The sequence below is a fragment of the Ixodes scapularis genome, unplaced genomic scaffold (genome assembly GCF_016920785.2).
Source record: "Ixodes scapularis isolate PalLabHiFi unplaced genomic scaffold, ASM1692078v2 PGA_scaffold11__112_contigs__length_91849675, whole genome shotgun sequence".
NCBI classification, from domain to species: domain Eukaryota; kingdom Metazoa; phylum Arthropoda; class Arachnida; order Ixodida; family Ixodidae; genus Ixodes; species Ixodes scapularis.
The window spans coordinates 85,881,238-85,953,326 of record NW_024609837.1 but is presented as its reverse complement, the minus strand read 5'-3'; the positions used below and the strand labels follow the sequence as shown (position 1 = coordinate 85,953,326).

At 48.3% G+C, this 72,089-nt stretch overlaps 1 protein-coding gene across 1 annotated transcript; it reads right to left on the bottom strand.

Moving 5' to 3' along the window:
* Positions 1 to 16,346: 16,346 nt before the first annotated feature.
* Positions 16,347 to 71,221, bottom strand: LOC8035741 (mucin-5AC-like). Its single transcript, XM_002400233.5, has 6 exons — positions 71,198 to 71,221; positions 68,101 to 68,340; positions 57,383 to 58,061; positions 44,038 to 44,248; positions 23,219 to 23,395; positions 16,347 to 17,067 (listed from the first exon to the last, which is right to left on the bottom strand). Exons 1-6 carry the CDS (start codon positions 71,219 to 71,221, stop codon positions 16,920 to 16,922), a joined length of 1,479 nt encoding a protein of 492 aa, XP_002400277.2. The 3' UTR covers positions 16,347 to 16,919.
* Between the last annotated feature and the right edge of the window lie 868 nt (positions 71,222 to 72,089).

Genomic DNA, 72,089 nt, shown 5'->3' with positions numbered 1-72,089 from the left:
CGAAAATAAGATTGTTATAATAATAATAATAATAATAATAGGAAGCGAGCAAGCCGGCCGTGTCGCGGCGGTCGCCTATTGTTCGCCGCGACCTGGCGGTAGCCACCGCAGGAGCATCGGGCAGCAACGGCGACGAACAGCACGGCGGACCGTGTTGACCGTGTCCCCGTCGTGATTACGACGGAGTTTAAGGCAGTTACGAGTTCGGAAAGTTCCTTCGGAAGCCGGTGCCGCCGGCTCAGAATCATCGCGAAGTAATAGCAACGGACAGCACAGAGGACAGTGGGCGACTAAGAATCCGGAAGGCTTCTTCGGTAGCCGGTGCAGAATCATCGGGGGGAAGCAGTGGCGATTAGCAGCACAGCGGACAGTGTTCCCGGGGTGATTACGACGGGGCTTAAGGCGGTTACGAATCCAGAAAGCTTTTTCCGTGGTGCCAATATGACGAAGAGAAAACTGTTTCATGAATCTGACCGCGTGTGCGACGGGAAGGAGGTCCGTTTCGACGGACAAGTGGATGTCACGGAGCGCCGTACTCTGCAAACAAAATTAAGCGCGCCCGCAAAAAAATTTTGTTGGCGTTGAGTCGACTGCGGTAATTATGTACGTTTATTTCTGAATCAGCTTGACAATAACTGGGCGACATTTTTTCGCGCCGTTCCGCGATCCTCTTTACTATCTTCCTGTACGCTGATGGAAACATCCAACGGTAGGCTTAGGAGGGCGACCGCATTCCGCTTCTCGATTCCGGTGAAGTATTTGCTGCATACTTTAGAGTTTGCCGTCGGTGTCGATGCTGTTCCATCGTCGCTAGAAGAGAAAAAAAGTTAATTGTATTATTCGTCAGCAGCTTAAACAAAGCGCGAACTGGAAGGTCAGAAACACCACTAACCTGTATGGACGCACAAGTCGTACCCAGGTCGCGCAGTACTCCGCCTCGTACGGCTTCGAAGGGACGATGTAGTACTTCGTGCCGTGCGCGATCTTGCCGACCACGCAGCAATTGTTGCGGCTTTCTTGGTGTGGAATAGCCATGTCAGAAATTACAGCGCTAACCCACTACAACCCACAACCAACGCAGCGACTGGCAGAAGATGCCCGATGCAACGGACCCGTTTGCCGCTAGGGGCGCCCTGGTCGGGGCTTGAATTAGGTCCGCACGGTTCCTATAATAATAATAATAATAATAATAATAATAATAATAATAATAATAATAATAATAATAATAATAATTGCACAAACTGGAAGGGGCCCATGTAGTGGTGTGCGGCCCGGGCTAGGCAGATAGGTGCAAACCCTTACGCAGAGCGCCTGCCAGCCCGCCTCCACGTGTGAAAAAACAAAACCGATATATAAAAGTGCGTAAAAAGGAAAGAAAAGAAGGGCGAAAATATATATCACATTATGACGAGGATGCCAGATGCATCCCATACATTCTGGCAAGCTCTCGTGACTCTGCCCCGTTTGACAGCAGTGGGCTGCGCACACTGAGCGTAATTATCAGTTGTCAGTCAATGTTTCAACTATCTCGTTGCATCAATGGAAAAGTCAAATGAAAATCACACTATCCAGAATGCACCCCATCATTTGTCACTTGCGCAGTGGACTGCGTAAATTACTGGTCGATCTTCTGTTCTTGAGGCAGAAAGTATTGACGAGAACCACACTCGCAAAACCTCACAAACGCAGTTACCGTGTCGCCTACTCCATACCTCGCCGTAATCGCTGGTTGTAACTGTACGATGATAACCGCGCGACTGCGCGGCGTCCATTTGCGATCCATAGCCCCGTCGCGTTCGTGCGCGTGCGCAGGCATTTGCCGAATTTTCGCCTGAAACTTCGTTCTAAGTTTCGGCTCGTGCGGAACTTTGCCGAAACTGAGATTCGGTTCATCACTAACTTCTACGGCGCAGGTGATAGACCCCCTAGCAACGACACTCACACTGGATTGGCTGCTCGGCAACGCGCAAGTACTTAAATTTCGGATTCGGACAGAGCCGTGTATATAACCCCTCCCCATACAAAAATATGTATGGACGTCCTATGTCCATACTGTTGCCGTTCTATTACCTCTTTGTCCATCCTATGGATTCCTGTAGACAGTTCTTAGACCGTCTTTGTACCATTGGTTTGCCACAGAATGGACAGAAAAACGCTATAGAGATCTTCGCGAAAGAAAACGTTTTTCCTTCCTTCCTATTTCCGTTCTATGGTCCCGGTGAGTCTATGGTCATCCTATTGCCTCTCTATGGTGTGAGCTATATATTGGTGCATTAATAAAGTGATGCCGGGCAGACGTTTTCTTTGGGTGTAGTGAGGTGTCCGAGTTAAAGAGTTTTAATTAAGTTCCGGGTATCAATATGTTACATTGATGTCTAGAGGCATATCCAACTTCAGGGTATACTCATTGTGGAGATGGATGTGTTTAGTATGTGCCAGAATAATGTTTATACTTTCTCAGTGGGAGGTAGGTATATGTGGGTCGCTGCGGCCCCCGTAGATATTCGCAACTTTCACAACCCATAGGGGGCGCACTGGTGCCTATCAAAATTGTGGTCATCTGGATGATCGTCGTTAAAAAGCGGTATACTAGGCTGGGTTTGCGCGCGACGCGTAGTAATTGTAGTTTTGCTATATACGCGCAGTATCAGAGACTTACTTTATGTGTTTTTTTTTCACGTCAGGAATGTGTAGGCGAGCCATTTTATTATGAGGCCAATCATTTAGGAGCTAGGGAGTGCGATTCTCACACCGCGGTACCACCATCGCTTAAAGTGGCTTCTCTATGGACCCCGTAGGGACTCCGTGCAGACCCTGTATGGCTTCTCTGCAGACTGCATAAGGAGTCCGTGTAGATCCTGTATGGCTTCCCTGTGGACCCTGTATGGCTTCCCTGTGAACCCCTTACGTACTCCCTATAGACCTTGTATGGCTTCTTTGCAGACCCCTAAGGACCCTACACTCTTTAAAATGACTTTTACAGAGCACGTTTTTGCGTAAAAACAAATGGGGAAAAGCTCTTTTTGTAGAATCCTTTATTGGAGATCAGTACAAAATGACAAGAGCGTGATGTTTGCATACACTTTTAGCTTACAGGGTTTTGCGGCACAATTAATATTTTTTTTTACAGCCATGCCTTACCGGCGACTTCAGGTAGCGCGTCCCGACTTGGGTGCGTCCTAACTTCGGTGGCAATTCACGGCGTGTCCGCCTGGGAGCGAAGGGTTGGCATCCCTTGAAAGCCCTCTTCTACCGTATATGTTTCGGCGCCAAAGTGGCCGATTAAAGCCCAAGCAGAACAGTCACATGCTGTCGAATATCGATAGTCCCAAACCAACACACGCAGTCGTGCAGTTATCCAAGTGGCCGCTGCGGGTGGAATGGTGGCGTTGCGATCGCAATTAGTTTGGTTTTCGAGTACAGATCGGTGCCGCTTTTTCAGAGCAAGATCTTTAGCACTTTCCCAACTGACTTAATCTAGAAACGGTCTGTGCGGACCCCATAGCAGACCCCCTGCACACTGAGTGGCTTCTCTGCGGACCCTGTAGGGACTCCCTGTAGACCTTGTATGGCTTTTTTGCAGACCCCATGAGGACCCTGTGTACCTTGTATGGCTTCCCTGTGGACTTCCTAGGGACTCCTTGTAGACTTCGTATGGGTTTTCTGCAGGCACCCTATAGACACCGTAAAGACCCTGTGTAGACACCCTATAGAGTCCCTATGGACTCTATATGGCGCTTTGCCATAGAGAGGGTATAGGATGACCACACATCATCCATAGAATAGGACGTCCATAGAACGTCCGTTGGCCAATATTCTATAGGGCAGCGATAGGACGACTTCACGGAGGCAACAGAGGTCGTGGCCTGCCTATAGATGCCTTTTGTTCTCCCTATGGACGCTGGTCTATAGAACGTCCTAGAAATGTCCATACATATTTTTGTAAGGGTCCCCCCCTCCCCCCGCCTGCGTTCACGCCGCTTGGTGGCGACACTGTGAGGCTGCTAATTACAAAACTATTAACGCACTTAGCCCCCCCCCCCCCCCCCCCCCCCCTTTCTACCCTGTACACGCCGCTTTGCAGCCGGTAACCCAAGTCCCGCTGTCCCCCATGCACATCCGTAAATAGAGTCCCATACGGTTTGGTTCAGCGATGTTTCGTCGACAACATTTGTTTTTTTCAGTGTTTTTCGTAAAAAAAGAAATGTCGTAAATATCGCCAAATGTCTCGACAAAACAAAATGTTCGAGAAAAAAAAAAAAAGAAGCCCACATCGTGGATAGAACCCGGGTCTGCTACGTATGAGGCAGATATCATACAACTAAGTTGCGCTACCGCTTCGGAAACTCGCATTGTAAGCACTGCCTATGTTGACGGCGGCAGCGCCTATCTCCACGAACCAGTCAATCCGGCGTGAGCACCGTTGCTAGGGTTTGAATCGCCTGCGCCTTAAAAATATGCCCCCGCGTTTCCGGGGGGGGGGGGGGGGGGGGGGAGGTGCACTTGGTATTCCTTGGGTTGCGCCGGCCAGTGTTTGCACTGAGCGGCTGTTTCAGCGCTTATGGCCTGAATGTCCAACGAGACTGAATGTCCAACGAGCCTGAATGTCCAATCGGTCACGTGACAGGCGAGACGGAATGTACAACGATACGAAAGATCCAATCGAGACGGAATGTCCATCGAGTCTGAATGTCCAACGAGACGAAAGATCCAACCGAGACGGAATGTCCAACGTGCCTGAATGTCCAACGAGACGAAAGATCCACCCGAGACTGAATGTCCAACGAGCCTGAATGTCCAACGAGTCTGAATATCCAACGGATATAGAATTAACCTTGCAAAGAATTTAGAAGACATTTCTTTGTTGAATTGTAGGATTACTGATAGTTACGGCGGTGAAAAATGCGTTCGATGAAATGGGGAACCGGAGATTTCGGTGCGGAGATATCGGTACGCGATCATTTCGGTACGTGGTCGCTTCGGCACCGGGGCTTTTCAGTGCCGGGATTTTTGATGAACGGCTCTTTTGGTGTGCCGCTGAGCTTGTCCCACTGAAGTTGCCTCTGTGAAGTCCATAAATGAAATTAAAATTACGCCCGTGTATTTTTTAGACTTCATAAAACCTAAAAAACAATGTATTTATTGTTCGTTTTATATATCTAAATTTAAAGATGATTTCTATAATTCAAAAAATGACATTTAAAAGATCACACATGCTACAAGATAAAAGGCCAAACTCGTTGACCATTGACAATCTGTCACGCGTTTGATTTTAGGAGGGTCGTTCCTCTGGAGCGGAAACAAATGTGGGGTCCTATACTTCGTTTCAGCTTCCGTCCGAGCGCAGCCAAAGCTACGTGTGGCCGGAGCCAATCACACGCCGGCAATCGGTCACGCGATCTTGCCTGCACTTTTGTATCACTCCGCTGCGCCGCTGGTCATCCGCGCCGCCCACGTTCGCCGAGTATTTCGTCTGCTACGGGTGTATCAACGGTATCGTCTGCTGCAGGTTTAAAAGGAGTCCTTTCACGTTCTGAAATTTAATCACACGGAATGTCAGTACGTAGTCTTGCCGCTGCCGTCTGTGTCCGAGCTTTCCACCTATCTGGCATTTCGGTATAGTTTCGAGATGTAAGTACACATTGCCCGGTGCCCGATGACCCGGCCGTTGATGTTTCCTTGTAGTGTCTGGATATACGAGGGCTCGAGGCGTAGTCCTTTTCACCATTTTCTCGGCGTTCAATGTGGTCGGTAGGTAAAGGTATGCCCTGATTTCGCCGCGTATCTGTGAATTGTAGTGGCCCGGATGCTTTTCTTGCTTACAACGCATTCGCGGTACGACGCGGCCGGAGTCTCCTGCCGAATTTGAAAGTAGACATTCATCACGACCGCTCGCGCCTGACGCCCAAACGTGCCTTTTCGAAAGGATGTTCTGGAGCGACTCGGTGAGGAAAGCAGCGAGGCACATGATTCGGCCATTATGGGAACGAAATGACACAGAAGAACCGAGCGCTGCAGCCGTGTTGCCAGCGGATGTACGAGTTTTCACCAAACCACATGCATTTACATATGCCAATAAAAACATAAACTTCAGATATTTAATTCCTTTCGTTGCAAATCATTCTCTGCAGTACAGATCTCGAATGTTGTGCAATATTTACGCACAAAACAGTTATTTAAAAAAAAAGTACTTTTGCGGACTACTTTGTGGTGCGTAGGAATGCTCTTCTCGAAGTTGCGAACCCTCCCTCAGCCTTTGGCTGCGCTCGGACGGAAGCTGAAACGAAGTATAGGGAGAATCGTTAATCATGCTTATCCTCAGCCACATTTATTCCGTATTGTACGAGTTGCTGTATTTTTCTTATTCGTGTGCCTAGTCCCGCAAAGATGATGTCCCTCGCATGGGAGAAAAACGCCCGATTGAATTTTTAGTATTGTCATTATTGTTATGTAAGGTTGGTGTAGTATGTGTAATTACACTAAATTGTAGTTTTTTTTTCTTCTTTTTTACAAAACGAATGTGAAAGTTTTAGACATTTCTGATTGGACTTCTCGGTCCCCAGAAACAAAAATTCGGTCCTCATATCAAAATCAGTAATAGAATGCAACGTTCCTTTCATTAAGCTTTTGTGCAGGTAATGTCCTCAAGTGGTGAGCTTTTGTCCGGTGATTGTCCGGAGGATTCGGCACATTGACGCTAATCGCGACGATTAGTTTCGCATGCTCCGACCACCAAAGTGATTGCTGTCGCAGTAAACCATGTATTAAGCAACAAGTAGGTAAGATTAATAATTAATATAATTCTTTTTAGGATTGGCTTCCGTCGTTTCTGCCTTTTCTGGTCACGTGGCATGCAGCAATCGCACCGATACTCGCCCAGGTAGCATACGAAGGCTGCGATCGGATTTCAACTGATTCTAACTCTGTCACAGAGCCGCTGCGACAGTGCGACCGTGATTTATTCATATGCGCACATTACAAGTGCACATATGACCGCGGTATCAGGAAGTCAGCCCCTTGCTCGGTCTTCCCAAATTCCATAATGCTAGAGTTGCGAGTGAACATATTCGCGAAGAACCCGACTTTTATAATTTTGAATAACCCGGGTGCGATTCACTATCGGACCCTTGCTAATTCTCAAAGCTGCATTTGTCATCCTCTCTTTTTTTTTTTTGGAAAGAAGGTGTCATTGTTGACCCCCACTGACACCGGCAATCTACACACCCAACCCTAATCAACTCTTTTCGACAGTTCGACAAACCAGCACTTTCGCCCCATTTTTCATTCTGCGAATCGGCTAGGGCGAGTTGCCCTATTCGACGAATTTTCCTTCTTCCAATTGTCCGGAGACCAATGGAATTTCGACGAAGTGACCGGATTCGTGGTGCAATACGCTTCTTCTACAAGAATAGAAGCCCACGTGGAACGATCTATTGTTATATTCACACATGATGTAGGCTATTGGTACATCCGGGTGTGAACGTTCTGCTGCACGCCGAGATAGATGCGTTCGCGTCCTTTATCAGCAGTCAAGCTTCCACCTACCAAAACGTCATGAACTACCTCGACAGAATGGCGGGCTTTGGACTGCTTCCAGAAGCCAGTTAAATTACATGGGCTTCTGAAAACCAATATGCATGTCACATGCAAAAAAAAAAAAAGTTGCGTACTGCGTGATACTAGTATTATCGCTCTACTCACTGACATACAAACCTATTGGCAGGGAATGCATGCGTATGTAAACTACTGACGACTGCAGTGTACAGTGAGTAGTTTTCTGTTCCAGAGATAAACGAACAAAAATAAAAATTTGTCAAATTCACACAATTGTTCTGCATTTACTCAGGAATTGTCGGGTCACACCCCCCACCACCCCCATGCATTTACAGACGCGTTAGATGTAGATTTGATATTAAAAAAAGATATCTATATTTTTTTATTAGTGGGAAAATAGGCTTGTGCAAAACTCTTGATGCTTCGCACCCACAGCTCCCAAAGCTCCTTTTAAAAAATAAATATTGACTCTGCACATAGTCAGTGGCGCTGGCGGTCGGTCATGGGTTTTACAATGGGCGGGTCTCCATATGTAGCTCATCTATATAAATCGAAATGGGCAGGGATGAGGGCTGAACTAGAAATTCCTGGGATCTGAAGTGCGGCTTTCATAGACGTCCCCCAATTGCGATGCACTAGAACACCCGGACATTGCATCCCTATTATATATTTCAAATTGGCTGACCTATGTCATCGGAACAATCCAAACATTTGAACTGTTAATATCAAAGGAGCGTTTGGCGTCGTACAATCGACACCTTTAACCGATTGGTACATAGCTGCGCATCGGCACTCAGCTAACTAACCATCATACCTTCCAAGAGATAAAATTATAATATTTGCGCCTGCTCTGTTTCTTTGTCGGTCCGTCAACGTCGGCTTTTGTGGCACGACATTTTAGTATGATGGAACTACAGCAATGCCTGCAGGAACGCGAACTAAATATACACACAAGTTTGTACATTTAAGAAGGAAAATTATTCTAGCACGTGACAGGCGAGACGGAATGTCCAACGTGCCTGAATGCCCAACGAGACGAAAGATCCAACCGAGACGGAATGTCCAACGAGCCTGAATGTCCAACGAGACGAAAGATCCAACCGAGACGGAATATACAACGAGCCTGAATGTCCATCGAGACGAAAGATCCAACCGAGACGGAATGTCCAACGAGCCTGAATGTCCATCGAGACGAAAGATCCAACCGAGACGGAATGTCCAACGAGCCTGAATGTCCAACGAGACGAAACATCCAACCGAGACGGAATATACAACGAGCCTGAATGTCCATCGAGACGAAAGATCCAACCGAGACGGAATGTCTAACGAGCCTGAATGTCCATCGAGACGAAAGATCCAACCGAGACGGAATGTCCAACGTGCCTGAATGTCCAACGAGACGAAAGATCCAACCAAGACGGAATATACAACGAGCCTGAATGTCCATCGAGACGAAAGATCCAACCGAGACGGAATGTCCAACGAGCCTGAATGTCCATCGAGACGAAAGATCCAACCGAGACGGAATGTCCAACGAGCCTGAATGTCCATCGAGACGAAAGATCCAACCGAGACGGAATATACAACGAGCCTGAATGTCCATCGAGACGAAAGATCCAACCGAGACGGAATGTCCAACGAGCCTGAATGTCCATCGAGACGAAAGATCCAACCGAGACGGAATGTCCAACGAGCCTGAATGTCCATCGAGACGAAAGATCCAACCGAGACGGAATGTCCAACGAGCCTGAATGTCCATCGAGACGAAAGATCCAACCGAGACGGAATGTCCAACGAGCCTGATTGTCCATCGAGGCGAAAATCCAACCGAGACGGAATGTACAACGAGCCTGAATGTCCATCGAGACGAAAGATCCAACCGAGACGGAATGTCCAACGAGCCTGAATGTCCAACGAGACGAAAAATCCAACCGAGACGGAATGTACAACGAGCCTGAATGTCCATCGAGGCGAAAAATCCAACCGAGACGGAATGTCCAACGAGCCTGAATGTCCATCGAGACGAAAGATCCAACCGAGACGGAATGTCCAACGAGCCTGAATGTCCATCGAGACGAAAAATCCAACCGAGACGGAATGTACAACGAGCCTGAATGTCCATCGAGGCGAAAAATCCAACCGAGACGGAATGTCCAACGAGCCTGAATGTCCATCGAGACGAAAGATCCAACCGAGACGGAATGTCCAACGAGCCTGAATGTCCAACGAGACGAAAAATCCAACCGAGACGGAATGTACAACGAGCCTGAATGTCCATCGAGGCGAAAAATCCAACCGAGACGGAATGTCCAACGAGCCTGAATGTCCATCGAGACGAAAGATCCAACCGAGACGGAATGTCCAACGAGCCTGAATGTCCATCGAGGCGAAAAATCCAACCGAGACGGAATGTACAACGAGCCTGAATGTCCATCGAGACGAAAGATCCAACCGAGACGGAATGTCCAACGAGCCTGAATGTCCAACGAGACGAAAGATCCAACCGAGACGGAATATACAACGAGCCTGAATGTCCATCGAGACGAAAGATCCAACCGAGACGGAATGTCCAACGAGCCTGAATGTCCAACGAGACGAAAAATCCAACCGAGACGGAATGTCCAACGAGCCTGAATGTCCATCGAGACGAAAGATCCAACCGAGACGGAATGTACAACGAGCCTGAATGTCCATCGAGGCGAAAAATCCAACCGAGACGGAATGTCCAACGAGCCTGAATGTCCAACGAGACGAAAGATCCAACCGAGACGGAATATACAACGAGCCTGAATGTCCATCGAGACGAAAGATCCAACCGAGACGGAATGTCCAACGAGCCTGAATGTCCAACGAGACGAAAAATCCAACCGAGACGGAATGTCCAACGACCCTGAATGTCCATCGAGACGAAAGATCCAACCGAGACGGAATGTACAACGAGCCTGAATGTCCATCGAGACGAAAGATCCAACCGAGACGGAATGTCCAACGAGCCTGAATGTCCAACGAGACGAAAGATCCAACCGAGAAGGAATATACAACGAGCCTGAATGTCCATCGAGACGAAAGATCCAACCGAGACGGAATGTCCAACGAGCCTGAATGTCCAACGAGACGAAAAATCCAACCGAGACGGAATGTCCAACGAGCCTGAATGTCCATCGAGACGAAAGATCCAACCAAGACGGAATGTCCAACGAGCCTGAATGTCCATCGAGGCGAAAAATCCAACCGAGACGGAATGTACAACGAGCCTGAATGTCCATCGAGGCGAAAAATCCAACCGAGACGGAATGTCCAACGAGCCTGAATGTCCAACGAGACGAAAGATCCAACCGAGACGGAATATACAACGAGCCTGAATGTCCATCGAGACGAAAGATCCAACCAAGACGGAATGTCCAACGAGCCTGAATGTCCATCGAGGCGAAAAATCCAACCGAGACGGAATGTCCAACGAGCCTGAATGTCCATCGAGACGAAAGATCCAACCGAGACGGAATGTCCAACGAGCCTGAATGTCCATCGAGGCGAAAAATCCAACCGAGACGGAATGTACAACGAGCCTGAATGTCCATCGAGACGAAAGATCCAACCGAGACGGAATGTCCAACGAGCCTGAATGTCCAACGAGACGAAAGATCCAACCGAGACGGAATATACAACGAGCCTGAATGTCCATCGAGACGAAAGATCCAACCGAGACGGAATGTCCAACGAGCCTGAATGTCCAACGAGACGAAAAAATCCAACCGAGACGGAATGTCCAACGAGCCTGAATGTCCATCGAGACGAAAGATCCAACCGAGACGGAATGTACAACGAGCCTGAATGTCCATCGAGGCGAAAAATCCAACCGAGACGGAATGTCCAACGAGCCTGAATGTCCAACGAGACGAAAGATCCAACCGAGACGGAATATACAACGAGCCTGAATGTCCATCGAGACGAAAGATCCAACCGAGACGGAATGTCCAACGAGCCTGAATGTCCAACGAGACGAAAAATTTAACCGAGACGGAATGTCCAACGAGCCTGAATGTCCATCGAGACGAAAGATCCAACCGAGACGGAATGTACAACGAGCCTGAATGTCCATCGAGACGAAAGATCCAACCGAGACGGAATGTCCAACGAGCCTGAATGTCCAACGAGACGAAAGATCCAACCGAGACGGAATATACAACGAGCCTGAATGTCCATCGAGACGAAAGATCCAACCGAGACGGAATGTCCAACGAGCCTGAATGTCCAACGAGACGAAAAGTTCAACCGAGACGGAATGTCCAACGAGCCTGAATGTCCATCGAGACGAAAGATCCAACCGAGACGGAATGTCCAACGAGCCTGAATGTCCATCGAGACGAAAGATCCAACCGAGACGGAATGTACAACGAGCCTGAATGTCCATCGAGGCGAAAAATCCAACCGAGACGGAATGTCCAACGAGCCTGAATGTCCAACGAGACGAAAGATCCAACCGAGACGGAATATACAACGAGCCTGAATGTCCATCGAGACGAAAGATCCAACCGAGACGGAATGTCCAACGAGCCTGAATGTCCAACGAGACGAAAAATCCAACCGAGACGGAATGTCCAACGAGCCTGAATGTCCATCGAGACGAAAGATCCAACCGAGACGGAATGTACAACGAGCCTGAATGTCCATCGAGACGAAAGATCCAACCGAGACGGAATGTCCAACGAGCCTGAATGTCCAACGAGACGAAAGATCCAACCGAGACGGAATATACAACGAGCCTGAATGTCCATCGAGACGAAAGATCCAACCGAGACGGAATGTCCAACGAGCCTGAATGTCCAACGAGACGAAAAATCCAACCGAGGCGGAATGTCCAACGAGCCTGAATGTCCATCGAGACGAAAGATCCAACCGAGACGGAATGTCCAACGAGCCTGAATGTCCATCGAGGCGAAAAATCCAACCGAGACGGAATGTACAACGAGCCTGAATGTCCATCGAGACGAAAGATCCAACCGAGACGGAATGTCCAACGAGCCTGAATGTCCAACGAGACGAAAGATCCAACCGAGACGGAATATACAACGAGCCTGAATGTCCATCGAGACGAAAGATCCAACCGAGACGGAATGTCCAACGAGCCTGAATGTCCATCGAGACGAAAGATCCAACCGAGACGGAATGTCCAACGAGCCTGAATGTCCATCGAGACGAAAGATCCAACCGAGACGGAATGTACAACGAGCCTGAATGTCCATCGAGACGAAAGATCCAACCGAGACGGAATGTCCAACGAGCCTGAATGTCCAACGAGACGAAAAATCCAACCGAGACGGAATGTACAACGAGCCTGAATGTCCATCGAGGCGAAAAATCCAACCGAGACGGAATGTCCAACGAGCCTGAATGTCCATCGAGACGAAAGATCCAACCGAGACGGAATGTCCAACGAGCCTGAATGTCCATCGAGGCGAAAGATCCAACCGAGACGGAATATACAACGAGCCTGAATGTCCATCGAGACGAAAGATCCAACCGAGACGGAATGTCCAACGAGCCTGAATGTCCAACGAGACGAAAAATCCAACCGAGACGGAATGTCCAACGAGCCTGAATGTCCATCGAGACGAAAGATCCAACCGAGACGGAATGTCCAACGAGCCTGAATGTCCAACGAGACGAAAAATCCAACCGAGACGGAATGTCCAACGAGCCTGAATGTCCATCGAGACGAAAGATCCAACCGAGACGGAATGTACAACAAGCCTGAATGTCCATCGAGGCGAAAAATCCAACCGAGACGGAATGTCCAACGAGCCTGAATGTCCATCGAGACGAAAGATCCAACCGAGACGGAATGTCCAGCGAGCCTGAATGTCCAACGAGACGAAAAATCCAACCGAGACGGAATGTACAACGAGCCTGAATGTCCATCGAGGCGAAAAATCCAACCGAGACGGAATGTCCAACGAGCCTGAATGTCCATCGAGACGAAAGATCCAACCGAGACGGAATGTCCAACGAGCCTGAATGTCCATCGAGGCGAAAAATCCAACCGAGACGGAATGTACAACGAGCCTGAATGTTCATCGAGACGAAAGATCCAACCGAGACGGAATGTCCAACGAGCCTGAATGTCCAACGAGACGAAAGATCCAGCCGAGACGGAATATACAACGAGCCTGAATGTCCATCGAGACGAAAGATCCAACCGAGACGGAATGTCCAACGAGCCTGAATGTCCAACGTGCCTGAATATCCATCATTGGATCTTCCGCCTCGTTGGACATTCAGGCTCGTTGGATATTCCGTCTCGTAATCCTGTTTCAGGGGGGGGGGACAAAACACATGCCTTGCCCCCCCCCCCCCCCCCCCCACTCTGAGAACTGGGGGAGGGGGGCAAGCGCTTGCCCCCCCGGTCGGTACGCCTATGATGTTGTCTCAATCCGGACATAATCAGACTGGCAACAGTACTTAGTAATAGACTTTGTGAACCCCCCCGAAAACGATGTATCACGGCGTATCCAGTCTACGGTATATACCGAGGCCAGCCAGACCGAACGGGTCGGGCTGGCTTGGACACGAGCGCCGCAATGCGGCAGTGAATGACAGCGCGTCACTTTTTTCTCGGAACTTGTCAACTTCTCCGATCCAGTAACGTTGGTCGGGACTTCCCTCCGGCTGTGCCGCGCGAAGAGAACGAAAAGGCAGTCCTGGCGTCTCGCCAAGAATGGCGCGACGAAAATCTTTGTGTCGTCTGCCCGAAGGACTTGTTTTCAAACCTCGCGTTATGCTTAGGGTGTGTATTTTCCGGTTTTAACCGAAAAACACCGATAAACATCCGTCGGTGACGAAAATACAAAATCGGTTAAAACCGAAAAAGACCGGTGGTTGGATATTTTCGTCCTGGTTAAAACCGAAAAACACCGGTCGAAAAACACCGACCTAGCGAAACCCTTTCCCCGTAGAGGTTCGTCAAACGTGTTATCTCGTGGATCCAGTGTCTATACATGGCTTGCACGTGGTGTCAGTCCGCCCTCCTTTCTGTGGGTCAAAAGCGTCTAGTTAACGCAGTGGAAGCTAAGCTTTCACACGCCTTTCCCCCATTGTGTCTCCCATGGCCCCCTTTTGTGGAAAAATTAACGCAGTGGAGGGTACGCTCTCACGTGCCCTTTCCCCATTGTGTTTGGCCAAGTGATGTCGGTGCAAGCCATGTATTTAGAGGTTGCTCTGGTTCCTGGAAGACACTGCCAACATCCGTGTCGTACAGGGCTACTGACTTTTGAGAACTGAGATGCGTTCATTGTTATCCGTTTAGTTTCCATGGGCTTTTGGGGAAACGGAAAAAAGGTTTTGTTGGCGTGGGGGTTTTCATCATTCATCATGGAGGAATCGTCGTTCTGGTTCCACGTGCAAATTGTTAATCCGTGCATAAAAGTGGAGCTGCCAGAGGGATTTGTGCCCTATGAAAGTATCTATCGGCTGGTCCTCCGAGACGAGCGCAAGCTGAGTGACCTAAAATCAGGGTTTCTTTGTTACCGCCAGTAGGCTGTGACTAGCACCGTTGATCCAGTGTTATTTTGGAAACTTTATTTACCTGACTGGCCACTACTGTCCCAAGCCTCGCTAGACATTTTGGGATTTCCTGTGTCCAGCGCAAATGTGGAACGTGCTTTTTCAAAATTGCGGGTTGTGAACCGCAAGGAACGTGCTGCCATGACGGATGCAAGCCTCTCGAAGTATGCTTGCATCTACTATAATAACCAAGCGTGAGAAATAGATGCTTCCTCGACAATAAGTGTATAAAATATGTGAATAAAATTGGAACTCTCTGTCCGTGATCAATCGCATTTTTTTTCCACCGATAATCACAGATTTTAGCCTTGTCGTGAGACGTTCCACCGAAATACACCGGTGTTTCGAAAATAAATAAACACCGAAAAACATCCGCCGATTTTTCCCACAAATAAACACCGGAAAGTACACACCCTAGTTATGCTATATCCCACTTTGGCAGTATCTAGGTGCTACGCGTAATGTTGAGTGGTTTTAGGAGCTTCCACCGCGCTTACCCACTTCGCGGATCACTGACCACTGGTGGCGGTAGTCAGTGTCATCCACGACGCCAACCACGACAACTATCCTCAGGTACGTGACAGCACCATTCCACCCGCATTGCGCGACCGTGCTACACCGATCTCTTTCCTTTCCTCGCACGGTATGGGCGAAAAATACGACTTTCTTTTCATTTTGTTTCTTCTTTTCCTTAAAATCTATTTTTTCCCATAAAAATAGTTTGCACTAAGGATTATGTAGTATATTCATGATTCATATTCATAATTCTATGTTGCGAATGAACTTTAATATAAGAATATAAAAGGTTAAAAGCGCAAACATGAGCCAGCTAGCTTAAACCAGTCTTAATTGAATATAATATTTTCAATGCAATTTTTATTCATAATCGCATAATCGATCCTTTACTTAAAATTTGGAGGATTAAATTTGCCTCCTATTTTACTTAGGCCCTCCTCATAAGGCTGCCTATTGTGCCCACGTTGAGATTTTATTAGCAGAACAAATACGTAGACTGTTTATTTTTTTTCAAGATTGATTTTTCTTGCGACAAAAACAACATTAATTATTGGTAGTTAAAATTTATAGAGAGGTATCGGTGACGCCATGAAATAGTAACGAATAATTATGATTGCACTCTGAACGCTGGGCGTTTATTTGTCCTTTTTTAGACTCGTTAAAACTACGCAGATACGCAACATTCAAAATAACGCAAAAAAAAAAAAAACTTTCACAGACACGAAAGCGTACAATTAAGTGGGCTTGCAGTAAGTGGGGTGTTCTCATGGATGTACGTATGAACATCTATAAACAACATCACGAACGAGAGATTCGCCATACTGAAGCCGTCACTATCCTACCACGCTGTGAAAAGCGCTTCAAAACTAAGACCGCCGAGCAGCACCGCGTGGCCCCAATAAAGACCAGAGGCTGAAAACTGTTCTGCGCCTGAAGTCTTCAGCTGTCGCGTTACCACTGCCCTCCAAGGTCCACCTCAAGTCTCTCCGAACGAGCAATGAAGAATTCCACGAGCAAATTTTGAAGAGGCTTCCGTTAGCCCTCAATGAGCTGATAGTTCGAGCTTGGTTGAAGTTGAGCCGAAGATACTCGGGATTGACTCAGCACATGCCAAACATCGTGCCCATCTTCATTAGCTACGCATCTGCAAGTGACCGGTGCGGATCGGCTCAAACCCCAGACATGACTTTCCCGTAAACAGGAGGTAAGGTTCTCGGTGAGGCGTCCAGAAGAGACATTGTGGTAAAAGGGGAAGAAGGTTTCGGAGGGGGGAACCAGGAGTGCCGTCCTCAAGAGACAGGCTTCCGGGTGCTGTGATGCAGCTGGTTAAGTGCCTGGCGGAGAAGCAGGTTGAAGCGATGCAGATCGCCTTCTTCAGCTTCGTCTTCGTCCAACTCGTCAGCATCGTGACGCCTGGTCGGCTGGAGCCACGAGGGCCTGAAACCGAGGCCGTGACAAAGTTTACTCGTCATTTAGCTAAGCCACGATTAAGCGGTTCGGGGAAAGCCCCCCCTTAGCCGAGCGAAGGCTGGAGAGGAGGTCGTTTCCTCTCCAGCCTTCGCTCGGCTGAAGTGGAAAGGAGTGGGAGGAGCTTCTTCTCTTCTAGGTGGTGTTGCGTCACCCCGCTGAAGAAGCGCGGGAAAGTTTGAATGAATTGGTTTTAGAATCACCTTCATTTGACATTTTCTCAATAGCACGCATGTCGGGAAGGGGTATTCTAAGAATGTGCATAACTTAAATACAAAAAAAAAAAACAAAAAAAAACGCCGGAACATTTTTTTTTCTTTTTTCTCCCCCCCCCCCCCCCCCTTCCTCTTTCCCTTTAAACAAGTAACAAGTAATTGCAATTCTACGATCAGCACTGTCGTTTATTGATACCACAGATCCGAGAAGGTGAAAAGGTCATTTTGTTAAAATATTATTATACATATGTCAAAATACTATTGTACAAATCATTATTTTATTCCCATTTAAATTATTGTTCGCTGCAACCAATCTTGAGAAAGTGCACTTGCTCCAAGAAAGAATGATGCGTGTAATTGCAAACGTACCTTATCTTTCCCACATGAAAACCCTGTTTAAAACTTATAATATACTCAGTTTTCACAATCTTTATCTTTATAACACTTCGTCCCTGGTAGAATGGTCTGGCTTGCAACAACATATCGTACCGCACCATATTCGTAATCCTGATTACTGGCACGTACCAACATGTCGACTAAACACTGGAAAAGAAACGTTGGCATACCGAATGCCAAAACTTCTGAATGTATTGCATTCTGTTATAGACCGACACGCGGGCTTGACGTCACGGAGCTGCGGCGGCGCTGCGATCGCGTCGGAGCCGGAGGGTGTGGGCAAAAGGGCGCAAGTTTCGCATGAACGTCATTGCATTTTAGCACGCCGCGACGCTATGTTGCCGTTAATTGCACCGAAATGTCCAAAAAAAGTAGCAGAGTGAGCTCCACAAGTTCCCGGCAGACTCTGCAAGGCATAGAAGGTGGATAATATCCGTGGATCGAAAAGAATGGTCGCCTCGCGCGAACGACCGTTTTGTGCGGCAAGCACTTTCTTGAAGGCAAGTGCGGCTTCCATTTCAATCTCAGTTCCATGGGCGTACCAACCGGGGGGGCTAGGGCTTTTGCCCCCCCCCCCTTTCCCGTTCTCAGAGTGGGCGGGGGAGGGGGGGGGGCAAGGCATGTGTTTTGACCCCCACCTCCCCCCCCCCCCCCCCCCCCCCTCCCCCGCCCCCGAAGCAGCCGCCACTGGGGAGGGCAAACATTGGCCGGCGGCGCCCAAGGGATAGCAATTGGGCACCGCCCCGGCCCTGGGGGGAGGGGGTCTGGTTTGCCACCCCCCTCAAAAACAAGTTGGTACGCCACTGCTCCGTTCCGAGGCTTGCTTTTGTGCAGGGAAACCGTTGTTTCATCGAGACCACCCGGATTTTGTTCCCACGGTGTTCGCGCACAAAGCACCGGCCAAGCGCACGTCGGCGGCTCGCTACGCCCGTGCTACCCAGCAGAAGGGGATCGGCGACAGAACGGCAATGTTGTAGGCGTTACCGATAAAAAGTAACGAAATACGTTACTTGCAAATAAAAGGTACGCATTACTGAGCTACGTTACCTAAGAATAAAAGGAACGCGTTCCCGCTACCGATAAAAAGTAACGCACGTTACTTCTGCGTTACTTCTTAAATTATGATTTAACACGTTTTACGGTTTTGACGATACAGGTATGCATAAGCTCATATATCAAGAAACATTATGTTCATGTATAAACTGAACATAATTACTTTATTTCTTTTTATGGTTTCACCTAAATACGACAAAAAGCTTGACGCCTAAAAAAACAGAAAAATTTGAAGTGTAATTTGGGAACTAGTAACGAGTAACATAACTACGTTTCTTGAAATAGTAACGCGAGGACATTACCCGTTTTTGTGTCGAAAAAGTAGCGAGTAGGTTAATACGTTACTAAAAAAAGTAACACGTTCCTGATAACGCCGTTACTTGTAACGTGTTACCGCCAAGGCTGCAGAACGGACAAAGCGTTACTGCTTGTCTTGCCTCGTGGTCATGAGGGTAAGAAAAATATCATACCTTGACTTCAAGACGCTCTGTGTATTTATTTAACTAATAAATACACTTCCGCAGACTTACAATCTGCCGATTCCGCCGGGAGTGCGGAAACCGACTCGAAGTAATCGTAGGCCTCGAGAGACGCCTGCACCGTGTCGGCCGTGAACTGGCTTGGCGAAAAACTAAATAAACGACGACGTGAGCCGCCGGCTTCGGTGGCAGCAACGTCACGGCGGAAGTCCAGCAGGCCTTGTTTACGGCGTACGGATCCTCGTAGGCAACGCCGTCCACGCACAGTTTGTTTCGGTACCGCTGCCGTTCAGGCTCGGGTAGCGAGCTCAAATAGTGGGGCCTAGCATACGACATAAGTTATCAGGAAATGCGACTCAAAAATAAAGCCAGAAGCGTCCCTAGAACATCAACAACGAGCGCACGCCACACAACGCAACGGTGAAAACACGGAGAGCCGGGGCCCTTTTGCCCACATAGCTACCGCGCATGCTCGGCGTTCCGGTTGTGTTAGTAAACAGAGCCGCTCCGCGTGTCGGTCTTATAACGAATGTTTTGAGTTGATTTACGAATGTCGACTAATATGGTGCTCAGTGACTTTTTCTTTTTTTTTTTTTTTTTTCATCGGGTATGTGTACGAATCTGTTTCGATATTGAGTTGCCGAAGCTGCTGCAGAATGTACTGGGGCCGAGAACTCGTCAAGCAGCGTAGCCAGTGGCGTCACAAGGGGAGGGGGCGGACCGCCCCGGGTGCAGCGCTCAGGGGGGTGTCGCGGCGGGCCACGAGAGCGGGAGGGGGGGGGGGGGGGGGGGGTCGGGTCGCGGCGGGCTTCCGCGACGGGTGCCGCTGACCCTCGTGACGCTACTGCGCGTGGCTTTCTTTCTTGATGCAGAGGTGCAACAACGGAGGGTGGCTACTTTTAGATCATGATTTGTGCCCGGTGACACGCATGACGCCTCTAAATATGACGTCCGATGAAGGCTGATTCCCGCGAAAAACAAGAAAAGAAAACAGACGGGAGATTTTTCAACGCCAATTTCACGAAGGTGTACGGCACTGGCGTTGCTGCACGATAGCTGGTTTTGTAGAGAAGAGTTTCTTTTTTTAGTAAAACGGGCCCAGGCGCAAAGATGTTTTAAAAGTGGCCTATAATGGCGTCGTTACAGTCAACGATAGGGTAAGCAGGGCTAGGGAGGAGCTTGAATTGTCCCGCCTCCAGCGCGAGCATCCTACCTCCGAGGACGCTTCGACGTCTCGAGAGCCTCGAGCGTGCTTCGGCGCGCAGCCGAAGCACGGCGGAAGGCATCGAGCGCATGCTGGAAGCCGGACAGCCTAAAGAAACACCCACGCGTGCTGTTCTCGTCCTGAGTGTGACTACACGTTGTTTGCACATGACGTCAATCCGCCATTTTGTTGTTTGTGTTTTCAATCAAATTCACTACATTGAAAGATTACATCGTAACCGGTTGAGATGATGTCAGCGTGGTAAGACATAACCTTCTGTGCTCTACGCATTTGAGGGGGCATGCAAATCCTTGGAATGCTCGAGTTTGGCACACACCAGACAGCTCATAGCGACAAAATGGTGGACGAAATTACGTCAGTGAAAACACCCTATATGGTGACACATTGCACGTGGATATAACGGGAAACGTTATTCGTCATGTGAACACGAACGACATCGTAACAGCGCGCAACCACTGACGACTAAAGTGATTTGCATAAGGACTACATGTCAGCGTCATGTTGATGGAAAAGTAATTGACATCGAGGACCTTATGTGTGTAAACTATGATTTAAAAATTCCGAGGACACCTAGGCACTCCTTACGAGTTGTGAATGCGAAAGCATGACTGACGTCTTTCATCTCCCTTAGTTCGTCTGGGATGTACTGGCAGGCACGGCCGCCCCCGCCCCGCCCTGCCCCCCCCCCCCCTCCCCCCCCTAGATTTTACAGGTTGAAATCTACCACGAAAATACACGTTTAGTGAAAATTTGTAGGTAGTAAGAGCAGTCCCCGAGGGTTTCGGGCAATTTTAGATTAATGAGAGTACTTCTTGGCAATTAAAATTTGCGAGCAGGTTAAACAAATAGCTCGCTATTCAAAAAAGCTCGCCTTACCTGTAACTTGGTCGTAAATATTTACTACATGAACTGCCCACACTGCATTCAACTTGAAACTTACTTTAATGTAACACTTTGCACTTTCTCATTGATCGAAGCAATCGTGTCGTCGGCCATGATGTGCGCTACGGCAAAGTCCGTCGTCCGTTCATTCGGCAAAACGGACCAAGTCGTCCCTAGTCCACGGACTCATTGAAAACACATGTAAACTGTACCCGTTTTCGCCTCAAGAAAAAAAAGGAAGTTTTGCCCAATGTTCATACGCCCGGCGAAGTAGTTCTTACAAGATATGGTTGACGGAGGCAGAAGCGATGCATTTGGCGTTTGAAACGTGTACCTCTTGATAAGGTAACATATATCTAATCTAAAATGCACCTACATCTCAATTCTCAGCATAAAGAGGGAAATTACTAACGCTCCACGAGGACCCGTACTTTTTTTTACTACGGTTCTTGAGGTGAAAACGCGTGTAGTGGATCACGTTGGATACAGGAAAACCCAACGCTGACAGCCTTTACCGACCGCGTTCAAACAGTCAACATAGCTGGGAACGGGCAGACACGGAAGCAAGGTAGGCCGCCAAAAACGTTTCTTCTGCTTCCCGATAGATGGCGCCCAACGTTTGCGGGGAAAAAAGTCCCGTTCCACTGAATACAAAGAACAGATTTCAAACATTCTACAGCCCACTGGTTAAAGGCAAATCTCCTTCACCATGCCTTTCCACATCGCAGCAGCTACCGCTGTCAATCGCAGCGCCCTTCTTGTGTTCGTTTGCACTTTTTTGACGGGGGAAATGGAAGATCTCGGAGCAGCCGCAGTGAGTGGCATTGAGCCCGGTGGCGCTGCCATCGACCACAGTTAAAGCCTCGTGGTGTGAATGTGTTCGTCTTGCAAGTTCCGTCAAATGTGCCAAAGCATGAGGCCGGTGCCTCGTGCTTTGGCATGCTGGTGCCTCATGAGCTGCTCAAAATGGCAGATAGAAATTCAAAGGATGATCCAAATGTCCTCCCCCCTCCCCCCCTTCCCCCTGGAATACCGCATGTGTAAAACGTTAGGGCGGGGAAAAGTTTGAGATCAACGAGGAATGATGTAACATGTCTCGGAGTCAATCATGCCCAAATTAGTACTCTTCCTTCCACCGTGGCTACTCCGGCTTCTTAATATTACTGCGTTGCATGTTCAATGCACTCGATTACAGTGTAACTCGGTGGAACTGACCATGTGCCAGTTAGCCATGTTCTCGCGTCATACATCCTCTCTCTGAAAACACGCATGGCTGCTCTTGGAAACAAATTGCGGCGCAGAACTTTCTCGTGACAGGTGTTTCACACGTTACAGAGCAATTATTGTCGGTACTCGTAAAATACTGAAACGCAAATTTTATCAAGGAGCATTATAGCCACGGTAGCTGGCGTTGAAGAAGCGGGTGCGGCTCAAAGCCCGAGCAACGCTAAAGCTGGAGAGGTCCGTGGTTGGTTATCAAGACAAGGCGAATTTTTTCAGGCGCGCTCAGTAACCTAACTGTGTTTGGAGATTTATATCTGTCCTTTGACCCGCTTGTTCTCCTTCTCCAGGGATTGTTAACGTCAGACTTGTCCAGCTCGCTTGTACCTTTGTATTATCAGCAAAAGCATTGCTCGTGTCCGCTGGGCCGCGTGTGACGAACTCAAGAAACTCGGCTGAATCGCTGGGTCACTGTTTCAATGCACCTCCTGGTGAAGCGCCAGGACGTAGCGAGGCGGCAGGGATCAAGCAACTGTGACCAAATATAGGCCAATATAACAGCACGCAAGCCGAGTTCCGGAATGGTATATAGCCGATCATGTCAAACCTGCGCCCCACGCGCTTGATCGAGGTACACAACGTGAACCTACCGTACGTCCTTGGAGCGATCGACGAGCACTCTGTCGATCTCGATGCTGGGCCCAAGCTCCATGGGAGGTGGCGCCCTCTTAGAGCCGTTTGCGAGTCTGTTCAGTTCTCGGATCGTGCGGAGCATGGACAGAAGATTCCCTTCCATCTGGTGCTTCAGGGATTCAGTGTCCGCTTGTCTGCGCCAACATGGCAGACGTGACCAAACGTAACATAAAATTAGTTTTGTACTAATAGGTGCGAACGATGGAAATTGGCTAAGTCTAGCGTTGTTAGGCCTTGACATAGCTCATGAATCATGAGTAGGGTTCCGTGTTTTCGGTATATACCAATAAATACCGATAATTAACCCCCGAGGCGTTTTTTTTCTGAATCGGTAAAGACCGAAAAACACCGAATTCAAGCTTCGGAAAAAATGTCACCTTTTCTAGAAGAATCTTCTAGCCCACTTTCTTTTCTCGTTGACCCGGAACCACCGTGCCCGGAACCACGGTGTAATATACACTCATTAGGTGAGGATACGGCGGGGCTGAACGCGCGGCGCGAGGAATCAGATAGCGTTTGTTCGACGGGCATCCGAAAGGCTGCATCATTCCGCTGCCACCGTGCCCGCGGCTGACAGTGTCGCCGGCGGCCAAACGGCGAAACTGTGTGAGAGCGAAAAACATTATCTCGTTGCCATGACACCCCGGCACACCGTGGTCTTTCTGCACGGTGCGACAACCTCGCTGAAGCTCTGCGCGTGTGGAGCATGAGGCGGCACGAGCCGTTTTGTACGTGCCCACGGGTCGACGAGTCACCTGCCGGCGCCTCTTGGAACCATAGTGAGAGAGAGTGAAGAGCGAACTTTATCGGACACGTCGTTAGTTAATAATGTTAATAATGTATTGGGTTAGTTAATAACGTAAATTGACATTCATTTAAAATTGGCTTTTAGAGAAAGGTTAATATTTGTAACTTACTTCCTCTCCCTTCCTTAATTTAATAATATTACCGCACTTGACACCTTTCTTCTCTTTCACTACCTCTTCATTAAAACCTCAGTTGTGAGTCAGCGCTCTTTCCTTCCTGTTGTTTCTTCCTTGTCTACCTTATTTGAGCTGTTTAAGTCAAGATAGTTACAAAATGCAAAGGGGAAGGAAATCGGCTTAGAAGGGCGAGAGAAAAAATCAAACTTGGTTTGTTGTTTTGGTTTCCAGGCTAGGTGGCGCAAGCAACCGCCCTTTGCAAAGGGTAAACTCGTTACCATCCATCCATCCACACGAAAAAGGTGAGCAAATGAAACTAGGCTTTGGGAAACAGATTCCCGTCTGAACGCAACTGAAAAAGTGGCGCGCCTCCGAAAAAAAGTTGCGCGTGTTCCTCGCTTCTGGAGCAATTTTTTGCTGAAACCTCACTGAGGCCTGTCAATCACCTGAAGGAGAGACGCGGACGCTGCCAATGGCCGCTCGACTTCGCTATGACGTCTGACCTTCGAGGCAGAGCGAGCTTTTGGAGGAGTCTGATTTTTGGCCGATTCCGTATCCGAGCCAAAGCCGAAAAAAGAAAAGCAAACATGGCGAGCGACAAGCGAAGAATCGGGGTGTACGGGTCGATACGGGGCGTACGACAGCGCTTTACCAGTACGGGTTGGTGGCGCGGTGCAGATTCATCAACAGTCGCGACGAGTGCAAGCACGCATATAAACATGATGGCTGGAGATAACTCTTTTAGCGGTGCAAAAATGTCCGAAATGCTTAGAGATAATCCGCTTGTTTTTTTTACTTTCGTGGTCTTTCCCGGGTTTGGCAAGATAAACCGAGTGAACCGAATCTGACGAAGTTTAGTGAGCGATATTAATAAAACAGTATCTTCACCCTGTCTGTACTTCAAATCATTTGGATGTGAAACGCTTGGCATTCCCGGTGCAGATGACAAGGTTTGGCGCAATTCTTGTGAGTCAATACGTCACAAGTTTTGCGCGTCAGACTCCACTTGTGTACAGGCCGATTTCACGAATCTCGGTTTCGCTAAACTGTGGCGCGTTGAAAAGATGCACCGTGTGAATAAGCCTTTACCTTTCACTGAACCCCATTAGTCATCCACAGAAACCTGCGGCCTCTTAGAACTGGGTGCCTTGAAACATCTTACAACGAGAGGACACACTGGCGCCTTCTATTGGGTAGCAGTGTAAACTTGGCGATCCGTCATAATTTCTATATCTCTCGCGCATTACCCTTTCTCTCTTCGCTCTAAAAACTTTTTTCCACGTTATAAACGAGTTTTTCTTATACGTATTACGCACATTTGATCTCGGAAATCCCGCAAAACCTTCGCTCTTGTGAGATGTAGTTCCAGGGTGATCGCATAGATGGCGCCAGAATGCCAGTGTGTTCCTTCGTCCTAAGGTCTCGTCTATCTCGATCGTACTCGGTTGCAAGAGTGTGAACGGGAGAGTCGAGTCTTAGGTCTGAGCACGGTGGAAGAAGAGAGGGGTGTCGGAACAAGTACAGAAAGGGGTTCGAAATTTGACTCGGGCTTCGCGCATGTACCATAGAGGGCGCTGTCGGGTTGGGGTTCGTAGAGTTCGTACATAGGCTCCCTACGGGAGCCAGAGTTGCGCGTTGATCTCCGTAGCGCCGTCTTTCCTGCACGGCATGTTGATCCCGCTCCTCACGTGACTGAATTCGGCGAATAGCGGCGCCGTGCGTTCTAGGCGCCCTGGACGCTCGCTTTGGCGCGCACCTGCCGCGTGCTCGACGAACGCGCCCGGACTCCGGCGCGGATGGACTAGAGTGGGACCTCCCACCACACGACGTGGTCGCCCCGGACGATTGCTTGATCGCCGGACACCGCGCCGTGCCAGCCTCCAGCGCTGGACCCCCAACTCCCCCCGCCCCCCATCCCCGGCCACCCGGTATTCGATGCAACTAAATTAATCCCCCCTCGCGCGTACTCCGACATGCCCGCCCCCCGTCCCCTTCTACAAATCTATTTCTATCTCCCCCCTCCACCCCCAACCTTTCTCCCCACACCCCCCTCCCCCCGAGAGCCAGTGACCAAGCGCCCGGTGCGCAACCACTATTGGCCCTCTCCTCCCCCCCCACCATCTTTCACAACGCTTAGAAGAAGAAGAAAAGCAAGGAAAAATACGCCGGGCGCCTGCAACGTCTGCTTTCCTACACGGCACTCGATCCGGCTCCTCACGTGATCGGATATCGGCGAATAGCGGCGCGGCGGCACGTAGAAAACAGACGCGCAACTTTCCCCCCCAACCTCTATTACAACGCTTCTCCTCGTCCTCGCTCCAGTAGGGTACAGGAACTCTAGGAGTTCCACGCGCAGGCACGGTGGCGCGCCTCGCGGCCTTGAAAACGCGCGTTCAAATAAGGACGGTTCCTCGAGCTCCTGTCATGCTGCGCCATCTCACGGCATTTGCCGAAAATGGAAGCGAACCATCATAACCTCCCAGATCCCGAAGCGCGCGCGGAGGCTTCTTTGGCTGTCCCATTCGAGTCGCTCCCCAGCAGTACCAGTGTAATAGACCGATGTCACCAAGCGAACTGCGCAGGCGCGCGCATTCCGGAAGTGGTGCCGCCGCCGTGCTACTTGTAGTCATCCCTTCCCGGCTTCCCGGCTACATACGGCTGCGCGTACGTACATCACCATAGATTATCATTTGGCACGCCCCGGTATCACCTTGATTCTCTTGCATGTTTTTACTTCATAAGATTGTGTTATTTGTGATGCCTTACTTTCCTCAGCAAGTGCAGAAAAGCAGTTTCAGTCGTCTTATCGCTTTAGAATCGCTTTGTCGTCTGCTTCGTCGTCGTCTGTTTCTTCGTAATCCCACTGCGGCCAAGGTATATGTACATGGGTAGCGAAGCTTCGGCCAAAAAGCGGTTCAAAACAAATCGCCAGCGACATCGACCTGGAGGGTCACGTGAAGGATGCGATTGAAGCGCGACTAGGAGAGGTGGGGACAAACATTATTAAATTAATTAGTTTGTGACTAGAAGTATAATCATTAGTATTTTTAAACAAGCTAAATATTATTATTACATAATATCAATCATATTTAACGCGATACAAAAATCAAAACTGTCTTTGTTTTTGCTAATATTATGCATACTTCTTATTAGCGTCCTCTGTACGCCACTAGCAAAAAGGCCGACTAGCAATAGCGATATTTGCAGTTTTTTGTAGACCTCGTTGCACGCGGAAAGGCAGTCTACTGACGTCCGTCTGCTTGCTTGTGTTTGGGCCTCCACGTGCTCTTCGCTTTTAATTGTTTTAGCGGCAGTTAACACCGTTTCAAGAGTTTTGTTGTTTGCTCGGGCGTGATTAGCTCAGTTACCTGCGCGGGAACTCGGCTGTCGTGCGCTTGGATCTTGGACGCTACTGCACCCAAGGGGCTCAACGTCTTTTGCGACGATGAGCACAGCGCGATACGCAAAGAAACGATGCTCCGTGGAGATGTGTGAAAGCAACACCCGCACGGCTGGCATCTCGCTGCACCGGTTTCCCCTCGACTCTCGAAGGTGAGACTTCGCTACTGTCAGTGACATGCCTGCTGTGTGATGTGTGCCCCCTTGTTCGCTCTTCTCTGAACTCTTGTTAGTTTTACCTAAAACTATTAGGGTTGTCTGGATGTGCACAAGAAACTACACCTGAAGGCGTAATGTTATACTAGGAATGTTTTAACTTCAAAGTCACTCTGACTTCGCAGCCTTGTGTGCCGTCATTATAAACGTGCCCCACGATATTAAAATTTACCTGTACCGGCCTGGCTCTGAGGAGCCTAGTGTTGTGATCATCGGCATGGTTATCAGTGGTACAACACAGATATGTAATAGGGCATCTGTGCGCAAGACTCGTGTTTTTACTCTTTATGATGTACACAGAGCAGTGATGTCATGCATTTGTTAAGGTCCTTGCACTGATTTGCTTTGGTTGGTGGACATTTTGGCTACATTTTCTTTTCGTAAGTATTCATGGCACCCTCATAGCACCATGCGTTATCTGCAGGCGCGAAGCCTGGGTTCGGTTCTGCAAAACGCAAAGTCTACAGGGGAAAGACTCCATCTCAGCTACGAGACAGGGTGGTTTGCTCCTTACATTTGGAGGAGTCAGCTCTCCTGCGCCCTGGACACCTCCGTCACAATGCGTTGCCAAGTGTGCTTCCCACAAAAAGTATGCAGACCAATAAATCTTCCGTGCACTTTGTGACTAAGCATGGTTAACCCGCTCTTTGAAAAATGTTTACCACATGGGGTTGAAATATTACTTTTGTGGGCTCATAACATTTTTATATTATTTGCAGGGACGACACATGGCGACATTTCCAGCAAAAGCTTTCCAGGTTCAGCAGTTTTGCATGGTGAGGTTTTTCACTGAAACTAACATAAAGTGGCACCAACTGCCAGCACCACTGCATTACCTCATGGTCTTCATGACTTGAGCAGTTTGCAAAAGATCTAGGTGAGATTAGCTGGGAAAAGCTGGTTGAACATGGACAGAGGCAATGCTAGAAGTTCATTTCAGGCCCGTTTATAATGACATGTTTTACTTGAGGTGACATAATCAACGTCACAGAGCATCTTTTGCCTTGCCGACACCCAGTCTTCCATAATAAAGCTGCCCATGAAAGAAAGTGATTCACATTTTGTGTTAAAATAGGCGAATTCACCATAAATTTGCAGAGGTGAGTGTGACATCCTCATTGAGCTACACATGCTTCGGCAGTTCAGACTCACGGAGCTTTGTAGTCACCCTGACGACCAGTCTTCCGAAATGAAACTTTCGTGGGAACAAGGTGATTTTCTTTGTCGTGTGTTAGGATAGACACATAGGAAGGAACTCAACTACTATCCCATGGCCAACTTCACGCTAAATTTTCAGAGAGGATTTCGCCAGCCTCATCGAGCTGCACATACTCCGGCCACTCAGACTGGTGGAGTTCCTGTAGTCACCCTCACGACCAGTCTTCTGAATTAAGCCTGTCATAAAAGAAGGTGAATATACTTTTTATGCATTCAAATAGGGGAATAAGGGAGGACTTCCTCTTCTCCTTTGCTAAGTTCACATTAAATTTGCAGAGTGGATTTCTGTGGCTTCATTGGACCACACATACTCGTGCACCTTACTAGAGAACAGTCGACTAGGGGCCAATAATAAGTGGTGGCCGATTATTGCTTGTGCTATCTTTTTTATTCCCTTTTCTCTGTGAGCTTGCTTGGTAGAAGTGGTAGAAACAGCGCAACTTGACGTAAAACAGGAAACAAGGAGTATACAGACAGGCGCAGTAAAAGTACACAGAGAGGCACTGTTTCTGCCAGCTTAAATGAACGACCAACTTGTCCAACTTTCCACTCTCTTGAACTTGCTTTCTTACTTGCAGTTTTTACAAAAGCTTTTCTTTCTTTCTTTCTTTTTTTGCGGTTGATCACAGCTACGCTCTACGTCAAGATGTGTTGTGTTCACATAGTTTCGATTTCAACTTCGTCTTCTTCACAGTGTTGTAAATAGTTCGATGCTATCATCATTCTTCTCTTCTTCATCTTTCTTTGATTCTATTGGCTCAATCTAATAAAAGAACCGTCTATCAGAACGCTCGGACCAGACTGGCTGCTCACTTCACAGTGTCCCCGTAGCCCGGGACACAACATACATTTCTGGCGACGAGGAGTTCCTGGACCCGATTGTCTTCACCGGCAAGACATCGGCTGCGCCCTTGGTTTCGTCGGCTGGTTCTCGGCGAATTATTCTGTTCGTCCAGCCGCGTCCTTCGGTCGTCCCCAGCCACATTCAAGATGGCTGTGCTATAGAACGGCCTCCCTCGCAAGCAGAAGGTCATCATCCCATGATGGCGACGTCCGGCGGCAGACTTCCACCAGAGTTCTTGGCGAAACCGGGTACTCCGCCCATTCCATGGAAACGTTGGATACGCATTTTTGAGCGATATCTTCTGGCCACTGGCGCTCGAGATTACGACGCCGAACGTCGGCAGGCCATGCTGCTCAACTGTCTCGGCGAAGCAGGCCAACAGATATTCGACTCATTACCAACGCCCGAGAGTGCTGTTGCAACGGCGCCAGCAACGTCGGCAGCAGCAAGCGGCGAACAAACTCGTCGTCCACCGGCGAGAGACATCTACAAAGAGACGGTGGAACTCCTGGAAGCAGAGTTCACTCAACCCGTCAACGTGACTCTGCAACAGCTGCAATTTCACCTTCGTAAGCAACAAGAGGGTGAGTCCCTCAAGGGCTTTCTGTCGGCGCTGCGAGCCTTAGCGATTCCGGCAAGTTTTGGAGACCGAACGCAAGCAGAGGTCAGGAAACAGTTCATGATCGGCGTCGCGTCGTCTAAAATGCAAGAGCGAATGGTTCTAGATGCCGCTCTTCCATTCGACGTGGTCCTTCAGACGCTTCTCAACATTGAACGTGCACGACGTGAAGTTCGGGAATGGACAACGGCATCGACGCCTTCACCGAACTCTCTATCGACTTGCAACGTTTCCACCGGAAGTGCAGGCTTCGAAGCAGGATCGTCGACAGAAAGGAGCTTGAGACGGAATCATACACCACCACCGTCTTCAAGAAACTCATCACCTCGAGAATCTTCCCGTCGGTACAGTTCTCGCTCTCCCGCAAGGAGTGAACGTGCTGAAAGCCGAAAATCGACATCTCGAAGCACGCGCGACGCACGCGCGCCAGCTATTTCGCCCTGTGCCACCTGTGGCGGTACCGGCCGGAAACAATCGTCTGGAGGTGGACCACGACGGTCTGGACAGCCAGGTCGTAGGTCGGTCCAATTCACACCTTCGCCTAGCTCGTGGCAAGTCCAACCCCCAAGACGTAACAGTCAGAGAATTTATGGACGAACGTGTGCGAACTGCGGACACGGGTTGGAACGCTGCCAGAGTTACGACACGTGCCCAGCCCGGAATCTTTACTGTTACAAGTGTAGTCGTCGAGGTCACTTCGGCGGTGTCTGCGGAAGCACGCCCCAGGGCTATTCACAACGGCCGCGGCGCAAAAAAGTCGAACAGATTTTGTCGGATGACGACGACGACGATGACGAAGACTCAACGCTCGTGAATCACATCACGGGAATGTGCAAATCACGAATATTCATTACGGTAAAAGTCTTTAAGACGTCACTACCGTTCTTGCTTGATACGGGATCGTCTGTTTCGATAATGGACAAGTCCACATTTATACAGCAGTTCGCAAGCGACGCCAAAGTTGTGCCACCCCCTGTCACGTTGCTGAATTTTTCCCGCGAGCCCATCAACGTGTTGGGAGCTTTCACGGCCACTGTTACGTTCAAAACGAGACAGGCACAAGTGCTGTTTTATATAGCGGACAACGGTACGTCGTTACTTGGAATGGACGCTGTGGTAGCACTGGACATTCAAATGAGTGGAGCAGCCAGAACATGCTTCTATACCGACGCTGACGAGCCTGATGAAGAGTCGCGACTGCCAGACCCTCCTTTGGTATCTGAGAATACTACTGACAACACGGAAGGTCGACAACCAACACCTTCCACATCTACAACTCATGCAACCTGCCAGTCCGACGACATGTCTGCAGCGCTGCAAGAAGAGTGGGCGGCGCGTGCCATGCCACAAAAACAAGCGGCAGTAATTCTGCCTACCGCATCCGCACCGGCAATGCAAAGTCCAAAACTTCCAGCGTGTCTCACACGTTTTAATCACCTCTTCACCCCTGGCTTGGGTCGAGTAAAAGGAATCCAATGCAAGATAAAGATTCGAGCGTCGGTTCCACCGGTTCAACATCGCATGAGACGAATCCCTCAAGCGGCTCGGCAAGCCGTCGCGGAAGAAATCAAACGCCTAGAACAAGAAGGCGTGATTGAGCGCATTAATGCCTCAGAATGGGTCTCGCCCATTGTCGTAGTGCAGAAGAAAGACGGCACCATTCGAATGTGCGTTGATCTTCGTAGCGCAAACAAAGCGGTTGTAATTGATAGTTACCCGCTTCCTCACATCGAAGAGCTGCTGAACGCTCTACACGGTGCCCGTCACTTCTCAAAATTAGACCTCGCGGCTGCTTACCATCAAGTGCCATTGCATCCAGACAGCCGTGACATAACAGCATTCATCACACACGAAGGGCTGTTCCGCTACAAAAGAGTGTGTTTTGGACTAGCCTCTGCTCCGGCAACGTTCCAGCAGATGATGTCCAAAATCCTGCATGGCTGTCAAGGTGTACTATTTTACCTTGACGACGTTGTCGTCTTTGGCAAGACTCAACAAGAACATCTGGAACGTCTGCAGGAGGTCCTTCAACGCATTTCTGACGCAGGGCTCAAGCTTAACAACAAGTGTGTCTTCGGCGCCCCAGAACTCTCTTTTCTGGGACATAAAGTCAGCGGCGCCGGAATTGCTCCTTTGCAACAAAAAGTGGATGCTCTTCAAGCTGCTCCGATCCCAACAGACCTGACGCAGCTAAGGTCCTTCCTGGGGATGGTCGAGTATTATGCAAGATTCATTCCCCACCTTGCGTCTGAGGTAGAACCTTTGCGCAAGTACCTCCGGAAGGGCACGCCCTTTATTTGGGACCAAACCGCGGACAAGAGCTTCGCCCGAGTGAAGAAGTTGCTTTCGTCTTCAAAAACACTCAGGATGTTCAATCCAGACCTACCCATCATTGTGACTACCGATGCTTCGGCGTACGGGCTTGGAGCCGTGCTTCAGCAACTCCACGGCACGGAAGTCCAGACGGTCGCCTTCGCATCACGTACGCTGACCCCGGCAGAGCGCAAGTACTCGGCGGGGGAAAGAGAAGCCCTTGCATGCTTGTGGGCGTGTGAAAGATGGCACACGTACCTGTGGGGTCGTCGCTTCAAGTTGCGGACAGACCACCAGGCACTCGTTGCACTGTTAAACACCCGAGGAAATGGTCTTCGCCCACTCAGAATTACGCGGTGGTCGACCCGTCTCCTGAAGTACAACTTCCAAGTCGAGTACCAGCGGGGCAGTGAAAATCAGGTTGCAGACGCGCTTTCCAGGCTTCCGGTGCCAGATGACGAAGGCGGAACACAATTCGACGAAGAGATTGTGTCATTTGTCTCCCTGGACAGTGAATGCGTAACAAAAGCGCAGTTACAAGAGGAAACTGCGGCGGACCCGCTCCTTTCTGCAGTAATAACGGTTGATCACAGCTACGCTCTACGTCAAGATGCTGCTCCTGCTCAAGAGTCCCGCGGGGACGTGGCTGACATGGATATTTTGGTTTCTTCACCGTCGCCAAGAGACTCTCTCTCTGGCTGTGCTGAGCCTTCTCATAAATGTGAGTGCTTTCTATGATGCAAACTTTTTTCTTTTGCAGTTTTTTTTTTGTGAAGTTATAAAAGATCAGGCCGCAAAAATAAAAAAGCCAAGGCTCGAAAAACAATACTAAACTTTATCTTGAGAGCAGATGACGCAAGGGGTCACATAACACCAGACCGACTAGCTGGCAGCTACAAATCGAAGTTTGTTCAAAGTTCACCACATTTTTGTTTCACGGTATTGTCATTGTCAAGCACACAAAAAGACAAAAAAAAAAGTTCCGCACGCAGGTGTTAACACCGTCAAATCAAAACAGCTGAACCGGTTTCACTGAATCATAAGTCTTCCCGCAAAGCCTCACGTAAGACAGTGTTTTTTAAAGTTATCGAAAAGCTGTTGTGGTCATATGTGTGTGATGCTGAGCCTGTCATGGTCCCTTGTCCTATCTGCCAAACTTTAGTCGCCTGTTGTTGTGAGAGCGCTTCACTGTTACAATGCCATGGGCATAAGTAAGGCATGGTCAAGCTTTAAGAAAATGCATTTCACAGTTTGGATTCCTATTCTGACTTGCATGTTTCTGTGTGCGCCCTTGTCTTTTTGGACTATCAGGTCTCTGGCCAACATGAAGTGCCTAGTCCAACATAAAGATCTACTGTTGCTTTCCTAAACTTGAATTGCATGTGTAGTTTGTCAAACTTGCGGTTCTTGTTTAGACACTTCAGATCATTGAGGAATGTTCTTGAGCGTGAATAGATTACACATTTAATAAATTGATGGCGAATCCAAGTTTTTCTTGGAGACCTAATCTGGGATCATTTGCCAAATTGCAGCACCCTGCAAAAGCCGCAGCATCGGCAACAAGAAGGTGAACGCCTGAGAGCCAAGGTGCGACAGCTTCAAGAGCGTAACAAGAGGCTGCAAAGAAGGCTGCAATGACAACGTCAGATGAAAACTGTTGCCTAAGTCGTTGAGAGTGTCCCCGTTCATGTGTCTCCTCGTGTCGCCGCACTCGGTGAAGCCCAGCTTAGAATGAGCAATGTGAGCCGGTTTGGCCGGAGATGGTGCAGCCACAACAAAGCCTTGGCTTTAGGCCTCTACTTTCATAGCCCCTAAGGCTATAAGTATTGCAGGCGACTGCTCAGGCTGCCATCAGTAAGGTCACTGCAGCTATGGCTTCAGCGTGTGCCACTAAAGATTGGATTTTACCCTGGCATTTTCGAGCTAATAAAGAGGCGGGCAGCTTCTTTTCCTCAAGCCGATCGGGCCTGTAGCATAGTCTTTGATGAAATGCACATCAAAAAAGAGATTTCATACAACCCCTCGTCTGACAGGTTTAAAAGACTTAAAGAACATAGTGGACAGCAAGGCAAAAAACTGGCAAATAAGGCTCTCACGTTCATGGTGAAAGGAGTCGGAACACCGTGGAAGCAGCCGCTTGGCTATTTTTTGCTCACAAAGGCACACCTTCAGATGCACTAAAAGATCTCTTTTTCCAGTGCTACAGCGCCCTTGTGGACGCTGGCCTGAAGCCGGTAGCTGTTGTATGCGATAAACGGTGCCAGAACCTGTCTCTTTTTCAATCATCGTAACTGCCGAAAAGCCTTACGTAGAGATCAATGGCGAGCCACTTTTTTTTTTACTTTTCGATGCTCCGCACCTTTTGAAGTGACTAAGAAACATGTTATTTAAATACGACTAAAAGGTTGGTGATTACATAGTGAAAAGTTCCTACATCAAGGAAGCTTATGAAAAGGACCGTAAACTTGAGATCGGTTCTATGCCAAAGCTGAAGGAGAAGCATTTTAATTTGACCTTCTCGTCAAAGATGTCGGTGAAGCTAGCAGCTCAAGTGTTTAGCAATCACTGCGCAGCTGCAATGTATGCCCTTGTTACTTCTTAGCGATTGCCAGCCACAGCTGTTCACACAGCGAGATTTGTTGAAAGAATCGACCGTCTCTTTGACAGCCTAAATAGCTCGCAGAAATCTGCAGATGCCATATGCCTCTGCAATCTGTAACGGCTCTATCCGTGAGGAGTTTCTGAAAGAGTGCATTCTGGTTTTTAAGAGCCTGCAAGTACTCGGATGTGGAAGGCAGCCGCACTGCATTCGTGGCTTCTGCTTAACTGTTAGGTCTCTACTGCTGCCCAGCAATCACCTCGCGGTTAATTGCGGTTTTTCCCACCTTTTAAACCGCCATCTGAACCAGGACACCCTTGAAAACACTTTTGCTGTTATACGTTCAAAATCAGGTGCAAACACGAACTCCACTTTCCGTCAATTTTAGGCTGCGTTCAGGCACCTTTTGATTAGCAACCTATTCAAGCTGTCGGAAAAATCAAACTGAGCTGATGACATGTCTCTCCTTGCTACGTTCCCAGCAGGCCTTTTGGCACCTTCTCCTCGTCTTGCCTTAGGAAGCACAGTTTTTCTGACCACGGCAGACGATTCGCCTTCAAACTACCCTTTGGCAATAGAAGAGAACAACATGGTTTATTTTGCTGGGTGGCTGGCATCGAAATTCCTCAAGGTTCATTCCTGTGTAGGAACATCCCAGAAATATTAGCTGAGGACAGAAAATGCGTGCTTTTCTGAGGAAAATCAAGTGGTCTTGTATTTGAGTGTGAAAGGAACTGCCGACTCCCACTTTGGAATCCTCTCAGTTCCTTTTGCTTCTTTCAGATTATTTGTTGAAGCTTGTGAGGAAGTCTTGGAGACATGTATCAACAACCTAATTTCAAAGGAGAACGTAGGGCGGACTCTTTGTGTCCTTTTTAACCAGAAGATTTCAAAGTCTGACTGTATGTGACGAAAGCTTTTATGATAATTTGTTTTCTCTGATTGCCAGAGTCATTCTGCACTGGTTCGCGCGGGAAAAGATTGCTGACCATTTGATACAGTAGCAAAGTGTAAAGCTAGGCAGCAACAGCGCAGACTACGTATGTGAGACCACCCAGAGTACTTTTTAAAGCAGTGCAGGCATGTTCTATTCGAGCCTTTCATTTTCTTCGGTTTCTTGAGGAGTAATGTAGTCTTCTAACTTATTCACATATATAGAGTTTAAAGCTGTGAAGCAAAACTGGCTTATGAAGTGCAGCATACCACAGGGCTCCAAGAGGGTTTTCTCCACTTGGCTTCCTTGACCTGCACCAAACAATCGCTGCGTTGCAGTGTAGCAGCACCAGCAGATGCAAGTTAAGGTATTTTCAGCATTTTGGTACCTTGCCCAAGGGATGTGTAGAAAAGTGTAGCTTTTCTGTGTATTACAGTGGTGGCCTCAGTTGTCGTCGGAACACTGTGGAACCTCCGAGTCATTAGTGGCTGCCTATCAACAGTCAATGTCCTCACAACATCCAGCCGATTGTACAATGTCTTATGTTATAACAGTGTGCATTATGTACCGATCTACTAATTTTCTTCGACCATGACCTTTTGAAAATAGTTGATACCGATTGTATAATTCTAGTAAGTAATCTGAGTTAATGGTTTTAAGTGAATAAAACAAATAAAACGCGACTGTAAAAGCGACGTTGGACTTGCATTAGAGTTACTGTTGTGTATTTCATACGCCCAACACTCTCCAGCAATTTGATTCACTGTTTTTTGCGACATTACATAATTTGCTTTAAGGTTTCTCACATATTTCCCAGGGATCATGAAGGAACAAAAAGCAAAACACCACGGCTGGAGTTTGACCACAGTGCGAAGACACGATGGTGTGACGAAATGAAACTACTCTCATAGCAGGTCGGCTAACAAAGTCGGCTGTAGAAAAAACACATTTCAAACAAAATATAAGAGCAAGGGCAAATAAGGGTGTAAACGATCCAGTATTCCAGTATAGAGTAAACACAAGGTGTAAACACCCCAAGAAAAACCCGAGACTGCAGGTAAAAAGAACGACATATACACTAAAAAGTATCAAACAAAGCTCAAACACGGAGCTTTGTTTGAGACTTTTTAGAGTATATGTCGTTCATTTACCTGCGATCTCTGGAATTAGTTTTGTTTAATTTTCGCGCGAAACCGCACGCACGCATGACGTCACGTTTTTTTCCGGAAGTGTCGTCATTTCCTGTTGATTTTTTGTTCCGCCGGAAGTGTCCCCACGACTCATAGATGGCGCTAAAGCAGCTCCATGGGCCGCCATTATTTCGACATGTGGGCTTCTATGGAAGCTTCGCTACCCATGTACATATACCTTGCTGCGGCCGCGAAAAAAAACAAAACTAAAAAACAGCGGCGCCACTACTCGAGCATTCCGACTCCGCGGACGTCTCAAGTACCTTGCAAACAAGTGAACATCTAGTGCAATAGCAAAGAACAAGAAAATTCGAGGGACCATCGGCTCGGTGTAGCACCACGGAACAGCATCAAATGTGATGAAAAACTGAGCTTGGTGGTGCTCAGTCTTGTGCATAACGTTTAATCAGCCATCAAGTAAGAGGAGCTAAATAGACTTTCTCAGTCAGCGATAGTTTTCTAGAAGTCGTTTCATTCTGGTTGACAGCCTGTGTGACAGAGTACAGATGAACAGCGGGAGAAGCCTGCACACAAAGAACTGATCTACAGAAAGGCCATGCCTGACGCGCCGTAATAATTGGCATCTATCAAAAAGAAGCAACCATGCGAGATACTTGAAAGCTTGGGGTGGAGATGATATTTCGTGCACAGTTTCTATTCAGTTTTATTTTGTTTGCTCAAGATCCGAACGCTAACAGTCGCCCGACGGGGGAAGCTTTTTTCTGCGGTCTCGACTGGTGCTAGTGCAGAATGGATCAGTAACACCAGCCTAATAGACCACCACAAAATGGATGTGGTTCGTTCATTACATTTTTGCCGGTAAGTACCTGTTGCACTTCTCAATTGCATTATGTAATCTTTTCGCGTTGGTATGAAAAAAAAAAAAATGAAGGCTGCTTCCGAAAAAAAGTAGTTTTATATCAAGTGGTGCATATCGGGAATCGCTGCTCTTTTTTAGTGACTGTCCTAATCTTTTGAAGCACAGTTGTGCTTGAAACATGTCGTCACAATAAAAGTTATAAGTTATAACCACCAAAATACACCGAGTAAGAATTGTATTAAAATATTAAAAGCGGCCTCCGCAAAGCAGTGCGGAGGTCCTACTTGAGATAGACCAACGAATAGGCCGCTACGGAGCAAATGGTCAGAGAGATTCCAGCTTACGGAACACTTCGGCACGCTCTATGTCTCGTGCCCTGTAATCTTACTTATTTTAGCTGACGTGCAATAATTGGATATAAATTATGAAGCAAATCGCGAAACAAATCGTAAAACGCTATTTTTCCTGCCGTTCTGTCCGGCTCTGTCGACCTTTCTTTGCCATGCTTCTTTCTTGCGGGAAGACATAATATCCGAGGCCTTTTTGCCTGGTGCTGTTGTTATAGCTCCGTGGCATACAACATGTGAAGCCACCGATTGAAAACCATGAGTCAACACCTGGCTAAAAGTCTCGCGCTAACCCGAAAATTTCCAAACGCCGGGCGTACAATGCGCGCCGACGCGGCCGGAAAACTGGGGAGAACTACAGGTACCAGAATGCAGCGCGGCAGCGGTGGCGTCGCGCAACTCCTCGTGAGATCGGTCTATGGGGCTTAATCCGTCGCTCGCCGCGAGGTGGCGCTGTCTGCCCAGTCATAACAGATGGCAAGGGGGTTTTTATAGCCTCACTTTCTTTGCAGTGCGGAGTGAATATAGATTTCACATTTAAATATTCTAAGCCTAAATGGTAAAACAAAATGGCTAGGTGGCGTAAGCTACCGCCCGATCCAAAGGGCTCAGCCGGATTCATCCATCCATCCATCCAACAGAGCGGCGAGCCGTCAGCGTCGCGGGTAGAGATCTGCACGGACCACACCACAGGCCATGGGCTTCATGGATACAATCATGAAGGGTCCGGGCCGGGTACGGGCTTTGCATTGAAGTCTACAAGGCGGGCCAAAGCGGGCAAAACCGACCATCACTTTTTTTTTTTTTCTTTTTTTAGCGGCATGTTTTTTGGAAGCGTTTCAGGGGTTGGGAGAGGAACGACAGCGGAGAGAAACATATGCTGAAGCATGTGTGTGTGCGTGTATGTTTTTGTACGTTTCGGGTGTGTGTACAGCGAATGTTCTTCCAGAGGACTAGCGGCGCGGCGTTCCTTTTCGATCATCAACACGGAACACGGACAAGGCATGGAACCAGGTGACACAAAGGACTTTTCCACCATCAACACGGACACATGCGCGCCCACACAATGCGCACCCTCGCCGGCGTAAACCATTCGTACGTACGAGCGCGCGCATCCCCAATATCTGTGAAGAGGTTGCACTGGGGGTGCTTTTTCTTAAAAATTTCTCGCAGACCACCGCAAAAGACGGCAATATTGCTTTATATATATATATATATATATATATATATATATATATATATATATATATATATATATATATATATATATATATATATATATATATATATTTAGGTTCTACACAGCAAGAGTGGCCAATATAGAACTTTGCCCGTGTTTTGTCCAAACCCGTCACGACTTTTCCCTTTCTTTTCAACTGTGACAGATGGTTTTGTTTGCTGCTGCTTGTCATTTTTGTTTTTTCGTCCTTTCCGCGCGTGTATGGTCGCAGAAAAGGACAGTGGGGTGATTTTTCTTAACGAGCTGCCTAGGCCTGCAGATTGGTCCGACTAATAATATAAAAAAAAAAAAAAAAAAAAAAGAGGATGTTTGCAGCATTTAAGGTTTTGAATCTGTATATAAACCAGGTTGAAAGTTGGAATAACAAAGAAACCAGGTTGGAGCAAGGTTAGAATTTATAAATACACCAGAATTATTATTTTTATATGTCACTGTAGTTTGCATAACAAGTTACATCACAAAGTGCCAGCTACATAACGGGATGTGGTGGTTTGTGCAACATGTGACAAAAACTAAACGGTCACTAGAAGACTACCTATAGACTACAAACTGATTCAAATGCTAGTCACCACTCGATCTGAGCTTCGAATGCCGCACGGCGACGAGTTCATGGAGACACTTGGCACGCTGCATTTTAACCACGTATATCGTCGTGACTGATATCTGCAGACTGTCTTTTGTATAATGTATAATCACTGTGACCCCGGCTTAAAGGTACTCCTAGTAGAAGCAAACAGCGCAATAGGACCCGCGCATAATAAATATCAAAGATATTAAAAGAAGGACAGCACGGATTGCACTACATGGTATGAGACCTCGTGCTCAGGGTCAAAAAGCTGCGTCAAACAACGCGCGTAAAAAAAAGAAGTGCAGCATGGTTATTTTTGTTTATGGAAATCCAATTTCTTTCTTATGTACGGAGCTAATTTTTTTTATACGTGCTGCAGATTGCAGTCAAATATATCCAAAGGCGCGCTTGCAGCACTAGCCGCCACATGTCCAGATGAATATCGCAAATTAACTAAGCATCACAGCTTGTTTATCTACTTCCCCGGGGCCGGTTTGCTCATCTTGCGGCCGCGGACGCGGCTGCGGCCAAGAGGGATTTTTATGTCACGTGACCAGCTCCATGGGGACGAGGAAGTAGCTAGCGTCCCTGCCTAATGGCGGAGAAATCCGTATCGCTTCGAGCACAAAAGCCTGATTTCGCTCGCAGAAACTGACTGCATGGACTTTCAACCGGAGTCTAATTGACCGCCCCTTTATACTGTAGGAGCGGCAGGTAAAGTTACGGCCAGGGACGGTAAATATGAGCCAAAATAAAGGAAAACACCACGCGAGGTAAAAGCGATGGCAGTATATTTATATACCCCCCGCCAGCGCCGGCGTCACGCGAAGAAAAAAAAAACAAAACAAAACAAAAAACACTTTTGTTGTGGTCGAGAGGTTAGAGCGCCGGTACTTGTCGTCGCGGCGTGACAGTTCTGGGTTCAAATCACGCCAGACACTCTTTTTTTTTTTTTTGTGCAGTGCACTTTTAATAAGGATGTAGACAAAGCCCTGTACTTTTGACTCACCAATTCGCTGTTCATGACCTCGGAAGAGCGCATACATGTCTCTGGCTTTTTTTACCAACTTCCGCCACGCCTCCTGCATGATCTGCCGTGCACTCCGCGGAAAGTTGACATTATCTTATCATGCCCTTCTCTTCGTTCGCCAGGTAACTGCGCTGCTGAATTTCTCTAGAATTTGTTGCTTCCGTTTTCCAACTGTTCTATTTAATTCCATCTGCTGATCCAGTCATTTTAGGTGTTTGCGAGATGGTTTGCGATGTCGACGCCTGATTCATTTTTGCATTCGGTTGTGATCGTCTGCTATTCTAACTCAAATTCAACAAGTAGTGTGTTAATATTACGAAACGATTGCCACATCAAAATGTAAAAAGTAAAAATATACCTTTTATCACATTCCAGGCAAGTAAAAGTATGATCACTTTTATTTCAGTTTTACGACTTTCTCGGACGTTTGACTTGCTGCCTTGCCTGCAGGATTTCGCTCAATCAATGCATCTACAGCTGCTAGTCTTATTTTTTTTTTGCTAATTTTGTCAAAGCTTTTTTTTTTTATAACTGTCACAACTGCAGTCTTTATTAGTACTAAATAGGCACCTCCTATTATTGAAAAGAGTCCTAGCAAGAGCGTTGTATATTTAAGAACACATAAAATTGTACTTGCTGGGGAAAGGATACTTGTTTCGGCTCCGTTTGTGTGAAAGTCTTGTCGGTGCTGTTATCTTAGTTTCCTTTTAATGAGCATTCTGAAACGATTGTATTAGCGCGTTAAATTGCCTTGATCTTTTTTTTTTCTTGCCAGTGTTTCGATTGAACAGGTAGGAGTAACAGTAAAAACCGTGTAAGGCGCTGTAGTGCAAGTGTATGATTCGTAAAAACGAACACCGTCAAAAAGAAGGTTCTTAGTGCGATTTGAACCCGGAACCTTCACGCCACGACGACAAGTACCGGCGCTTTAACCTCTCAAACACAGCAGAAAGAGCGAGCCACCGGCGCTGACGGAGGTATGTAAATATACTGCCACCGCTTTTATCTCGCGTGGTTTTTTTCTTTATTTTGGATCATATTTACTGTCTCTGGCAGTAACTTTACCTGCCGGTCCTACAGTATAAAGGGGCGGTCAATTAGACTCCGGTTGAAAGTCCATGCAGTCAGTTTCTGCGAGCGAAATCAGGCTTTTGCGCTCGAAGCGATACGGATTTCTCCGCCATTAGGCAGGGACGCTAGGTACTTCCTTGTCCCCAAGGAGCTGGTCACGTGACATAAAAATCCCTCTTGGCCGCAGCCGCGTCCGCGGCCGCAAGATGAGCAAACCGGCCCAGGGGCAGCTGTTCACCGCTCTACCACAATACTCAAATATCGGTAAGTAGAGCTTGCAGTAACTCGACGTAACAATACTTTTTCTTGGAGTCTTCTCCCTCGCGCCATGCTGTCGATGACTGGGTTGGGAGCGCCACCCCGCGGAGAGACGCCGCCTCCTCTTTTTCCGATTACGCCCTCCCCGCACGAATGGGACGGCCGGAGAAGCGTACGCGCGCTTCAAGATCTCGGAGGCCATGGAACCATCGACGACACACTAGCTCCGTGGCGAGGCGGCGCCGTTCAGACACTTCTTCCACCATGCGTCTGACAGTCTTTATGGTGTATTCGCACGAGAAGTTTTTATCTCCGGAGAAAACCAAATACGTCATAAACCTGCGAGAAGGCAAGGACACGAGAAGGAGGAGGCGGTGCACAAAATCCAAGCGAGCATTCCCACGACGGAGTCACATGTAGTTGAGTCGCCGGAGTCTTTCTTTGCGCGAACCTGCTGGTTCAATATCCCCCCCCCCCCCCCCCCCCCCCTGCCCGTTTCGATCTGGATGAGTTTCGTACCGGCATGCGTTCATGAAATCACTACTGCGTGATGCACGTTAAAGACCCCAGGTTAGCAGTGGTACTGCACTGGCTAAATTGCTCATCTACAGTCAAGGGACAAGTCCCCATGAAAGCGTAATAGCATCAAGACGCTTTCTTTTTTTAGCTCGCTGGCTATTTTTGGGCGGGGGTTCATCAAACAAAAGGCAGAAAAAAAAAATCACCCCACACTTTAAAGCTGTTGATAATTCTTCCCCAAGAGCGGGAGGACAAAGGAGGGGTCGCTCCGACTATGGAGCCGCCCACTCCGGAGTCGGCGAGTATGTAGGCTCCCTAGCTCCGACGGGACGACGGATATTCTGTAAGCCGGTCGCGGACTCTCCTCGGCTCCCCACGAGCTCGGGGGATTCGCTAACATCAGTGATAGAAGAAACTCCGTCGCGCGAATACACCAAAGTTCGACAGCGAGAGCCGAGTGGTCGTTCAGCCAAGAGTTGTCAAACTTGCGGGGGAACGGGACTTCACCGACCGGCACTTGGATTCGAAAAATGTTTTGATTGCACTCGCAGCGTTGTGTGACTCTGAAGCCTTGAAGACGTAATTAGCACACCAAAAAAAAAAAAAAAAAAATTTCCCCTCCTATTCTCTGCACCCATGTTTGGTAGAGTACTTCCGGTTGGACATACCCGACGCTCTCATCTGGCGGCCATTCGTGGCGCTTGCCCTTGTGCTGGGACAGGTTGGCGTGGACCTGCCCCGTCTCGGGCCGGGTGTGCGGCTTGCTGCTCAGCCCCCGGTCGCGGTGTTCCTCGTGCACCTTGATCACCAGGTACGGGTGGCCGTGCAGCATCGGCTTGGCCGTCGTGCGCGGCACCAGCACCGGGATGCAGTTCGCCGCTGGAGGAACAGAGCATCACCCCCGGGCCCCGAGTACGTCATACACACCAAGTGGTGACGTCATACACAGTAAAACCAGGGACGGATCCAGAACTCCGTTTTGGGGGTGGGGGGGGGGGGGGAATTTTTAAGGATACTATTTTTCCATTCTTTCTTGTGCACGGGGGGTCCACCCATGTCAAATTGCCCTCCGAGAAGGGGGGAGGGAGGGGGGTCGACTTTGTTTGGGGGAAGCGGCCGCCCCCGTCGCCCCCTCCTTGTATCCGCCACTGAGTAGAACACAGGTGACGTCCTACACTGGTAGTGAGCAGAGCGTATTCACAGGCACTCCGTTCTCGCGAATACGGGTTTCTGCTCATGTGCTGTGCTTCCAGTTGTCATTCAAACTTTCATGTAATTTACGGACGGGTCGGTTGAAAAAAAATTATGAATAAACACCGAAACTAGACTAGACCATGAAATAATAATGGTAATAATTGCTTGGTTCTTTCACGAAACACTTTCAACGTGTTTATACGGTCATTTTAGTTCTTGTATTTGTGGGAAATGCGTCGCCGTCCCTCACGTGGACAGTTGCGCGTGCGTCGACCATGTGCTACGCACATATACAGTAGTGGCGGCGTGCTGGAACTACAGGTGCACTTCTCTAGCTATCATCATCATCATTTGTGACGTCACGGGTAGAACAGACTGGGACAGAGATCTTGGATCCCTCGGCTCGTCAGCTCGCTTCGTACGCTGTTTGGGTAACGCGCAGCGAAGCCTGTTTCGCGAGTTGTGGTTATTCGGTCAAGTGATACTTGTAGTAGGACATTTCACCAAACGCTTGAAACCGTGGCACACGTAGTCATGCTAACAAACACTTAAGGCGATGAGGTGTCAAAGCGCTCAGATGGTGGTATGCTGTTCTCTACCCCAGTACAAAGAGCTGGATGATGAAAATGGAATATCCAGCGCTTTACCCCACTGCAACGTACACCACCGCAAATAAAGATTTTTGTGTGTGTGATTCGGACAAAACGAAACTGATAAAGGAATCTGCCATCACATTGAAATTAGGAAAGCGAAATTTGAGAACCTCTCACTTGTGTATAGTAATCACTTTAGTGAAAGCGACTCCGTGCACCCTGTTGGTTCCAACGTGTTTTGTGAGTGCTTGTCTCTTATCAGTTCAAAGTTGATTCCTGTCTTTAACCTTGTAACCCAGTAAACATACATTCAAATAAATGGCAGGAACAAGCGGCCGCTTAAAGGGATGCTGAACCGAAATCTGGATTCCCCAGAACACGCGGCAAAAGCGTGCAACGGGATGCTACAAACACCAAAACATCATTCATACAGCGATATCTCGATCGGATGACCGAATTTTTCAAAAAAAGAGGCGCATTTGGCAGGAATGTTGACATCATGTTCCTCCGAGAAGGAGAGGGAACGGCCTCGCGTCTTCTCCGCCTCGCGGCCTTGAACAACACCACCTAGATGGAAAGCCGGAGCGCTCCCCTCTCACCCTTCAAGGAGCGTCGGCATAAGTAGGCTGAACTGGTAGGGCGCTTCTCCGCAAGGCTCCCCTTGACAGTTGGCTTCTTTGCAATGCACGTTCTCTTTTACTTTCTCTTTCCCTCTACGCTTGCACGCTTGAGTCTTGACGCGGCGTAAACAAAAAAGACGCCACGGCGTCGCGTTTTTCTTTTCTTTTTTCTTTTTCTCCCCAACGGTCGTCCGTCGCGTTCCTTTCTTCGACGGTTTGTTTAACTACTCCTGCGAGTTGGGTCAAGTGACAATAGGGCTGAAGGAATCGACTAGGACAACTCTAGAAGCGAGTAGGTTTTTGGACGCCGAGGGTCGAAAGTTCTACTCTCGAGTAAGATCGAGAACATTTTGGAATACAACACAACTGCGACTTGTTGTGTGTACGTCATGGTGAACGTGAACGTTGCTTTTCGATTGTCGCAGCTGTCATTCCGTACAGATGTTGTTTATCCGCGCTTTGACGAAAAGCTGGATGTAAAAGTGTCCATATTTGAGTTTCTGCAAGGATGGCCACGAAAGCGTAGACTATACAGCGAATCGATGGGAAGATCTCGCTCCTTGACGGCATGGCAGGGTGAGAACTTTTTGATTTTTATGATCGTGGTTTCGTTTCTTGTTTTTACTTTTCGCTGAATGCATGCCTGGGATTGATTTGGTTGCGGCCTGGAAGCAACATATTCAAATGCTGGCGCTTATTGTAGGTGCAGAGCAGAACTAAATAGAAATGACTTGATTTATGAGTTCAGGTTTGAATGCATGTTTTCGCAAGGTATGCAAGTGATAGGTTATCGCGGTTGCAACCAACACATCAATTAAAAAAAAACAAAACATAAGTACATTGTGTCGTTTCTGCGTATCCTCATCGGAGCGCAGAAATGATCCGCTAAAACTAACTAGTACGATCTATATTTTAACGGGTCTCTGAGCTGTAGATTGGAGTGCACGCAAGCCGGAATATGGTTCATTGATCAGTTTACTTATCCATACACCAGAGCCATATACTAACAATTTAGCTGGAGCCCCTACAGGCTCCCCAAGGAATCCCGCCACACACCAGGAAGCTATTATTATTATTATTATTATTATTATTATTATTATTATTATTATTATTATAGCGCATTTGGAACATCAAATTCAAGAATAATTTGACGTTTGTGATCCAAAATACCAGATCGAAACACTGCCAGTGTTTTTTCTCAAATACGGAACCACTTCAGCTTAAGGAAGAGCTTTTTTTCTTTCTTTTTTTTTTCTTTTTATAATAATTTTTGATTACATTACCTTTCTTTGGATTAATATGATTTCCTCCTTTTTCGTTCTATTTCCCACAGAAGCGGTCAAATACACATCCCGGATACTGCTTTGATGAACTCGGGCTATTGTACGGCCTCCATGGGACAAGGTGAAAACTGGCACCTTAGAAGAGTGCTTCGGAACGTATAGGCAACTGGCTTGCTTCTAATATCACGTGTCTACAAGGCATATTTACGAAGATGAAAACAAAACACTGCTGTGGAGCACAATGTCGACGATCACTACAGCTAGCAAGGATGGAAACGAGAAAGATCTTCCCAAGCGAGCGGATACTTGACGCCCTACCTGCAACGTGGTATACATGCAATGTGACCCTGGGCTGTAAAAAATAAGACACAGCCTCCCGGCCTTGGGCTATGTGGCCAGCCGTGCAGTCTACACCACCTTGAAAAACCTAAGGGGCGAAAAATGCAAGGCCGCATCGACAGCACGAAACAAGTTGGCTACAGTTTGCTTGCACAGGAAGACTGCTGGTGTAAATGCTGTAGAACACATTTATGTTGTTCACCAATTGGTAATGCCCAGCCAGTGCCGACTTGTTACATATCTCATAATGGAACTACTCGCCAAGAAAAAAGACTGCCGACTGTGAAAATTAACATACAAATGAGCTCATGTTAAAACACGTGTTGTTGTCGCAAAAAAATGCCCAAGTATTTTCGTGCGACATGTTTGCAGCAAAATGAATGTTCGCATTAATGCCAAGAATGCCAAACAAAAGAAACAGACAGCTGAAACTCTGCGATCAAAGACACTCGCTGCCAACCGTCACGGATGTCAAGAAGCGAACTCAAACCAAGGAAGAGTATGTCTGACGCCTGGCGTGACGAACCCATCGTGAGTTCGAGCTGAAACATGCGTTGGACTGCAGTGAAAACATTACACTGAGAAACCTTTTGTTGCAAGATGACAACAATATTATAAATGCCAGAGCAGCATCTAAGAAGAAAAGAGCTAAGAGGTCAAGGCTGAACAAATTAGTTCCTGTCCAGCCAGCAACATGCTTGCGCTTCATCCTCACGCAAAGGCAACTGCCCTCTGAAGTCGGTGAATCTGTGTGTGTGTGTATGTGCAGATAGTCGGTGTGCTTGTAGCAGTCTTGGGTATCTCGTGGTGCTACACCGTAAATGCCAACCTGCTGCACAGATATTGTGTGTCTCGGTGTCACGAAATCTACAGCATCGAAGATGCACTTGTATAAATGTTTTTCAAGACGGATATTTTCAGAACTTATGGATACCAGGAGCCTCGTTTCGCTATGTTCAAAGGTGACCAGTTTCTTATATATAACTCTTCTGTGTTGTAAATTCAAGCAACTCTGAATATGAGGCTCCCATGCCCACTACAAAACTTGTTTTTAGCCGCCCTAACTGTGCCACAGACTCGGTACTGTTGAAGTACATCAGCTTATGGGGCAACGCTCGGGTATTACGGTACTTTTTGCAAATATAAAGTTTTCACATTATGACATTGCCAAGAAATAGGTCGGAGGTGGTTTTTCGATGTAGTAACCAGATACGTTGCTTGCTGCAATACAAGTACTATATTTGAACAGGCATAGTGTATCGAATTGCTGAACCTATGCAGGTTTATCACAGGTCTAAGAAATGTTTGTCAAAATATGTGCAATACATTTTTCAAACTATGTGCAATACATTTTTCAAACCAGCACATCACAATTTTAGAATGTTATTACTTTTATACTTGTCTGGCAATTCGCGTCCCGTTGCTGTTGCATCAGGTGTCCCTTAGGGTAGTGTACTCGAGCCTCTATTGTTTCTAATATATATCAATCACCTATCATCAATTAAATCGACAATTAGACTTTTCGCTGATGCTTCAGTTTTTTACCGGAATATTAATACACCTATAGTGATCACAATATTGTCCAAGACGATTTATATACAATATCATCATAGTGTTCTCTATGGCAGATGAACATTAATTAACACATAAATGCAAAGAAATGTCCATAATTAAGTCCACTAAAACACTAACCCAGTACTCATTACTTTTCCAACCACTTTAACACTCATTGTTGTACAAGTATTTGGGCATGTATTTAAACTCATTATCGTCGATTGAGCAAATAACAAATAGTGCACTAAAAACACTTAATTTGTGAAAAAGCTATTTGTACGAGAAAGTGTTCGTGTTCAATAAACACATGGATGATACAAGATATATAATAACCATATAAGAACTATATGAGAACTATATAAGATATATAAGAAACTTACACGTTTCTTTTACAGTTTTAATCTAGTTCTTATGTGGTTCTTATAGGGCTCTTATATGTTCTTATATATCTTGTATGATTCATATGTGTTTATTGGACACAGAAATTTCTCATACAAATGATATTTTTCAGTAAGGATTAAGACGAAACTATTTGCATACAAAACATTTATCCTCCCAACATTAGAATATGCAAGCATAATTTGGAATCCGCACATAAGTTACCTAATCTCGAGGCTCGAATCTTCAGAACAATGCAGCCAGATTTATATTGTGAGGACTACGGCCGGGCGTTGGCCAGGCGAGGCGCTGAGGCGAGGGCGGGGCCAAACAATCGAATAAAGGTTTATTAACTGGCAATAATTATGAAAAGGTACGAGGCGCTGACGCGCCACATGGCTTGGTCGCGCCAAAACAGAGAGCATGCCGGAACACTTGTTCGGCCAGGCTTGACGGTAAGGGTTAAAAGAGCGGGCCGTGGTAGGTGGCGCTAGTAGCTCGCTCACATCCGGCCCCTCTTTAACAAGACCAAGTCCCTTTGGTCTGCACAGCACAAAAATCTTCACTCTGGTAAGTGATAGTCCGCCAGGTAGTCGGGTGGTCGTCTTGCTCGTTGAGGTCTAGAAGGGCCAAGTCCAGGGGATGGAAGCTCGGGGTCAGCACTGGCTGTTGGACAGGCAGGCAAGACGCTCCCAAGGGCATCTGGAGAACTGGCAGCTTCAGGGACGGAGGCGGTTTGGTCGTTCATGAGGTAGGGTTCGACATATGGTGGGATGTACGGCTTCAGTTGGGAGACATGGACCAACCGTTCACGGATCCGATTGTGGGTCCCTTGTCCTGTGATATGGGACACCACGAATGTCACCGGGGTCTTCTGGTCAATGATCTGGTAGACTCCTTTGAACTTAGGGGCTAGCTTCGTTGTGCCGTCAGTAATGGGCTCCTGGCGTCGAACCCATACAAACTGACCGACGCGAAAGGAATGATGTCTGTGGGCTTGGTCGTAGGCTGCCTTGCGTTTTTCTTGAGCCTCTTCGGTGTTGCTGGCAGCGGTACTGCGGTACTCCGACAGCGTTAGGAGGCGATCTTGAAGAGTTTTGGCTTCAATGGGACGATGACATTGGCGAGGGAGCTTTGGAACATACCCAAAAAGTAGTTCAAACGGGGAAAAACGAGTGCTTGCACTATAGGTGCAGTTGACAGCAAACGCAGCTTCTTCGAGCTTCTTGTCCCAGGATGACGGGTCCTTTGTGCACAGCTTACGAAGCACTGCAACTAAAGTCCCATTACTTCTTTCAACGAGGCCGTTACTGGCTGCTCGGTAGGCAACCGAGTAGTGAATCCTCACACCATGTAAATTCATGAACTGTGTGAACTGGTGGGATTCAAAGGCTGAACCATGGTCGCAGAGGCAGTCATCGGGACATCCAAACTTGAGGAACACGGACTGCAAGTGCGTCAGAACCTCCTTGGTTGAGGTCGAAGACACAGCTGCTGGAACAATAAAACGGGTTCCAAAGTCAATCACGTTTAGTAAGTACTTCTTGGTGGGCGTCGCTGGCATCGAGACGTGGTCAATAGCGATCATCGCGAATGGAACATCCGAAATGGGCATCAGTCCCATTTTGCCCACTCCTTTAGAAACAGGGCGATTGCTGCTCTGGCAGATCTGGCAGGCTGTCACATAACGGGCTACTGCGGCAGAGAGGTCTGGCCACCAGTACCGTTCTCGTGCTTTGGCCAGTGTTCGAGCGATGTCCATGTGGCCTGCACCGTCGTGAACCAGTTCTAGTACTGCCTGACGCATCTTGGCAGGAACAACGATGGTTCATACTCCTGTGGCCTCGTCGGTATAGTAGAGGACATCATCAATGACCACAAGGTGTGTGTGCCGCTGCTCTGAAGACGAAAGGCTACGACGCAGAGCTTGGCACTGTGGGTCTTCTGCTTGCATCGATGCCAATGTCTGTGGCTGATTGAGAACTGCTGCGGACAGCCGGGAGAGCATGTCAGCAACCACGTTTTGCCGACCAGGGTGATGCTTTACTGTAAATTCAAACTCGGTGATATCCATCAACATGGTGGTGAAACGGCGAGAGGGTCGAATGTTTGTGGTGAGGCATGCAACAGTCCAGTTGTCAGTAAGTAGAGAGAATTTCTTCCCAAGTAAATAGTGGCGAAACTTGATGGTGACTGCCCAGTGCACGCCGATACACTCCCAAACGTTGCTGTGCAACTTCTTTTCGTCGGCAGTGAGTGCTCGACTTGCGTACTCAATGACAGTTTCCTTGCCTTGCTGTTTCTGGGAAAGCACAGCACCAACTGCTGTTCCCGATGCATCTGTTGTCACAGTGGTTGGGGCGTCTGGATCGAAGTGACCAAGAAGAGGTGCTTCTGTCAGTGCCTTGCGGATCTTCTCAAAGGCGTCATCACAAGCGTCAGTCCATGTGAACTCTTGAGATCGAATGATACTTTGGAGTGGTGCTGCAATTTTTGAGAAATCCTTGACAAAGCGACGGTAGAAGTTGGCCGTCTGGAGCCAGGCCAAAACAGCTTTGCTGTTCGTAGGGCGGGGGATGCGCAGAATCGCATCAACTTTGGCTGGGTCTGGGTGCTTTCCATTCTTGCTTAGGATAAAACCAAGAAACTTGATGGCTTGCAGGGCAAACCTGCACTTTTCCAGCGACACTTTGAATCCACTGGTGCGAAGAAGGCGAAGGACGTCGTCAAGGAGTTTCAGGAACTCGTCAAAAGTGGGAGCGAAGATCAGGACGTCGTCCAGGTAGACTCGCACGCCACACTGTGAGCAATGTGGCTTCAAATCGGACAAGATGGAGTGCATGGCACGTTGAAACGTTGATGGCGCATTCTTAAGTCCGAAAGGCATACGGGTCCACATGAATGTTCCATGATGAGTCACAAAGGCCGTCTTCTCACGATCTTCCGAGCGGACACGAACCTGCCAGTATGCAAACTTCAGGTCAAGACAAGCGAAGTACGAAGAGCCTGCGATATCGTCCATGATATCGTCAGCGTGGGGGAGAGGTTGGATGACACTGATAGTCATCTTGTTGAGGGGCACATAGTTGACACAGAGACGTTTCTTTGTACCTCTGGTGACAACCACAACTGGGAAGGCCCATGGGCCCGTTGCTGGGAGGATGATGCCCTGGCGAAGGAGCGATTTTGTCTGTTCTTCGAGGAAACGACGGTCTTCAGCAGCATAGCGGTACGGAGACCGGCTATAGGGAGCTGCATCTGGAAGCAGATCTATCGCATGTTCCACGCCCTCGTACAAGCCAACATCGTCTTCCCCGTGGGCGAACACATCTGCATGTTTGGACAACAAGGTTGAGAGCTTAGTCTTCTGTGGGTCTAACAGATGGCTCCCTACTTGCGCTGCAGGCAGGGCTGGGTCAATGCAGACGTCCACTGTTGGGGGCACTGTGTGCTTAGGCTGTGGCTCGGCTGTCAACGCGGCCCACAAAGGCTGGTCTGGGCCTGGTAAAGGAAGCTGCTGTAGCCCCGCTGGGCTGTGGTGTCCATGGACACAGTGACGGAAAGCTGAAGCTTGCAGCATTACAGCATTTGCCATCCGAGGAAGCAACCGTTCATGGCACTGAATGCTGGTTCCAGTTGGGGCATGGTAAATTTCAGTGGGGCTGGGTGGCTGGAAGATTAACTGTGCTTGGCTGGAGAAAAACCAGTCTTCACCCAAGATCACTGGGAGGGCGTTGTGGTCAAGGGCTGCGGCTTCGACAACTCCAGTGACTGGGCCAACGGAAATTTTCAGACAGATGGCACCAGCTGGGATAACTGACGTTCCTCCAACGACAACAAGGGGTGCTCGAGTCCAAGGTAGAAGGGGCACCGAGCTGACGAGCTCACGGGACATTAGTGTCACCTTGGATCCACTATCAGGGAACGCATCAACTTGGCCAATACCTGCGATGGTGGCAGTCACAAGAGCACATTGCACTTGCGAACCATCAAGCGTCTCAGCTGGGCGGCTATGAAGTGCTGGTGCTTTGGGCAAAGTGGTTTTCGCAGCAGATGACTTGGATGGGCATTTGGACGCGAGATGTCCCTTTTGGCGACAGTGGAAACACACGGCTTCTTCTAAATTCTGCCCAGGACGAAAGGCTGCGACACCATACTTCTGTGATATGGCATCGTATCGAGCATTCTGCTCTTCTGCAGAGAGGGATCTGGAGCGCTGCTGTCTTGATGTATAGTTGGGACGGGGTTGCAGCGGTGCACTCTTCTCGGAGGTTGACGGTGTTGAAGGTGCGCGGGGGCTTTGGTCTGTCTGGAATCCAGATATCTTGTCTGGTCGAGCTCGCTTGATGTGCAATGCAGCGTTGTCCAGGTCGGTAGCGATTGCAATAAACTCGTCGACCGTTGCGGGTCTCTGGGCGGCGATGGCGGAGACGAGGTGATCGTCACGAAGTCCTTGTAGAAGGTATTCAATTCGTTGCTTGTCTGTCAGTTGGACGGGACTTCGAGCGATGATTTGCAGTTTGGCGAATGTACACGCATGCAGAGTCTGGTTCTTTAACTGTAGACACTCGCTCAGCTTCACTTGCCATTCGATGAGCGTTAGGTCGTCGTTGAACTGTCTCAGAAATGCTGCACGCCATGACGGCCACGTAGGGAAAGCGTCGCCGCATGCGAGGTGCCAGTTTTTGGGGGTTCCGCGCAGTTTACCTTGGGCGATAGCGCGCAGGGCGTCGTCGTTCCAGGATGCGAGCTTTTGGGCTCGCTCCAATTCCTCAATCCAGCGACGTGAGGACAGCTGTTTTGAGTCGTCAAACACTGGGAGGGTTTGCGACAAGTCGGGTAGCGTTGTCAATTGGGTCGGTCTCAGGGCGAAGGACTCTTGCATTCGAGCCAAAATCCTAGTGTTCTGCTCAAGGCAGGTTGCCAAGGCTGCAACAAGATCGCTGGGGATTTGTGACGGAGGAGATGTAGCTTGCTGCGCAACTTGTAAAGTGCCAATGTCGTCGGCAGATAGAACAACTTCGGGTTCCTTCGGACTTTCGCGGACGCGGATGTCCAGGATGATTCAATCAATTAACTCGGACTTGGTTCCAGAGGCGTCCAAGCCTCGGCGTTCGGCCTCGGAGCGTAAAAACGTACTTGTAAACGTCTCCAAGTCCTCTGGCGTCGCTTGCTCCCATGAGATGAGCGGCATGGCGGTTTCGATGCGGTAATGGCGGAGGCAGGCTTGAGGTTCCAGGCGGGCAGGTAGCGACGTCGACTGCGCCAATTGTGAGGACTACGGCCGGGCTTTGGCCAGGCGAGGCGTTGAGGCGAGGGCGGGGCCAAACAATCGAATAAAGGTTTATTAACTGGCAATAATTAAGAAAAGGTACGAGGCGCTGACGCGCCACATGGCTTGGTCGCGCCAAAACAGAGAGCAGGCCGGAACACTTGTTCGGCCAGGCTTGACGGTAAGGGTTAAAAGAGCGGGCCGTGGTAGGTGGCGCTAGTAGCTCGCTCACAATATGGAGTGATTATTCATCCGAAACTAGTGTCTCCGCTTTAAAAGCTAGCCATAAATGTTCCTAATCTACAAAGAAGACGAAAAATAGCCCGATTGTGTTTTTTTTTCTTTTTTTTTCTTTAAGATGTATATTACTCAGATTCCAATTTTCAAGCTACTTAGTGCTGAGCTGTCAATTTCATATTATCCATATATTAGATGATTCCTGCAAGATTGAACCATTTCCTAGTACTTTGTAACACTGACTAGCACCAACTACCTGACCATATTGTAACTGAGAGATATCCCATTTCACTGAAAAAGAAGGGCATCAATTTGTGTAACTGAACCTTGACTTGTAAAACTGCCTCATAACAATAACCTGCTAAGAAGCGTTTTTTTTGTGTGTGTGACATTTTTTGTTGGTGTTTATTTTTTATGTTCAATTACTTTTTTGTCTATTTTTGAATCCCCCTGGATGTAATGCGTCTGTGGATGCCTTTGAGCTGAATAAAATAAAATAAAATGAATGCCTCTGCAACATTTATCTAATTGTTACTTTAGGTCATTTTATCTGGTTCTACTACTTCGATTATTGTCATTTCATAGGGATTCTTTTTTTTTATACAACTCCCATGTCGTTCAGAGATAATTACACCACCCAGTTTATTGCTTAAAAAATAACATCTGTCTCAAGATATCACTTTCTTGTATTTCACTACAATAATTGTAGGTTATAATAATTTTCCTGCGTTCTAAAATTGGTTCTTTATATCACTCGGCGTTTACAGCTCTTATGTTAGCTCATAAAAAAATAAATTGTGCGAAAACCCGCGTTTCTACGACGTCAAAGCTACGCGCGAAGCCTTCAGCTCAGCTCTATAGCGCGGCGCTCGTCAGCCTGCTGCCGTGACGTCACCGGAGGCGTGTGCTGGCCTTCTCCTCTAGGTGGTGTTGCCTTGAGGGAGCGAAGCGAAGAGAGGAGGAAACTAGGTATCTTGACGGTCACGCGCCTCGTTGGCCTGGTTCAATCTCGACTTCTTTTTCCAAAAATACGGCCGTCCATTTAAGATATCGCCTTGCTAGTAGTGTTGTAGGGATTGTAGCGTCCCGCCAACATTTCCAGCATTGTTTTTTTTGTTTTGTTTTTTTGAAATCCAAATTCTGGTTCACCATCTCTTTAATCTAGCGGAAACAATTCTCCGCTAAATCTAGCGGAAAAATTTCCCCGCTAAATCTAGAGGAAAAATTTCCCCGCTATATCTAGCGGAAAAATCTCCCCGCTAAATCCTGCGGAGAAGTTTCCCCGCTAAATTTAGCGGAAAAATTGCCCCGCTAAATCCAGCGGAAAAATGTATCCGCTAAATCTAGCGGAAAAATTTAGCGGAAAAATTTCCCCACTAGACCTTGCGGAAAATTTTTCCCACAAAATCTAGTGGAAAAATTCCCCGCTAAATCTAGCGGAAAAATTTCCCCGCTAAATCTAGCGGAAAAATTTCCCCGCTAAATCTAGCGGAAAAATTTCCCCGCTAAATCCTGCGGAAAAGTTTCCCCGCTAAATTTAGCGGAAAAATTTCCCCGCTAAATCTAGCGGAAAACTTTCTCCCCTAAATCTAGCGGGAAAATTTCTCCGGTAAATCTAGCGCAAACATTTCCTCGCTAAATCTAGCGGAAAAATTTCCCCGCCTAAATCCTGCGGAAATGTTTCCCCGCTAAATCTAGCGGAAAAAATTCCCCGCTAAATCTAGCGGAAAAACTTCTCTGGGGGTCACGTGACCTCGGGGAAGAGGGTCACATGACCTCCACGTGACTGGGAGGTCATGTGACCACCTCTTTGCCGAGGTCACGTGACACCGCTAGGTCACGTGACACCCCCCAGGCCACGTGACCTCCTCCCCGAGGTCACGTGGGGGAGGCTCACGCGACTTTGGGGGGTCACGTGACCCCCACGTGAACAGCCCCTCCTCCGAGGTCACGTGACCCCACCAAGGTCACTTGACCTCCGGGGTCACGTGACCCCTCCCCCAGGCCAGGTCACGTAACCCCCCCGACGTCACGTGACCCCCCCCCCCCCCGAGAACACATGACCCTCAGTACCCCCTCCTCCTCCTCCCCATCCTCCTCCTCAAGAGCTGCGCTCTAATTCGGTGTTACAGGGAGTTGTAAACGGCTTTCACTTTTTATAATTTTTTTTAGGTGCCGGAGTCACACGCTGAACTTGCTGGAGAGGAGGGGCTCGCCTCCTCTTCAGCATACACTCTAAGTGGAAGGTGTGGGGGACTCTGGGGGAGAACGTTGTTCAAACTGGTATACCACATTCTCGGAAGACACGGGCCTCATTAAATTTGTGAACAAGCCACCAAAGCTAAATCTGCGAGCTCAACATTATATACCTTAAACATGTCAGACGCTGGGAAAACGCGGCCCCCACAGAGAAAATTTCATCTGTGACGAGCTTCCATCGAGACTAGATGAACACTCCGAATGGATGGATGGATGGATAGATGTATAATGGCTATACCCTTTGTAACGGGCGGCAGCTTGCGCCACCTAGCCTCACTTCATACCTTTCACAGTTGTATGTTGCCCACACGTCGTTGGGGCCGCCGTTGTTGTCGACACCTTCGTTGAATGGGTATGCGTTGTATGCGTCTTCGCTGTAGATGTCTTCCTCCTGGTAGTCGTTGGGAGAGTCGTGGGTCGCGGCGTCGTCGTCGTGGTCGTCGTCGCAGCCGTGGTGGGAGTAGTTCTCTTGGTTGTGGTGGCACCGGTCGTCGTCGCCTTTGTCGTTGCAGTGGTGGCGCTGGAGCCCGCGACATTCCTTCCGCACCCGGCTTGGGGCGCCGCCTTGAGCAGCAGCAACTTATCCACGGGCGTCGCGTGAGTGGGGTGAGTCGTCTTGTAAGTTCTCGAAGGGGAGGTGTTCGTACGGGAGTGAGGAAGCGGAACTGCGCTAGTTCCGAAGAAGTTGGTGTTGTTCTGGTTGGAAGACGCGTTCACATGGACGTGCGAAACCGCGGTGGTTTTGGAGGAGGAGGCGTTCAAGCGGATGTAGACGAAGTCTCCGAGCGTGGTCGACGTGTTGTGGACGCCGTGGGACGCTTCCGCCACCAGCTGCTTCGGACCTGCAATGGCGACGCAGGCGTGTTGGTGATATGCACTGACTTCACTCTCTGACTTCACGCCACTGCTGCAGCGCGTTGGTGTATAGCACGTCGTCTGGAAACGACTGCTCACCCGCGTAAGCTGACATTGCTGGGAAGCTATACGCGCTAAACCAATCACACGCCGGTATTTTGCCAGGTCATCGCGCTCTCGCCCCGCGCGTAGAGAGCACGGTCAGGTGATGAAAGGGAAGAGGTTGATTGGTCAGGCGAGCCCACCACACTGTCAGCTTATGGGGGGAACAAGGTACAGGTCCCTTTCACTGACGTAATTTCGTCCACCATTTTGCTGTTTGGAGCTGCCTGCGTGGCATGTTCCAAAGGCGAGCATTTCTAGGATTTACATGACCCCTCAATGGCGTAGATTTTTTCTTTCTTTCTTCAACGAGGAAATAGGAATGACACTAAGTTCTCTAGACGAGCTGGTGTTTTTGAGCTCGTTGTAGAAAACTGTGCTAGAGCAACAAAATGTAAGCGTTGCCTCCCACCCTCATCAAAGCTCTCTACGCTGGCGGTCTCTTTCATATCATTTCATTTCATTTATTGTTCCCTTAAAGCGCCCGTAGGGCTTTAGATAAGGGGGGGGGGGGGGGCTTTGACAACAAACAAAAACAAAGAAAGGAAAAACACAAGGTTAAAGGTTGCTAAATATCGAGAAAAGTAGCAAGTGCAGCTCTGAATCCAGATGAGTCTTGAATTGTAACAATATGTTCTGGCAGAGAGTTCCATTATGAAAGTGATAACTGCAGTGCGGAGAATTTAAAAAAACGATTTGTCCTTGGTGTTACCAAATGAACTTTCTGAGAATGGTCTGTACGATGAGAAATGTGTATAGCACGTCGTCTGGAAACGTCTCTTCTAAGGTCACTTCTAATTGAAACCAGACGGAAGGACGGCCTTTTATTGTACTGGGGCCCCCTCGACGCGTTGTACGGACAATGGTGAGTTGGAAGGCAAGCAAGTGTTGCCGAAGGCTACAGGAGCAACATACATGCTACACATTATTTTTTGTATATTTTTGGTCTTTTAGCGTAGTTCCATATGGAACTTTTCCTCTGAAACGACAAGCTTAAAACAAACAAAAAGAACTATCGGCGGACCTTCTGAAGCATTCCTTTCTAACCACTAATAGGCGTTTCAAGGAGCCGGCTCTTGAGATGTCCCTCAAAAGTTTTTGAGAGGCAGTGATTGCAAGCAACTGCTCTGAAGCCCGTGTCTGATCTGCCAGTGCGAGGCACCTTTCTCCCATCGAGTGATATGATCGCTGCAATTTTTTTTACGAGCCTCTGAGGTAAGACTTATTATTATCAGCTTAGAGCAGGACGTTGCCAAGTTGCGGCTCCTTGCGTGTTAAAGTGCGGCTCGTGGTTTCCTAGTATACCTAACCAGTGCTAACACCCCCTCCTTTCCCGCCTCCCCCCGGTCACATGAGCACTTCCCCCAAGAAGAAAAAACGAACGCGTTTTAAATTGAGACAGGTCGCGGTTTGGTCTCGCGCTACCGCTACCATACGTACGCACAGTTGGACTGCTTTTGACACGGATAGATCCTAAAGTAGTTCGAGTTTCATTTATTGGTCTAAAAAAATGTTTTAACCCCCCACCCCCGTTTCTTTTTTTCTGACATTTTTCTCTCAGGCGGCCCTTGGAAGTTTAGTGGTTTTGTTTGCAGCTCTTAGGCCGGGTCAGCCTGGCCACCCCTGGCTTAGAATAATACGTCTAAATGGCTGCAAAGTTTTAAATTACTGAACTTAGAAGAAACAATGCCATTTTCAAGGCTAATTGAAACATTTTACCCTTAAAACAGACAGCATGTAGGCGAGGCGTTTGAAAATACCTCCTTGATCTTCATGAGAGATGCCCGTAAATGTGCCCGAAATGACAGTGATTGCTATATTACAATTGCATTCAGTCTTAATTATTCATTTTATTATTTGTATGCAGAAGTCTGTTAGCTTGGGACACGAGAGTTCAGTTATTAGAAGGTGGACGTGGCGGTTTGAGCCCTAAATACTTTAAGCACCAAGATTACTTTGTTGTATGTTTTGCTTTATTGTTCAAGTCAGTAATTAAAGGGGTCATGAAACGATATCGGGTTGGAATGTTGACGACTTTGAAGAGGCGCACTGGTCCTAGTCTGGCCGAGTATACTCGCACAAACCGCCACTGATTCAAAAGCTTCTTTGTTGCGGTGAAATTGCGAGGTTAAAAGAAGACTATTTCTTTCAGCCTTGTCTTCGCAAGGCTTGATGGCTTAATTGGGGGATCAAAACCACATGCCTAACGACAGTCGAGCGCCGGCTCATGCACTCTCAAGAAAAAAGGGTGTAAAAGGGTGTATCGTTACACCCTTTGTCCCATATAATACACCCCAAAACTTCAAATCGACGTACAGCGCCCAATCGTCGAACAGACGGCCCCAAAGTTTACGAGGGTCTTGAAAACGATGCGATATAACATTTTAAATAGCTAACGTACGTATCAAAGACCACATAAAGAAAACACCGAGTTTTTACAGTAGGGCCAAAAAAAAACCGATAATGCTTTTTTTTGTAGTCAGTAAAACGAACATTAGCTATTTTAATAAGTTGTACCACGCTGCTATCAAGCCCCTCGCAAAATTTGGGGCCGTCTGTTCGGCTATAGAGCGCTGTACGTCGAATTGAAGGTTTGGGGTGTATATATGGGACAAAGGGTGTAACAATACACCCTTTTTACACCCTTTTGTATTGAGATTGTGGATTGGACACGAGAACATGCGTGAGCACTCCGACTTGGGCTCGTAACAATCAATGCCTCGGCGGACACTCGGGTAGTGGCTCGTGTCCAACCACTGCGGTGTTGAGAATAGCCAAACTCTAACAATTTCTGGAGCTCAGCAAACGCTTTCTACTCTTCCAACCCCAGCGCACAGGATAGGCATCAGGCTTTTGGCGGCATAGGATAGGCATCATGCCACGTGGCCGCTGGTTCTGGCTCCGAGTTGAGGGGATGAACGATGCTCATAGTTCTCGAATTATTTTTGCGACTGTTATCGCTAGAAAGAAAAACTAAGGCAAGTTCATTCCGTTATTAACTTCAGGGAGTCATTCTAAGTGGTATTTAGCAAAAGTAGAAAAATCGCTTCATGGCTCCTTTGATTAAAAAAAAAATCTAGTTAGACAAGTTCCAATCAATCGTAGCAATTACTAGAATAAAGACCTGAGGCCAGATTCACGAAGAGCTTCTTAGTTTACGACAACTTAGCTAAGAAGTTCGTAAGTTAAGAACATCGTAAGAAGAGGAGAAATCGGTATTCACGAACGCGTTCTTAAGTGAGAGGAGGAAAGCGACGTTGTCGTACGGAGAAACTAAAACTTACCGGTGCTGTTGCTATGGTGACGGCGTCTTCGGCAGTTCGAACAACCAATCGGAGAGCTCGGCATTTGTTCGGAGCCGTTCGGAGCACGTGGATTTTTCATAACACAGGCGGCCTTTTTGCCACCGCTTGTCTGGGGTTCGTATCCGTGCAGTGATATGTCGACGCTAACACGATTTAAACTCGCCCGAATGCCGAGGCCGGGATGCGTAACCACCCCCATTGACTGCTACGAACTCGATCGCTACCAAGTCAACACAACTGTCATCGTTGGTAAAAGACGGCCCGCAGTCGTTTGCAAAGCGACGTAGATGGGAACAAATTGCCGCGGCGTTTTTTGCGGCCTCGGAGATGCAGGAGCGAGTCGACGTTAAAAAAGATACGTTTGATCTACGACAGTGTAAGCAAGAGCCACGTAAATGCCTGTTTACACTACGGAGCGGACGCGCGCGTTTGATCGAAGTGCTGGATTTGCGCTGTTGGACCGCGAATTGATAAGTGCTTCGGGACCGATCCTTTACAATTGCAACTCGATGCATGACGTGACACCCGGCGAAGAAAGGTTGGACAGGCATTGCGACCCACGAACTGTTACAGCGATCGGCAGTGAGGTGCAGTCGTGTCAGAATAAAATGGAATACTAATAACAAAGTGTACATACCATGTTGCGAAGGTAATCCATAGGGCGTTTATTTGAGCTTGATATCACACAAAACAGAGATAGAATCGATGAGAGCCCCTTTTCGACGACAGCGTTCGTCACCGTTGCCTCGGAAAACAATGAGATGACAAGAGGAAGAGATTGACCTCTTAATCTAGAATTGAGGTCAGCGATCAAACTATAATACGGGAAGGGTTCACAAGGGCCGCGCGGGCATATTCCATTCAGCACGCCAGCCGGTCGTGGGCAGACGGTCTTCGCCAAGGACCGTCAGATCATCGCTGCGCCGAGTCGGAGTGCCTGCTAGGCCTGCTAGGCCTATCTGCCGATCGGTCGGAGTCCGTACTCATGGCCCTTGGAGTTTTTCCCGGGTGTCTGTGGATCCAGCGTTCTTGTTCGTTCGTCGTGGTCTGTTTCAAGTACTTTTTACTTGTTTCTTGCTGCTTGAAGTCGGGACGCGTGAGAAGCGCACGTAGAAAAATAAACATCCGTTGGTTGTCGCGACCAACTGAGCGACGCTGTCGGCCATGCTGATTTGATCGTAAGAAGTGCGTAAGACAGCTTCGGAGCTGTCGTAGGATTTCGTCGTAACCTGCGCAAAACTTACGAAAATTTCGTTTCGTGAATACGGATTTGTTCTTAAGTTTTGTCTTACGCACATTTTTGGCGTAAGATCGTTTCGTGAATCTGGCCTATGATATTCTTGGGACTGTTTTTGAGCTGCGACTCGCGAAGCAGCTCGCGAGTAACAACTTTTTAGGGGCAGCGAAATGTTTTTAGAGCGCAGCTCTTAGGCGCCCGTTTCCGGCTTGAGCGGCGTCGGTGTCGCCGCCGCCGTCGCCGTCGGCGAAACCGCGCGGTGCATTACGAAGGAACCCAAGGTCCTCCCGAGGTCCTCCCGAAGGAACCCGAGGTCCTTCGGGAGGACCTCGGGTTCCTTCAAGAGGACCTCGGAAGGACCTCGGGTTCCTTCGGGAGGGCCTCGGGAGGACCTCGGGTTCCTTCGGGAGGACCTAGGGGGGGGGGGGGGTCACGTGACGTTGACGTCATCAGTGACGATGACGATGGCGATGCGGATGCCAATGACTTCATCGGCATCCGCATCGTCATCGTCATCATCACTGATGACGTCATCGTCACGTGACCCCCCCAGGTCACGTGACCCCTCCCCCCGAGGTCACGTGATCTCCCAGGTCACGTGACCCCCGAGGTCACGTGCCCCCCCCCCCCCCCCCCCCCTTCCGAGGTCAACTGATCCCCCAGTACCCTTCCCTCCTCCTCCTCAAGAGTTGCGCTCAAATTCGGCGTTACAGGGAGTTGTAAACGGCTTTCATTTTTTTTTCTTTCTTGTAATGTAAAATTGGCTAGCATTCTTTGGGTTACTGTCTATCAGTGTTGCGGAGTTGCAACTCCGGAGTTGGAATGATTCCGGAATCATTCCACATTTTCGCGACCCCGGAATGGAATGGGAATGGAATGGCGGCAAAGTTGAGGGGAATGGAATGGGAATGGAATTAGATGCCTTTTGCCCGGAATGGAATGGGAATGGAATGGGGCCCGGTTCTTTATATCTTTTTATTCATTTAATTTTTTTTACGTTTAGCTATATTGGGTTAGTCAGTGAGTCAGTTGTTCAGAATTAAAATGAGCTGGAAACTGCAAACCCGCGTGGAGCCCAAACAGACTTATACACAAAAAATGCCATACAAAAAACAAGCATCAAAGCAAGGGACAAAGGGGGAAGGGAAGGGGGGCGGCGGTGGCGCCTTTTACATGTGAAGTTCAACAGAAATCCGAATGCGTCTGCGCCTGTTGCACAGCTCAAGGGTACGTCATCAGTCGACGTGAACCTGACCCGCTGCTCTGGTGATTCGATACCCAGGAAGGAGGCCAGACGTGGCCTCGCTGTGCCGACCCAGACTTCGTACTCTTGCGACTCGTCTCAAGCGCGCTGTTTCTCGGAGAGCTCACACCTGTGCCGGCCATCTCAGGTCGCAATCCACAGGTCTTTGTTTGGATGATGCTAGCCGAAACTTGAGGACTGCCATTCATGGTTGGAGGCGGAAGGTCGGCAGGTGGGACCGTCACAACAGGGATGTCACAGTATCGATTTCTCAACCCTAACAGAAGATAAGGCATGTGCTCCAGGATGCAGGTGGTCCACCCTATTGTAACGAAGAAAATTCTAGGTGTCTTCTTCTCCGTTTATGAACGATCTTGATGTTAACAAACAACTGTTTATTTAAATGATCAGATATAAAATCATTACGACAGATATGGCCAATTCGTCAATAAATGTTGGGAGAATGATCCTAACCTAAGGAAACTTTCCCTGTCGTCCTCCTTGACCACACACACCCTCAGCGGGGGCCCCGACCACAGCCAAACTCGACAAACAAGGTTCCACACAAAGGCGGGTGAGCCGAACTCCTCCACAGCCGTAAGGGTACCAAGTTTGCGAGCCAGCGGGCGGACGGCCCCACAGCTGAAGGGGGGTCGGACGTGCAGGTGTGTTTTCCAGAGGCAGTGAGATGTCCAAGGCTTGGTATCCAGGAGCCAAGTCCCTTGCAGTCCCTCGGTGGTCGCTTATATTGAGTTCAGCAGCATTCCAGGGTCCTCCAGCCCACCAATCAGAAAGTTTTGGAAGGGCCAATCAAGAGAGGTTTTCTTAGCGCCAATCAAAAGACTCGGAGCCCAAAGCAAATACGAACATTCCAAAAACAAGCGCATATACGAGACAACACATTCCAAACGAAGCCCACAAGAGCAGCCATAAACAATAGAAAGCACATTCTTAGACACAGAAGTTATTATACATACGCAGAGCAAAACCACCTCCGAAGTAGAGATCCCACATGTAAACATACACAAGAAAAAACGTTTCCAACACGGGGTTCTATAAACTATGTGTAGCGTTACAGCGTTCACGTTCGCTCCCAGTTGGGGCCCCCCGACTCCGGTGCAATCCAACAGCCGTCCCGTGGAGACGGAAAGAACTCTCGGAGAAGGCAAAAACATAAATCGAAGCTAGACTAAATACTCGCGCGAGCAATACTTCGCAACACTATTCTCGAAAATTCCAAATGCAACTGCCTGCATGGTCTTGAACGAGGTTCCCTACAACGAAAGTATGTATTGTCCTCTCATACAGCAGCGTGGGTAAAGATTCATGTTCACGGCAACACCTACAGATACAAGAATACTTGTTCATTCCGCCGTGACGTCATCTGATCCGTGTTGACAGGGGCGCCCTTTTTGGACAGGGAAGTGATGATGTTTTGATGGAATTTATTTAGAGGTCAAGGTCTTTTCGCATCACTGGTCAGACAGGCAGGATGCCAGGGAAGGGATCGCGGTCAATCCTTGATGGAACGTTTTTTGAACCCATTGAAGACTCCTCTTCGTCTGGAACCACTATATTTAAGGCGAAGCTCCAAGCCTGTGGGAAAGTAATTTCGGGATAAAAAACAAAACAAAAAAACTTCCACTTCAAACTTAAAGCCTAATCTCAGTTGGCGTCTCAAAGAAATTTGAAAAATGTATTGCATTATCAGTATTTGTATTTCTGCCCCCCCCCCCTCCCCCCCATAAATTGTATTCCTGTAGTTGATTTTCCAAATTTTTGACTCTTTTTAAAATGTATTTCCGATACATATCGCGATACATTTTAACAGATATATTTGAGTATCAGTATTTTAGCTACTATTTTCATCTGTCCCAGTATTTGTAGTTTTAAATACATTTCTGACTATTTCTGCCCAACCCTGCAACGCAATGCACCTGTCAAGTGCCAATTTTTACGTTTAGGAGTTAGAGGAATGGAATGGAACGATTCAGCCATTCCAGGAGTGGGAATGGGCCCAGTGTCCCCATTCCTAGGAGTTGAAAGGAATGGAATTATCGAAAACACTAATTCCCCGGAACGGAGTTGGAATGGAATGAGGGTGCCCATTCCGCAACACTGCTGTCTATTGCTATTGTGCCCAGGTAATCATGCCACTTGACATCAAGGGGGTCATCCCTTGCCATCTCTCTTACTGAACATCATGATGAATTTATGCAAGCCAGCAAAGACACGTACTCTATGAATAAGGTTGTAGACCTGGTCAACAAGTTCTTAGGAACGCGGCGTCATCCTTTTAAACCTTTCAACGGAAGTTTACGAGGCCCTATGGAGAGGCTCAATGCGCGCGACACTTGTTAACATTTTCTACAATTGCTTCGCGTTTTGTTCCAAAACAGCCTCTAATCCACAAGCGCATCTGCTTCATTTTCACCCAGTGAAACCTGAATTTCCCAATAATTGAATCTAACGATACAGAAACGTCCCAAGGTGTATAATAAAACGAACGTTTGTATTTCGTAAAATGGTGAAATATACGCATTGCCGTCATGGTTGTTGCCACCACCACCATCGTTTTCAGTCAGTATTGACCCTTTCCGGAATTCAGTCTGGCAACTTTGACCACTATCATTATCTGAAAAATGGTATATGTGCTATACTAATGGCGGTCGTTTATTTAGTGATGAAGGAAGAAGCTGAAGATGCTCCTAAACAGATGATTTGATGCCTACACATTTTAGACGTTAGAGCGGCGTGAAGCAGGAATTTGATGCAAGAGCTGCGTAAGCGTTCATTTCTAACTCGGTCCCAGTCGATCTGTTAGAAGCACACACTGGGCTTCAAACCCCCTTGATGAATAGAATTTGATCGAGGCGTCAATGTGGGCTGGCTCTTCGTTCTGACTGGTTACATATTTTTCGCCATCGTCCCTGAAAGAGATTGAAAAGGTACTGCACAATGAAGCGCGCATTCTCGTTTACCGTTGACTTGCGAAAGTGACGGTGCCCGCCTAATATACTGCAGACCACGGGTTCATTGCCGCCATTAGTATGGTAAAAGTTAAACATCCATTTGAGTCACCAGATAGCGCTGAATTCCGGAAAGGGTCCATTATCATCAGCATTAGGAGCCTCATGAAGAGCCTTAGCCCAGGGCCCCAAAATTCCTTAATCCGGCCCTGCCGAGTTGCATTATCAGTCACTGTCTCGTTTCAGTCTTTCCACTCTTCGACTTCACAGAAATCGCAATTCGTTTTTAATCATCATATCAAACGTCAAAATTGCTATTATATTCTCCGCAATTTCAGATGATTCATTACTTACTTTTAATGTGTGGAGAGAAAGCATACTCGTGCTTGTCACACTGGCTTTGCTCGCACTTATGATAGAACGGGACATAGATACATCCACATGCTCGCGTCCGCAGCCGCAAGAGCGTTGCAAGCTATGCATTTTGTGAAGCGTGGTACGCGAGCACGTACGCCACACTTGACGAGCGAGCGCACTCCGCACCTCCGCACGCACTCATAAAAGCGACGCCGAGCACGAGCAGGAACAGGCCGTTTTGAACGGCGCTCTCATGTCACGGCCTTCCGTGCATGCCAAGTCGACAGTGTTTCTCGCCATTACATCGCTCGCGCTTACGGCAGAATGGAGTGCATAACTCACTCTAAACAGCCGTCTTTTTGTATTCTGGTGAGCTTTATACAGATTCCTAGATCGCATAAGTTAGCGGCCCCTGTCGAATTGAAACCTTCTCGACCGATCCGGTGAAGCAAGATCTTTCTCAGAGGTTCATTTTTCGTTCCAGAGAGCACTGAAAGGCCCTCCGGCTGACTTTCCCAGAGACGCGGCAGCCCATTAGCCGCGGCGTAGCAAGTTCAACAGCTCGGGAAAGTAATGGCGGCCGGAAGTCCAAAACCAAAAGCTGGATGAGACGTGACTTCATTGGTCCATAGTGTGCGCGGCGGCTTGTTCAAAGAATGGCGCCCCTTGTCCCGGCTTCGGGGGCTTTACGTTCATTGCTAACTCGGTTGTCTGCGAACACGGCCAGTGGACTCTGGCAAGTTTGTTGGTATCAGTTTTCACAGAAATAGAGCTACGTCCTGAGCTTCTACTAAGTTAAATTCGCCACCTAAGTAGTGCACACTCAATGAACTCATGAGCTTGTAACGTGCAGGCACAGATTTTTCCGGTTCGTTCTACAGCGTAGCATATATTGCGGTCACGTTACATATCCGAGGAATGACTGACCGGGAACCAAGTTGCTCTTCTTGCTAGCGCCCTTGATCGGCTGGACCTTGGAACCCTTTGCCAGCGCGATGTCGCTGGCGTTGGCCAGGCGGAACTTGATCAGGTGCATCTTGTAGCGGCGCTCACTGGTGTTGCCACCCGACTCGCCCTGGGGTTCCCCTCCCATGTCGGCGCCCATGAACTGGGCGGCGCCGCCCTGGTTCCGGCTGCGGAGTTTGTCGACGCCCCCCTGTTTGTACAGGTACTCCTGCGAGGGGGGCGGCCGCTCGGTGGGTGAGAAGGGGCGCAGGAACAATCCCTCGCCTCTCCTTTAAGGAAAAATGACTGCGCAATCTTGTGAAGAACGAAAAATGTGAGGCCAATTTAGAACTGAAAATGAGCGCTTAATCAGACGAGGTTGTGCCTACGCGTACTTACAAAGCAAGCGGCGACAGAACAGCTACTGTTCAGAAGTGGCGCGCTACGGCCGTATTTGTACACGCAGTAGGTTCAGGGATGTTTTGAACCAGGAAGCACACTTTGACAGCCGAGAATAGGCTGGTAATTTCCAGAAGAACGAGGCTTGATAAAAGTAAGAACCGGGCTGAGCGGGGTGTGAACACCGTTCCTCCACGTGGTATATCGCCTGCGTGGCCAACTCCGCACGCACGCGGCAATATTTCCGTTGCCAGTCTCGTTTTGAGTTTCGCGACGGGCTTCCTTTTCGTGCTTCTACATGGTGTTCTGAGCGGACCTTCCATCGTAAAACGAGCCGGAAAAATCGGCGCCTGCACGCAGAAAACTCAAAACTTTCACCGAATGTGCACTGAGCAGGCCAGTTTCACCCTGTGAAATTTCAAGATGCAGTTCTCTTCTCGTAGCAAAAAAAAGAAAAAAAAAAAGAAAAGGAAAGCCCTGTTAAAGTTATGTTCGGGGGCGTTCGCAGACGACCGAGTTAGCGACGCTAATTTACTTGAGGTGCCGCCTCCCGATTGTCGCAGCGAGCAGACGAAGCGCTCTGCTGTCTGCTTCCTGCGCCTATCGGGAGATGGCGTCGCAAGGAAATTGCGTCACTAACTCGGTCATCTGCGAACGCGCCCGCACTTGACTTTGGCACGTTTTTTTTGTTTTTTTTTCGCCTTCATTATTTTTTACAGAAAAAAAAGCGCCTTGATATTTCGCACGGTAAAAGTGACCTACTCAGTGCACATTCAGTGAAAGTTTGAATTTTCTAAGCAAACAGTAACGTCAAAAAAAAGGGAAGATTATTCCGGGTGCAGCTGGGCAGTGAAAGGAGGGGGGTAGGGGGCTCGCGGCGGGCAACCGCCCTGGGTGCCGCCGAGCCTAGTGACCCCACTTGTAGTAGGCGACGAATTTCCCGGCTCGTTTTACAACAGTGTGTTTAAAATGAGTCCAATGACATAAATGCTGCGCTCTACCCCGTTTCAGTAGTTAAACACGAGGAAGATACATAGAAAAGGGGGCGGACAACAATGCACGCTACGAGCCATCGGATGTTCACCAACTCGCCCAGCTTACCACTATTTTCTATATGAGCCATCAGAACCAATTGAAAGCCCGAGTGAGTTTCCCGAGACCGCGGATCTCTACGGCAATAGACCTTCTACCGAATTAAGCACCAAGGAGAATGCCGGGAACGTAGGTACACGCGCTGCGCGTGCTGGTGTCTGCAGCTGGAACTGTTCGAAAGGAAACATCTAAAACAAATGGCACTTCGCACGCGCGTTCCAGAAGCACTTTATTTTGGTTGTTTACTTCAAATATTTTGTATAGGGAAGGCGAGCACGTGCAGCAGCGCGTGTACCTACGTTCCTGGCATTCTCCTTGATGATTGGGTAATCTAGAGAAAGGTCTATTTGATGGATCGCGCACCCCGCTAGGTCCCTGCAGCGCAAGCGCGGCCACAGGACGGCCATCTTGCGACACAGAAAGTCGACCCTTTGGAGCGTGGCAGAGGCTGGGCGGCAGCGTGCTGAAGACTCGTTCTCTGCTCGTTCGTCGTCATTCGCCGAATAAGTTTTTTTAAAGCCTTGTGTAAACGGTGGGAATCGCCTTTGCGAACACGTGGAAAATTTTTGCAAAAGCGCAGCACCGCAGGAAAAAGGCACAACTCGTCGAACGCAAGTCTCGCCGGTCCCGCGGCGTGATCAAAGCTTCCTTGGCACGCCGAAGTGATGCGTCTATGTGGCCTTGCGGTCTTGCGTGCCAAGGAAGCTTTGATTAGGCCGCGAGACCGGCGAGACATGCGTTCGACGACCAGTGCCTTTTGTAGCGTGAGCTACACTGGCCGAGGTTGAGCAGTTTCGTGTGGCTCATGGAGAGCCGTGCTGCGCATGCGCGAGGAGCAGTGACGTCACACGGCGCACAGCTGGCGCGCCTGGCCTGTCTGCGCATTCCAAAGGAGTGACGGCATAGCTGCGGCAGACGCACTGGCGCCGCCACGTGCCCAGCTCTGCGCCTCCGTTACGCAGTAGGCAAGTCTGACGCTGCACCGGAGCCGCTTGAAAGTGCCTTTCATTTTCTTTTTACCGGCAGCGCTGCGCTTTCGCAAAAATTTCGACGTATTCTCAAAAACATTTCTCACCGTAAAAAAAAAAAAAAGAAAAAAAAATGACGAGTGACGATAAACGAGCAGAAAGCGTGATCTCAGCACGCCGCCGCCCAGCCTCTGCAACGCTCCAAGAGGTCGACCTTTTGTGTGGCAAGATGGCCGTCCGTTGGCCGCATTCGCGAAGCGGGGGAAGCGCGATCCAGCAAATAGGGCGTTTTCGTAGACCGTTTCCCCTCCTCCGCTACGCTCTCAGGAAAAAAGACGCCACTACTGCACACGCGCAGAGCTAGCCTTGTCTGCAGGGTCCCGGAACTCGTAGCGGGTTGTGGTAAACGTGCAATCCAGGCACCTAAAAGAAAATTCGTGTATGTGCGTGTGTGTGCCTCCCCCCCCCCCCCCACACACACACACGAACACACGAACACGAGTTTGGTGTCCTGAGTGATTCTGAGACATAGCTTTTTTACATTGTCGTACTTATTGCGCTATCTTTTTTTAAACTTTGTTTTGTGATTTACGTGTCCTATCCAGGCACACAAAAAAAAAAACTCACTTTTATTTTGATCTGTTGACCCATAGCCCCCTCTATACTCTGTACGCTTGGCAGTTCGACAACGGAGCCATAGAGTGCCCGGTCGCAGATTTGGAGCGCGAGAATCTGGGCCCGTTTGCTCGAAGCCGGTTAACTTTAACCTTCCCTACTAGGTACCTACAAGTACCTAGCCAAGTTTGACGAGGGCTGGATGGGCGATAGCTCCGTGTTTTATAATGGGGTGGTAGCTGGTGTCACCTCCTGGCTGTAGCGAATATACGTGGCTTCCGTGGAAAGGTTCCCGAAATGGGGGGACCCAAAAAATGCGCTCTGCCTGATTTTCGCGACGCAGCACGGCATACATTTGAGCTTAAGAAACAATTTTTATTGCTCGTGGTACAAATAATCGGCGAGGTAAAACTGAACTATCCCTTGTTTGGAAATTTACTAAATATTTGACTGTATGAAGTGAAGAAAAGCATGGTTGAAATTTCCTTCCGAGTTCGAAAGAGGACGACGAAGTTTAGTCCTAGAAGCGATGAGAAAGAAGTGAGCAGTGGAAGGCGGGCGGTACACCGGCAGCATGGTTGGCCAGCATGTAACAACTGTATATAAAACCCATCATAAATTGAAAACCATGTAATTAGGCTCCACTGAAAATTGACCTATTAGTAAATATCCCGAACATCGAGGAGAACGCTGGAAGTGTAATTCTACGATCCGCGCGCGCTGGCCTTCCTCTTATAAAAGATTTGAAGTAAATAATCATAATAAATCTTTGACGAACGTGCGTGCACGGCAAAATGTGTTTTAGGCTTTTTGCTTCGGAACAGTTATTACTGCAGACTCCAGCAGGTGCAGCGCATGTAACTACACTCGCAGCATGCACCTCGGTGCTTTTAAAATTTAGCAA

Bases quoted from the DNA above. Each gene is read 5' to 3' on its own strand.
- LOC8035741 (XM_002400233.5), bottom strand. From the start codon at position 71,221: ATGGGTCAACAGATCAAAATAAAA. The intron at 68,341-71,197 runs GTGAGTTTTTTT...CCCCCCTCGCAG, and splicing joins GTCAACAGATCAAAATAAAA to GAGTACCTGTACAAACAGGG. The intron at 44,249-57,382 runs GTATGAAGTGAG...CTGTTCCTCCAG, and splicing joins GCAACATACAACTGTGAAAG to CGGCGAACTGCATCCCGGTG.